Source organism: Chamaea fasciata, unplaced genomic scaffold (genome assembly GCF_029207755.1).
Source record: "Chamaea fasciata isolate MVZ Bird 193981 ecotype frontalis unplaced genomic scaffold, bChaFas1.0.hap1 SCAF_9, whole genome shotgun sequence".
Lineage (NCBI taxonomy): Eukaryota > Metazoa > Chordata > Aves > Passeriformes > Sylviidae > Chamaea > Chamaea fasciata.
The window spans coordinates 16,978,024-17,033,587 of NW_027094094.1; the positions used below are offsets into that span (position 1 = coordinate 16,978,024).

Here is a 55,564-nt window from a genome sequence, read left to right on the forward strand (position 1 = left end):
AAGAAGGTGTATTTTTAGAATATATTCTCAGAGCCATCTTCACCCAAATGTTGAGCACACTCAGCTGGGCTTCTTGATGTTTTAGGTACATCCTTTCTTTCTTGTTAAATATCTGAGACTCTACATACATCTAAGTTTTTATCTGACTGTTTAGAAGGCTAATAACAAACTGAGGAGGAACAAGTTTCTTTTAAACTATGAGATCCTGAAAATGTGCCTTTTGGAAGAAAAGGAGGAGAACTTTGCTGTGTGGTGCCTGACCTGTTCCTTCAGCAGAGATCTGTACAACTTATGCCTGAGCATGTCCTTGATAGAAAGGTGTCTATCTAACTTTGAAAACTCACTTGTTTTCCAGAAAGAGTTGGAAAATATTTGGTTTACTGTGTCAAAACATGTGCCACAAGTAATAGATGAACGCTTCCTTCACAGAAGAGAGTATTTGTAGAGCTAAACAGATTTTTGTGGCAAGCTCTACTTTCAAGGAATCCATGAACAGTGAGGAATGTGTGTATCTTTTTCAGTTGCCTGCAAGCAGAACATACAGAAGAACTCACCCTCCAAAGTCCTCCTGACAGTGAAGGCCATGAATTAGGTTGTCTGCTCTTGTAGAAGAACCATGGCTAACCTGAGCAAACAATTTCATTAATTTCTTGAGATTTCTGAAACTTAGTTCATCAGGAGATAGGCCACACAAACAACCCTTAAAATAGTGTTGAGAAGGCAGTTCCAAAATTTTTTTTGGGTAATGTTCTTTTCCAGCAGGACTCAGGTTTCAAAATTTTCATTGGCTTTAATGGGAGCTTGTTTTCCAGCTTCACCTAGACACAACAACTATTTCAGAGAAAATAATTTTGTATGTCAAGTGTTGGGTCTTGTTTTCGGTTAGGTTTGGGTTCTTTTAAACATTGGAGAGAACTCTCAGGCCAGAGCTTCTGGGGTGCTTTGTAGATTATTCAAGCAGTTAATCTTTCTGGTCCATCTCTTGAGCCCTCCTTTGGCCTTTCCATTCCGAGAACCAGCTGGGAGGAATGTGAGACAGGATAGACACTGTTTTGGGCTATTTTAAACTCATTCCAACATGAGCTATGGAAACTACAACAATTAGCCTCAATTAGTCAGCAGTCAACTGGCAACTAGTCAGCAATCTGACTGTTTGTGTGCTCCTCTCTGTTCACAAACAGGAAAAAGCACTTCTGTTTGAACCAGGCGTGGATTACATTCCCCAGAATCACTTATCCCTAAAAATATGGACAAGCACTTCTGCAGCTGGGTGCCAGTTTTGCCTTGTCATCTTGGTGGGCATGGTTGCCTTTCAGCTGACTCTCTCCTCATTTGGACTCAGCTGTAATGGACAAAGAGGCTATGGGACCTCACTCACGCTGGCCTTTGACTTCTGAGAAACGTGCAGTGGAAGCTGGGTGAGTTGGGAGATGAAAGTTACCTCTCCTAACAGAGGCAAAAAAAAAAAAAAAAAGCAGTTAAATGTCATGGTAGACCTTTCTGTTTTTGTGAACATGTTAAAGTAACCCTCATGAGCTTGATTTTGAGAATATTAGGCTGGGGATAAAAGGCAGGAGACTAATATTGATTTATTGTGACCACGTTTGGCACCTTGTCATACAGATTGATTCCTGTGTTTTCAATGTTTTTATTCTTGGCTCTGAGAGAAGTACAACAGATATTCCCAATGCCCTACTGCCACAGAAGTTTTCTGTTTTGGGAGCTATTCAGAAGGTTATTCAAACTGCGCGTTTATGAAATGCAGGGTGAGAAATGTTTTGTTAATATATTCTTTGCAAGAAAAGGCAATTTACTTAAAAATAATCAGCTCTGCAGGGAACAGTTTATTAGCAGATCCCCCTGGACAGTAAACTATTGCTTAGTTCTGCTATTTTTCTAGTGATGAATGTGTTACTACTATTGCTATCTCTATTTTATAAGCAATTTCTATCTGAAGACATTGTATTCATATGCTTAATATCAGTTAAAATACAATTCATGTGTATTGCTTCTTATGGATTGCCCCCTACCCTTAAACTAAGTTGCCTCCTGGACAAAAGGACTCTGCAGACTGCATCAATGGCTATCAGAATGGGCAAAAGTAAGTCTTGAGGAAAAGTAAAAGTGTAAATATTGACAGTAAACATTTATCCTTAAACTTCTGTCATGTTCCATTTTTTCCTACTTAGCAACATCAAAAGGATCCAATTTAAGGGCCTCTCAGTAGCAGATGACAGAGCTGATGTCTATATTTGACCTCCTGGTGACATTCTAGATATAATCACAAAGGCATGCTTTGTCAGAGATCTTCTGCCTCTACTTGCCTAAATGCAAAACCTATTTTGGATTTAGGCTCGTGGTCTCAGGTGTGGTTTAGTAGCATTCTTCTTATTGTTTTCCTCTTGACAAAATATGCAGAATGCCACTTTTCCTCTGAAATGTGTTGTACCAGTCAACCCTCCTGTCTGATTAAGAAACGTGAAGAATCTTGTATTCATTTTCCTGTGGTCCTTGCAGGGCTCATTTTCTTTATGCTGGTTCCCTGGTGCTAGTGTCATTGCAAAAACAATGTGTGTATTCAAACTAATACGTGATTTTAAAGTTAGACAATGTATATTATTTTAATGGTTTCAGGCAAGCCGGTAACAGCAATTTATCTCAGGGAACACTGTTATGTAAACACAGGAAAAGCTAAATTTTACTGCATTTTCCTATAAAGACAATATTTACTGACAAATTGGACAACTTTATTTAAATTATGAAGTATATGGATTGCAAATGAACACAATATTTTTGATCAAGTAGTGCATGAAAGAATAACCTGTGTTGTGACTAAACATTTCAACTTATTAAATACCACAGAAGTTCCTATTTCTATGATGCTTTCCCCAAAGCACAGCATGTATTTGAGGAAGCTGTAGCCAAGTCCTCGTATGAACTCCAAACGTGTATTTCAAAGCAGTTTTTTCAGAAATTTTGTTCTTTTTTTATGCTATTGGATAACACTTTTTTTCCAACTCGTTGGAACAGTTGCTTCATTTCCAAACTTTCTCCTACTCATTTGAATGTATGCCTCTCTGCTACACACTGTACAGATGACTGGTTTCAGGTTTGAAGTGGTCTTTTGAGTGGTTGTGCTCCCTCCCAAGCCAGTTACAGGGTAAAGTCAAAAGTGAGAAAGGAGACCCGAGGAAGTATTTTAAGAAAATAATTGCTCTCTGCATTGGTATAATCTTGCATCTGAAAGTTGTCAGTTGTTCATTACAGTGTGCTGAAAATCCGTGGTGCCTTTTTATTGAGCAAGTTGAGGGTAACAAAAAGGGTTTTTTTTTCTATAGTGAAACTCATTGATATAAGAAGTGGAACCAGCTGTCCTGGCATGCCAATCAATTCCACTGACAGCATGGGACATCTCATGGTGCTCTGTGTCAGCAAGGATAACGAAAATGTCAGGGTTCTCTTGTGAGAAACAGCAAAACAAGTGGGATCTAATCCCAGAAAGTACTTACAGAGTGATCAGCCTAGCATAAATATTTGAGGCAGCTGTAAGCCAAGCCAAATTTAATTTAATTTAGGAAGCAAATTCTATGATGTCAGAGAAATTTGTATGTATTTGCTTCATTTGTATACTTGAAAGATTCAGCCTGCTCCCAGCTGCTTATTCCATCACTCATCAAATGTTACCAAGCCTGAGCTGAGACAATGCAATCTGGGAAGTACTGAGATTTAGAAAAGGAGATAAATTTGGTTTCAATTCTCACTGTGCAAAACCCAACACCCTCTGATTTTAAGATTAACTAACTGTGATAATGAAAAATTTCTCTATAGTATGTTTATCTTTGACAGATTCTTCATGTCACTCACTTAATGTAATATATGTATTTATTTTCTTCACCAAATATAACTAATCTGGTACTTCTTGTGAAAATTAGTCTTCCACTAAGGGTTTTGTGTACTTATAGGAAGAGCGTAGGCTTAAAAGATTATATTTCCCAGAAACAAATAAGGTAAAACCCCTTGATCTGTCCAGATGTTTCCTCTAGGGACATGTCCTTCTCTTTGGGATTTCAGCATTTGCAATGAGTCACTAAGTTGCCCCTTTCAGTATTCATGCCTTTGTTAAAACATTAAAGGTTTCCTTTCTTAGTGAGAGCTGAGTAAACAGATGAGAGTTATCTTTTGTAGTCCAGATAAATGTTTATTTTATAAGGTTATTAATGAGATGTTTCATCGGATATTAGCAATCTGGCATTTCCTTAGTTGGAATTTTCACTATCAGTGCATTTGGCACCACTTTTCAGGAGCTCAAACCACTTCTCAGGTGTCAGATTTTGTCTAACATCTGACCTTTAGGTCTTCCTCTATTCCTCTTCTCTCAACTTTAGCAGCTAAAAATGTGTACAATCCTTACAGGTTTTATCCAAGAAACTAATCCATCCCGGGGGTTTTTTCACCCTTATTCTGCTTTAATTTCTCTTCTACCCTTTCCTTCAGAGCAGTTTCCCAGAGAAACAGGATTTCTCTGTTCCTTAGGTGGTCCCTATGGGTGTCTTCCTTCAAATGAGAAGGTTTATAAGGTCAAAGACCTTCTGCCCATGTCTATAGCCTACCTGAGCTGGCCAGGTCCAGAGCAGGCAAATACTTTGGGTGATCTTGAGACTGATAATTACTATTACCTCCCTAGGCAGAGGTAGTTCACACTAAGCCCATTCTTTATGTTGCAAAACATGTATTTGTGTGGCAAAGGAATGCTGACACCTTTCTAGGAAATTTGTAGGAATGATCTAGACCTCTCTTCTATTATGCCAGTCACACAACATCATTTTAATAGTAGATGAGGTAAATGGGGGCCAAACAAGACCACCTGACATTATATTAAGATAGCTTTTGGGAAGAGTTGAATTGCCCTAGAGCTTGCCTCATGACACATCACAAGAGCATAACTCTCCCTTGATCTTGAGTTTGATAATTACTGTGTGTGATTGTCTGCAGCTCTGAACCAGTGGCTGACAAAAAGAAATTGAGAAAATTTTGGGATAATTTTGGGGGTGGAGCATCCACCTACCATCTTGAAATAACTGGGTATGACAGAAAAAGCCAGTGTTGCTTTTTCAAGAGAGAAATCTTACTTTGGTACATGATGGCAGTGAAAGCATGGCAGCAGAACAGTACCAGTCTCCCACAGAGTTTTAATAAATGGCAATTACTTCTAAATTAAAATCAACCTTCCCAAATTCTTCCTCATACTCCATGGTGTGAGTGGGCCATTAGCTGAAAGCCTCTGTAGAGGTAGGAGAACGCCCTTCAAGGATTCCAGTGTGCACCCAGCTAACTGGGCTCCTGGGCACAGCAAGAGCAAGAAGCAGAAATGGATGGATGGGAGTAAGATCAGCCAGTTCATTTTACTCATTGGAAGAAGCTGGGCCATGGTAAGCTTAGCTGGATGCATCATTGCATCTCAGGATTCAATCTCTGGATTTTGGTTTCAGTAATGGCAGGAATTGGTTTCAGTAATGGCAGGAAGGGGTGAGAACAAATTGGGTTTTTTTGATATAAGAAGTAAAATTAGCATGACTGCAAGTGGGAATTGGACAAGCTGAAGCAGGCTGTAACTCTTCTTTTTCTCCCAGAAAACAATTCCACCACATTATTTACTTTGTGATGGATCATGTTTTATTTTCTGGGTCTTTGTTTTCCAACATGGAAAGTGGTAACAGAATCAAACAGGTTAGAAATATACTAAGAACAGGATTGTTCCTCAGAAGAGTCAACATTAAAATTGTAATTTTGAAAAGTTAATATTTCTTTTTCAAATTTCTTCTTTTTTTAGTCAATTTGAAGGGTTTCTTTTTTGCTATGAACCTGTAGTGCATAAAAGAAGTTGGCTGAAAATAGTGCTGAGATTATGGAAGTATGTGTCAATTAATAATTTTTTTCTGTTAAACATGTACATGAAAGCTCTAAGTTTTTCCAGAGAAGAAATAGTTTAAATAAATTAAATCCAAGAGCTCTAAACCTTATGCCAACCTGCGTGCCCTAACACATGGGAAAGAATGTGAGAACATTCCTCTCTATTTACAAGGGATTCCAATTTCTTGAAGCTAAATAGATGAAGGGGTATTTTGGTAATGAGAATCATTATCTACGCGCACTTTCCTCCAGCAGTGCCATGTCATGCCTACCTGCAGCTGACTTGTTTCTACTAGATAATGTCAGGTGGTTGAAACTGGAGTAGGCCCGTGGACTTTCACTCAGAGAAACATAATATCTTTTCACTCCTACGAGTTCTGTGTGACAGCATTCTGAGGCATTCATACTTTCCGTTCCACCACTGACATGTTTCAGATCTTACCCCTGCACCAAGGGCAATTTGCATACCTCCATTCAGAGTGGTAATTTCACAGACAAATTCTCCTTTCTCATTATGAAAAACGGAATCCTCTCAAATACTTGCTGATGCCAAGTTCCACTTCCTTGTTCTCTATCAGTCCCCAAAAGGTTTCTTTCTACATTAAATAATACCATAAATATGGGTGGAAGCTGTAGTTCTGATACGTTTTGGAAGGTTTTAATAGGTGATTCTGTAAGCACAAAGATATTATGAGAGGAAAAAGAAGTTCCTCAAGTTATTTGGTTGCTACTTAACCATTTCAGTTCATCTAATACATGCTGGCAGCCCTTCTTTAGGAATGTTATCTTATAAGAATAAAAAAGTACATGGTAAAGAGTGGTGGCTTGCATCATTGCCTTTGGCCACATCTAATGTGAGAGAACCAAAGATGGAGCAGAGGCAGTGTGTGTGCTAAAGCCAACCAACATGGGAAATTGCAGCAGCACTCCCCAAGAAAGGCTTTCACAGCAGATAACTTCTGGAAAATTAATATGAACCACAGATTTTCAGAACTTGACTGGACAAAGCCTTGAGCAACTTGATCTGAATTCAAAGCTGGCTGTTCCCTGAGCAGGGGGTTGGAGTAGGTCTTTTCCAACTTTAGTGATTCTATCAATATGTTAAGTGATATTTTCACTGACTAGTTTCAATGATTTAATGAGATGTAATGTATGAAAATATGCCTTTGTCGTAACAGCAGGAAGTTACGGAAGTGTCTGACCTTCCGGGAGATCCTGTGTTACTGCAGTGAACTCATCATAGTGGTACTTTTAATTCCATAATGATTTTTTTCCTCTTATCTCCTTGCATAATGCTGACCTCAGCAACTTCATCTGCAAAATTCTGCTGAGCTGTGCTGAATGTACACTTGTGTCTATTGCTCAGATGCTCTTTTTGTATTTTCTCTGTACCAGTGAGAAGTAGGAAAGAAGAACTGAAGGCTAAGACTCATCAGCTTAGTTCAAATTCACATCATCATTAACTAGGAAAGAATTTCTAAGCAGATCAGTTTATTTCCCTTCTTAGGCTCCTCCTGACCCTGTGAGAAAGGAGGAAGGAGTAGGTTTCAGATGTTTGTGCTTTTACTAATTCTTTTGGTGCTGTTCAGATAAGCAAATCAGGGAAACATGATGTAGATAAATCTAGTACAGGATGAATCAAGTGGAAGAATCAAGTGCTTCATGAGCATGTCTTATGTCTGATACTATTTTCAGTAAATTGAAGGACAGTAGAATTCAAAACGATCTTGACAAATTGAAGAAATAGTCTGATAAAAATAGGATGTGTTTTTAAAATAAACCAAGCAGTCTGCCATAGATTTTTGTGGGGAACAGTGTTTAAGTGGCAGAAAAAAAGATTGGGTGGGTGAAAACATGAAAAGACATCAACAGTGCTGCTATTCTGCAAATACCAAATCCTGGGTCATGTAAACAAAGCTTAGGTTGCAGGGAACATCAAGGTCTTCCACTTGACATTAGCAAAATGTTAGTTGCAGCTCCATGTCTAGTGGTAGTAATATGGCTTTAGAGGACGCTGACAGATTGGAGAGAGTTCAGAGAGGAGCAGTAGCAATAAGGAGCCTTTTAGAATATGTGATCTATGAGGAATGGTGGGAAAAAAATTGGCATTTGACTTCCTTAGTCAAGAAGGAAGACTAAAAGGAAGCATACTGGTCTTAATGTGCATGAGGAGCTGCTGCAAAGGTAGAAGCAGTAGCTCTTTTTTCTCTATACCTACTATAAGTAGGATAGAAATAGTGAGTTTCAACAGCAGTAAAGGAAGATTTTGTTAGTTGTTAAGGAAATGTGATGTGTTAGGGAGACATATGAGCATTAGGGTTCCTGAAAGTCTAGAAGATGATTCTCTGGTGAGTTTTCAGCCATCATTATCAGAAAGAGCAGTTCAGAGACATCCATTAAGATCAATGTGGATTGGCGATTCTGCCCTAAAACAGGGAGTGCTAGTTAGCAGATATATATTGACAGAGTTCTCCTGTTGCTCAATTCTGTACAGTCCTTGGGGGCACGTGGCTGGTGGAGGCCAGTGGCACAGAGCTGTCAAATTCTGCGTGGGGCATCCTTCTGCCCTGTCAGCAGCTCACTGTTAATTTACACTGAACCTGTGCTTGAACTCCCACTCCCCGCTCTGTTCATGTGCTTACCTTTCCTCCTCCAGGCAATTTCAGTCCAGTTCTGGTGAACTGCTCATTCTGTGCCTCAGTGAAAAAGGAAAGCATGTATAAAGTATAAACAGAATTGTTAGCAAACCAGGAAAGTTAGTATTTCAGATGAGGACAGCTCAGGTGGGTTGGAAGATGGCCCAACTGTGTTACACGAGTGCTAATGTGATCTCAGCAAACGCATCTGATAAAACTTGGAAAGACTGAAGCAATGGTCTCTGGTGAATTTAAGTTACTTTCTCTACTGGCTGGATTTTGCAGGTTTCTCGTGCTGTGTTTCTGCATCTATAATCTCATATTCAGCTAGAAATTAACTGCTGTCAAATGAAATATATCATGGTTGTCTCCCTTCTGTTACAAAATGTGTGTTTGTTTTTAAATATGAATAATAGGCAACAAATCCTGAAACCTTGGGAAATTCCCTGTGCCATTTTGTGAGTGTTTCTGAAACCTCAGTTATTACCAATGTAGTAAGAAATGGGAGTTTTTCAGCTGCTTTATTTTACGTGGCCTTTCTTGGTTTTCCTCAAAAACTTTTCCAGTTCTCAGCAGTGTCAAGTGTAGTGTGTTTGACCTTCCTTGTATTCAAATACTCTAAACAGTCTGTGCTGAAAGCTGGAAATGCCTTAATTTTCTTAAAAGTCTTCTTGTAAGAAAACTATTAGGGTTTTTACACTTTGATGCCAAAAAGGACTGTGTGGTAGACCATCTACTATCATAGTTGCTATCTAACATGAAGCTTTTACATTTTCATTGAGGCCAAATTTCAAGTTTGTCTCTGCAGACCACACACCAAACCAAATTCTATTTCAGCAAGAATATATTCATGGAATGTACACAAATCTCTGCAAATGTGGATGACATACTATTAACTAAAGAGATCAAGAAGACTCTTGCTCTCTTTAGTTAATGGCAGGTCAGAAATGACATCCAAAATCCTGTATCTTTGCATGCAGGCTTACATGGGATACATGATTTCTTACCAACTGTGCAACACTGCAAAGGGCAGCTTTGGTTTTGGTAGAAACCATAAAAAGCAAAAATTATGAGCCAGTTCCCCATGAAAGTCACTGCACAAAATCTGCTTGAAATACTTCAATGTCAATCATTCTGTAAGATTAGGAGGATAAAACTGAGAATAGTTAAAGACAGTGGATTAAGTCCCATAATAGGCAAATAAAAAGGAATAAGTTTACATTAGGGATTGAGATTTATTTTGTTTGCAATGCCAAGACTTTTCTGATAATGCCGTCTTTCAGGTGGTCTCTTGCCCTTGTAGGTCAGCCTCAAATATCAACAGAGCGTGGTGACCTTTGAATCTGTAACAAACATGTTGCTTTTCTAAGGAAAAATGTCCCAAATATGGCTTACTGACAAGTGGATCAGCACTAGCTTCTTAAAATAGAAGATCAATTTTTTCTGAAGGTCTCTCATAGCAGAACATGCTCAGTCCTTTGTGACTCATGAGGACAAGGGACTGTAAGATGATTCCTCACACTTGACTTGGTTGTGAGGAGTCAAGAGCCAGACCAGAAGGGAGGGAAGAGATGAAGGAGTGGCATGAAGAGTGTCAGGATGCAGCTGGTGGGAAGAAGAGAAAACATTTCTTTTTTTGCCTTCACTTCTTTAACCTTCTCTGTGTCTGAAAGGTACCTCGGTGCATCCTGAGACAGCCTGTGTGTTTTCTACCAATCTGTGAAAAGTATGGTGTGGAGCTTATGTCAAAAAACACTGTTGTGGAAGTGCGGTATAGCTTGCTTTAAAGGTTGTGGGGGGCAGTCACCCCAAACTAACCATCATCCTGAACTGGCTGGTTTTATCTGGTCTCAGTCAAGGCCAAATTCAAACCCATTTGAAAAACAAATAATCTGGATATCAGAACAAGAATTTTCTGTTTCCCTCAGTAATTTCTGTAAAAGCTACAAATTTCTGTCTATCTTGGCCATGCTGAACAAATGATATTTTGTCTGCATTTTATCTTTAGTCTTCATTATTGGTTAAAAGTGACTCGACTCAGAATTTAAGGTTTTATCCAATAGTGAGGCTTTCCCCATCTGTTTGTTTAGCACAGTGATGAGCTGGGACATGGCCTGGTCTCAACTACCCCCTTCCTCCACTGCAATCACCAGCCTTTAGGTGGTGAACTCTTGTCAGCCTTGTGGATAAGGGCTGGGATACCCTGGAAACTTCTCAGGCTGCAGCTCTGTGCTGGTGTCCATGCTTGAACAGCGAGGATTGGAAAGCCCTTCCTGCTGCCCACATGCGGATTGGCCAGACTGATAAAATCTAAACTTTTAAGTTCTTGACTTAACAATCACGTATTTTTTTTAGATCCATGTGTCACACTCTAAGTTATCTTTCTTGGCTTTGATAAGGCTAGTCAGTTATAAATTTTACACTCTCTTCTGTCATTGCCTTTCCTTCTTGTTCTCCCCTGTCACATGATTTTGTCCCCTTATTCTCCTACTTTTGGTAAAATAATAACTTTGGTCTGTCTTAAAAAGCTTAACTGAGTCACACAGAGGAGTTAGGCACTTATACCCTCATTGAAATCACTTAAATGTTTAGCAGCTAAATAGTAATTTCTTGCTCACCTCTCTTAAATTAGCACTTGAATTCCAAAGTGGAATTTATTTTCACTATCTCTTCCCCCTACCTAGATCCTCTCATTGCCCCAAAATGATGTAAAAATATAAAAGATTAATTTCGGGGATACTATCACAAGTCACCAAAATGCATGGCAAAATGGGTCTCTGGCAGAGGATGGGTGAAAACGCTGTGGCAATGTTCTGGTGACAGCCCAAGGAGAGGTACTGACCCATTAATTGCTTAAATACTCTGGGTTTGGTCATCTGGCTGCTTTGTTGTGTTGCATAAGAGAACTGAGACAATACAAATACCTTTCTAAAACGTGCTGAGATAGAAGAACAAGCTCTTCTACTTGACTGAGAGGGCATCAAGCAGGAACATTCTGCGTTTGAGGCTCCATGGCCTTGAAGGGCAGAAGAGGTCAGTGACTGTTCTGATGCCTGTGATAGTATTCCTGGCAAACCCAGACATTCTCCTTTGGAACTGCCTGTTAATGCACGTTTATCCAGCATAAAATGCCCTGATCTGATCTGATCTGATCTGATCTGCAACTCAGTTCCTGGAGGGATAAACAGAATACTCACTAAATAGTTGATTGTCTCGCCAAACTGAGAAAGGGTGGCTGGAAGAAGATGTGATAGGATCTGCACACCATGTGGAAGCCCAGAAATCAATGAGATGTGTTCTTGGGAGTACTTAAAATGTGGGCATGGCAGATCTTTCTGGTGAAAAGTTTTGAGACAGTTTAAGCTAAGGTTCTAGTTGGATCTGATTCTGGTAAGTAAGACCATAAAAAATGATTTTGTGATGGCATAAACTAGCAATGTGGTGTATCACAGATTTTTCTGATGTATAGTCTGTTCCCTTTTGGGGATTTTGGAGCAGTGTAGTGGTTCAGCCTTCTATTTCTTGGATCATTTACTGTCTGGGGAAGTAGCTTTTCTAAGCAATGTCAGAGCTAGTCATTACTTGGATCTTGTCATTGTGAAAGTAGTGTTCTTCTTTAGCCTCCTACCAAGAATTAGCAAGGAATGCTGCAGTAACCCTTGCAGCATGGATTTTGGCTTGGCTAAGCTTCTGCAGCCTCTGTGCAGAGAAAGATGTTACTGTCTTTGAGCTTCCTTCAGGGCTAGGCAGTATGCAAGATAGGGATTGGAGTGTGACAGTACTGGATAAAATCACTGAAAGAGTCTTTCTGAAGACGGGACACAAGGTATATTTTTCATCCTGCTCTTGCCCCCCCCAGATCATGGGTCCTGTTATGCTGCAGTGTGTGCTGGAGGGGTTGGGTGCATGGAGCAGAGATAAGTACAGGTCTTGCAGAGGTGAAGAGGTGACTGCTCCAGGGGTGGACTTATCACTGCACTGCATCACCCTTCAGCATGGTCTTGCCTGTACTGCTTCCATGTGCTGCTTTTGTGCAAGACCCGGGGCACTTGTGTGGTTCTGATACATGACAATTACATCATGGCCCAAAAAATTGGCTTCCGGTCAATTCTCTGTGTCTGGGATCTGTGGCTATACATAAGCCACTAGTGCTCATCCAGCCTTATCTGAGGATGTCAATACTCTTAAATGAGAAAATGAAACCTGTCATTTTCTTCCCATTTGCTTTTCATTCTACTAATTTGTTCAAAGTGGTGCAGTTCTCTGCTTGGGCCATCTGTGAGGTGGTAGGCACTTACTGAACAGCCCAGAGCAGTGCTGATCCTGTACAGAGTATGTCTGGGAGAAATGCTGCCTTACTGGAACATGCATGATTTCACTGTGGCAATAGAGGCACTGTGATCCTTGCACTGGACCTCTTGTGTGAGCAGGCTGGACTGTTACGGTGGGATCCAAGGGGTAGGAGAGTCAGGTGTAGTGGAGAAAGGAGGGTCCGCAAATATTTTTTGTAGACTTGCTTAGTGCAGCACCCATTCATCACAGGACCTGGCAAGACAACAGCAGATGGGTCCAGGTGATGAGAACAGGAAAAAGTGTTCCCAGAGGGCTGATGAGGAAGCCAGCTGTCCTGGTATGCACTGCACCCTTGATACAAACTGCTCTCAGTAGCCAAGACAGGCCCAGCCTGTCTTGTGTCTGCTCCTCTTAGCAAAAACAAATTGTGATTGTGATCCTGCTGGCAATGCAAGCTCCAGAAGCACGGAGCTGGAGGAATACGTGCAGCGGGGATTAAGGCTGCTGAGAAGGCACAGTGAGAGGTGTGCCTCTTCCAGAGCTAGGGCAGAAATGACATCTGTGACCAGAGAGCGTCGTGAAGGCTGGGAATTGTCCCAGAGGATGTGGCACTGCTCCAGAGGTGCAGAAGGCACAAAAGGCAGAGTCTCAGGCCAGAGCAGGGTGGGAGATGGGAGCAGCAGCACTTTGTGTGAGTTGTTTCCAGCTATAAAGCTAAAAAGTGATGAGAAGCTAAAATAGTTGGGAAGGACAAGCTCTCTACTAGCCAGGTGGAAGCTTATAATACCCTTCAGTTATCTCCTAGAATTACTGGGGAGTTGAGGTTATTCTGACTCCCAGGAGTCTTGTTTTTATGAGGGGTTTCTTCCTCCTTCTCTGTTTCCCCCCATAAATCCTTTCTGTTTCTCTTAGGTGGACAAACTATTCCTGAGTGCAGGAAAGCACCACTTGCAAAGTTCTTGGGGCCTGCTCCTCAGGACACACAGTCCTTCTCAGACATGGATAAACTCCTGGGAGTATGGGCAAGACAGCTTCCCCTTCATGCTGCTGTCTCTGGTTGTCAACTCCACCTGGGGCTCTGCTGTCTGCCAGCCCCCTTTGGAGCACACACAAAGCCACCTGTGTGACCCTACATCTCCCTGAGGCCCTCAGCCACCACGAGGTGTCCTGACAGTGCTCACAGGCCTGTCAGCTCCACTGGGTTCCCAAGCAGAGGTCATGGTGTGGGATGAGATCCAGCAGAAGGATATGAACCTGTCACACAGTGTGACAGGCAAAAGAAGGGAGTGGAGAGGGACTGAGGCAAGTAACTCATAAAGTCACAGTTGAAGATGAAATCTGAGAGCAAGATCAGGTTGTAATGACTAGAAACTGGTTGAAAATTTGAAATTAAAACCATCAGGCATAAACCTGTGTTTAAAGAGGAGCAGAAGGTGAAAAATGGGTTGAAAGAATGGGTTGGTGGAAATACATGCAGGGTAGCCCCATGTCACACTGCTAGCAGCATGTGTTACCAAAAATCCTGCGGGAACCACTGCAAACAGGCAGAATTTTTGGAGATGCTGGGATGTTTCTAGAAAGAACCAGAAGCTTGTTTGATCTGCCTGTGACATGCCCAGGCTGGCAACAGAAGACCACAGCTGGGTTTTGCATACAGCCCAGCCAGAGCCCGAGACTGAAGATTTACACCTGGAAGTCCTAAATGTTGTATCACCAAAGATGTTCTTGCTCCAGACCCCAGACACCTGTGGCATGCTGCTGCTCTTTCAGGAGCACTGGTGCAAGTGTTTTTCCAGCTTTCCTGTGAGCTGCCTCAGGAAATGGTTTGCCCTGAGAAAATAATGCTGGGGGAAAAAAGAGAAATGGTCATCTTTAGTTTATTTTATAAAGTCAGACTTCTTCCTTGATTCCATGGTCTGGCATGGTGGGGAAAGTCAGTGTGCCAGAACTAAATAGCTAGTAGGCACTGCTTTAAGGCAGTATTACAACATAATTTTTATGTAACAAAGCCATAATCAAAATATGAATTCTCCTACAGATGCCAGAATGGCTGTGATGTGGTGGTAGATAACCACACTGCTTTTCTGTTTCTACGACATCATCATATTCATATTTCTCCTTCACACAGAATGCCTTACAGGCATAAAAAACCTGATTTTATCTTTGATAAGTTATTGAACGGTAGGGCAGAAAATGCAGATGAAAACAGAAGTCTAAGAAACAGAATTTTTCTATAGAGTGTAATCCAAGATTTCTCTAATCTTGTATTTGTTTTTCCCTAAGTCTTTCTCTAATGTTTTCGTGTTTAAAATAGAGAACTCTTGAACAATCTTTGCTTGCATAACACAATTGTACTGCCTTGAAAATTAAATGATATCCATTATGTGCAGGTTTGAGAAAGTTCTGTGTTTATAGAAGCTGCTTCATAAGTAAACACTTACAGAAGCAGCTTTAGTTTTGCCAGTTACTTTTGTTATATTTCGGTAATCTTTGTCTAAACAGATTTATGTTAGTGACTAATACAGTTGTCAGCTATCCACTCTTTTCCTTTTCCCAAGAGTGTCCTACCCATCTTCTGACTGCCTTCAAGCAAAGCTGATGGTGGCATAACAATCTCAAGGACAGCAAGTTTCTCCAGGTGTGAAAACACAGTGCGGTTAAGAACCAATTTTAACATCCTGTACTGATGACGTGCCCACTTGCCCCAAATTAATATCCGAAAGACTAGTTGTTCCTGTGGGCATGACTGACAGGGTTGCACAAGCACTATGTTAATGCCATGCTGGTCTTGTGGAGCCATGGCTTGTGCCTGGGTTCCTCAGAGTCTAATCTAGGTGGCATCCCCACTCTACCCCTTTCTTCACTATAAAATCTGTCTCCTCCTTATCTGTTTTTCTGCAAGCTGGAGAACACCTTTTCTGTGGCTGGTATCCTGCTGTCAGATTTGCTTGAGATTGGGCAGAGCTTGTAAAGCCATTGGGAAAAGGAGGCAGCGGCATGGAAGACTGACTTCCACACACGGTTAGAATGATCACGGGGAAGTTTGGGTTGAACGTGGCTGTCCTACTGGCCTGTGGTGGCAGGAAAGGAGGCCGAGTGCAGCAGAGGGAATGGTGCTGGGGGATTCTCTAGTCCATGCCCAGCCTGCTAAGCACAGCTTTTCTCACCTAAGGCAGACAGTGGCCTCTGTGAGCTGCCTGCCCGTGGCAAGGACTCAGTTGCCTGTGCCATAAACCCCTTGAGCAGGTCACTGCTGTGGGCTGCAGAGCAGGTGCCCCAGCCATACAAACAGCCCAGGGTATTCTGTCATTCTGCGTCTGAGGAGGCCTCCAAGTACTGCAGAACCCTCATCTGCAGGAGAGCAGAAGCCCTTAAACCTTTGTTGCTATAAAGAAGAGGAAAGCTGGTGTTGGAAGAGTCTGCTGGCTTTTCCTTCTATATCTCTCTAGAAAAAAAAGAATCTAAAGGTCACTTCATGGAATTTCTCCAACCCCAGAAACCCTTTCCTTGGGAATGCAGCCACAAGATCAATTTCTTCAGGAGCAGTCTTTCAGAATGTCTGTTCTTTCCTAACTCTTGATGTTTTCCTTTGATATTAAATAGTATGTTGCTATTATCTGGCTGGACTTAATTTGGGTACAGTGGAAAAAAATCAAATTACATAATTTTATATAACTCTAGCCTAGCCCTAGGGGCAACTCTGAATCAATAGGCTTCTATTGGCTTGTCTTAATAGCTGGTTCCCATCCTTTGTGTTGCTTAACTTGCATGAGATTAGTAAAAATTAAATACTTATTAGTAGTTTTCTGATGGCAGTAATTGAAAAGGCATTGTGATGTGTAGAAATTGTTTCTTATCCCACAAATCTTTTGAGGGACATAGTAGTATGTTTGCTTCTCTGCCATACACTCTTTAGTTCCTTGTCTTGTGAATATCCATTTATATGCACAACAGATCCATGGAGAGCAGGAACAGCACCTGCCAAGACTACAGGCAGTTTCTCTTTAGAGTGGCTGAATAGGAATTGAGAAGTTCCACCTTTTGGTGTCGGAACAATAACTGATGTCTAATTCTGTTGGCAAATAGGTAGTTTTATCATTCTTATGTAACATTATTGATGTTGTTGCCAACTAAGTTAGATGGCATTAAGGGGATCTTTGAAGAAAAATACTTGTGGCTCTTTTTATAATTTGAATATTATGTCCAGAGCAACTTGCTGAGGCAGAATTTTGTAAAGGAAAGTATGCAAGTGTAAGGACCTTGCCAAGTGTGGGCACCCTGTTACCTGCAGAAGCATTTCCAGCCTCTTAACTGGTGTTGGCTGCACAACAGCTTCAGGAAGGTCTAAAGGTGAAGTTCAGGGCTGTGCCCCTCAGGGGTACAGTACAAAAATTAAGGCTCAGTGAGCTGTGGGCTGTGTAAGCCCCAGTCATTTTTTCTGGGAGCTGGAGGACGTTTGTATGTAACTCAGTAAAATTGATTGTTTATGTAAGTGGTGACTGATTTAGGGTTCAGAAGTAAACCTGGGCATTTCATGGTATTGTCTGCTGGGCAAATGGACTTCTCTACCCTATGGCTATGTGCTAAGCAGTCAGAACCAAAGGAATCCTCACTGATGCCAAACTGGATTTTTTTTTTCATTTTGATGAGAGGAGATAAAAGTTTCTTTTCTACAGGCTTTTGAATGTTTTTTGAAAATTAGTAAAATTTAATGCATCCTAGTCAATGATTTGTCATTTAAAAGATTTTATCTTTAATTATAATTAGTCAAGGTAGACTAGATCTACTTCCAGGGAACCTACTGGAACTGCTCCCACTGAGTTCAGTAGACACAAGATCAGAATTTCCTTGCTGCAGAGTGCAGAGCACTTCTGTTTCTGATGAGACTTCCTGGGCAGGTGATTTTATTTGAAATAAAAACTGTAATTTCCAGTCATGTTTCCATTTGAATCTATTAATTTGCTGTGGCAAAGTTCCTGACTAACTTCTGCTGACTGACTGACCCCCTGACTTTTAACCAAATGTTCTAATAACTTTCCTATTAGCAATAGCCAGGCTCAGAGTTTTGGATGGGATTAACTTTGCAACAAGGATTATGTTTTGGCTTTTTGTTTTTTGCATGGTTTAATTTCCCACCCCCCTCAGAGACTGTTTTTAATTCTCTTGAGAGTTCTCTCTTATGAGAAAAAAATGTAGCACAGAAGATGAATTGCCACATTAATCAACAAAACATTTTGGCTGTAATACGCTACCAGAAGTTCTTCTTGAGTCTCTGAGGTAGGAAAACATCTCTACATTGTGAAAATTTAAGCTCCAGTGACTGCTTGTTGCAACTTTATAGGGATCACTGGGTTTGATTGGTTGAGAGTTGTTGAGAACTAGAAGGTTCTCAGCAGTGACTGGAGGAAGAATTTACATTTAGATTCTGATGATTTAGACAAGTGCCACCACACAGGTTTAAGCAATGTGAGCAGCAAGTTTTCTTAGGCATCAGTGTGGATGTATTGAATTCAGTCCTTCTCCCACTTACCAGCTAACAACTTAGATTCTTCTGAATCTTGAAAACTTTGAATTGGTTTTGGGCTTACTACAGCCCTTGATTGCTGGAAAAATCTTAGTGATTTCACTGAGAGCTCAAACCACACATGAGATTAAAGTTTGCATATAAGTACTTGCTTCTGTAGTTTCCAAATTTGATGGGGTTTTTTTTCTACATAGTTTTTTCTTCTGTTTGTACAGGTGTAGGTCCCCTACCCCATTGGCAGCCACAGTCCCTCTGGGTCTGTGAGATGAGAAACTGCCTTGAGGCACAGAGCTTCTGTCAATGACCTTGGGGAGGTGTTGGTGGCCAGTTTCTGGTGGGAAGGCAAGGAAAGCCAAAGGGACTTGGAATTTGCATCAATTCTGTTGGCAGCTACTTCCTGAGTCATCAAGCCAGAGCTACCTGGGCTGGTGCCAGTGCTTTTGTGCCATGCCAAGGTGGCATCTCCAGGTGCACGGCATCCTGGGGCAGGGAACTGGCACACCCTGCAGGAAAATGAAATGAGAACTCTTGCTTGGTATGTAGTGGGAAGAAGTAAAGCTAATGTGCCCTGATTTTGAATGTCCTCACGCAAGGTCAGTTAAAAAAACCCCAACTAAATAAAAAAACCAAAAACAAAACCAAAACCCAACAGCATCACCCCCCCCTCAAAAAAAAAAACCAAACAACAAAAAACCCCACCCCAACCAACTAAACAAAAAAACCCACACCAAAAACAAACAAACAAAACAACAAAAAAAGCAAACCAAAAAATAACTTCCTGTAACATTGAGAAGACACTTAGACCCAGTGCTAATGTTTGTATTTACACCTGAGTTTAAGAGGGCCCAGACTAGGGAGGAAGGGGTTGCAGCACGTGCATGGTTTTTATATTGGCCAGAAAAGGATTTTCCCACCACTACAATAAAATTTTTGCTTAGGATGAGAATTTAGGGTGGAGAAAACAGACAAGTAGAGGAAGCAAATGACAAGTAAGCAGCCAGACAAAACCAAACCACTTCCATGTAAGCACTCTGGAAACTGCAGGCATTATGCCATGCCAAGTTTGGAGGAAGAGGCAGATCACGAGATTTTGTACACTAATTCCATGTGAGACGTGTTCTTCTTGTTCCTTTTTGGTCATATCAAGTAGAATATCTGGGGGTGGATGACCTTTTACTATCAGCATTGTGGAACAATTATAAAACCCTGTTCCAGGAGGGGAAGTGAGAAATGGTGGAGTGGGAAGATGGAAGGACTTAGCTAGCTCTGGTTGGACTGACCAGATGTTGGGTTTTTTAAGGGACAGAGGCAGAAGACTGTTCTTGCATCTTTTGAGGAAGAGGAAGATGAGCTGGGCCAGATAAGCAATGGAGGAGCTTGGGCTGAGATCCATGTCTTCCCCCACCATGAAATAATGATGAAAGCAGAATAAACATGTCTGGTGCTGCCGTTTATTGGGTGAACACTCTGTATCTTGTTGGCAAATTGAGAACACAGAACACCCCGGAGCTGTTTGTCAGAATGGCAGAGATGTCTACATACTTTGGAATTGTTTCTGTCAAGGGGTATTGCTGATTCTCCTTCCTGCATGGCATACCCATTTCCACAGCATGTCTGTTAGCTACTGACACAGAAACATGGCACCATCAGGCAGCTTTTGCTGTTCCCTTAACTCATTTTCTCCCCATCTCTGACCCCAACATGCTTTCTCTGTCCATGTTTCAGTTGACGCCATAAACTTCAGCTGCTTCAGACATAACCTGGATATGTCTTTATTTCTTCTCACTGATGTTAGCCTTGTTGTTCCTACTTAGCAAAGCAGTCTTAAGAGGTCTGCATTAAGAAGGCAGGAAACAAAACCATTCTGACACTGTGCAAACAGCCTATTTTTTCTTCCCCAGAAAACTCACTCTGGTCAATAGTACTGGGAATAAGCTCTTTTTGTGAAGTGTTTTTTGGGAGATGCATTGTGGTTGGTGTATGCCATGGTGAATTTGCCAGGCACAGAGGGTCGCTGCTTTTCCCTGAGGGAAGAGAGCAAAGAGACACCCTAGGTTTGCCACAGTGGAAAACCAAATACCTAGAAATTCTTCACAAAGGTGCTTGAAATGTTGACTATTTCCCTTGGTAAGGGGGATGCCATGATAGGAGTAAAGTGCTGGAAGCAATGTGTCCTGAAAGGCAGGATTTCTGATCCCTTCTGCTAATTAGGACAGAAGACCTGTGGGTTTGGAAGAAAATGCGCTTCTACTAAGCACTCAGGTTTTCTGTCCCTGTCACTGTCTAGAATGTCACTGTCTGTGACTGTGGAGAGAAAATGAAGAAACTCAAGGGAAGACTGATAAAATCCCTCTTCTTCCAGTGTCAGTCTTGCATGTGTAAAGTTTCTGTGCAGTACAGGATCCTTGGCAAGAATGCACCTCTGCCAGGTGAGAAGCAGATGCCCTCAAGACCAGGCAAAGCATCCAATGTTTTTCTTCCTGCTTGCCCCAGGAATATATTAGCAAGTTATGGGAACAAAGCTAGAAACTGTCTGTGCCTGTCATCCTGGAGTGCACATGGTGGTTTCCAGGCTAGAAAACGATGGGCAAATATCAGACAGGAAGGGCTGAGGAGTTCAAGGTGCCCAGGTACAAGCTATTTCTCTTACCAGAACAATTCTTCGGCTCAGTCCCTGTGTTCTCTCAGGTTACATGTGAGGAAGAGGGTGGGCGGCAGTAGCTTGCACAAAATATTCTGACAGTGGCAACTTGTCCCTTGCTGGTGTCCTCCCCAGGTTGTACGCGCTTCACTGAGGGGGTGTGCCATGCCTGAACAGTAGCTCCACTGTTTTCAAGGAGCACCACACTGACAATCTGCACATTGCACACAAAGTTTGTGTGTGTGCGCAACAAAACCATTTTTTTTTGCAATAGCAGCCAATCCACTCTTCTTGTGGACAAAAATGTTGAGATATTCTAGTGTATTTCTGTCCTCAACACTGGAGATGCTAGAGGCCGTAACAAGAATTAAAGTGCAACCCAAGAAAAGAGATAACTTTAAGAGGTTTAATAGTAGGTAGGTGATGGGAAGAAAGGTATATGGCCATTTATGCAGTTTGGCTATTATTTTTTGACACCTTCATTTAACAGTGAAGGAGGAAAACCAAATTTTTGCAGATGGAGCCTATGTGAAGTCACAGTCACATTATTTGTCATGCAGAAGTTTTATCTTGCACTTGAAGGGGCATGGCTTCAGCTGTTGAAACAATCTAGCTTTCTGAAGATAAGTGGAATATTTATGTTGTTTCACTTTTTAAAACTTGAAAATGGAAAAACTGAATATTGACATTTATCCAGTTAATAAAAGCAAAAACCAAGTTTCTATTTCGATTTAAACTTAGGTCCTGGAATTATTTTGGAACACTATCTCATTAAGTATCAAACTTGTACATATTATAGTTCCTTTTCCTTTCTTCTTACACATTAGGTAATAGGAACTCCTTTTGCTGTGATGTATCATAATGCGACACATCACAGCCCTTGGTTTGGGCTTTTTCCTACACATCTCAAACCCCAACTCTTCTTCAGTTCTCTGTTTTGATTCTTTCCACACATGGAATGGAACTGAAAGTTTCTGTAGCCATTGCACAATGTGACAGACAGCCTTCCAGCCCAGCTGTCTGGAAGGTCTGGTCTGAGTCCTGTGGTAAGGAGACAATATCCTGTTGCAATTCCAGTATAACTTACACTAGTAGATTTAAAAAAAAAAAAATCTATAGAGATGAATGAGTTAGGTCATCCATCCACAGGTAAGGAAAATTCCATCTATCAATTTCCAAGGGATTCTTCTAATAGGCCTAGGCTTGATTCGTGCCAATAGTCAACAAGGAAGCACTTTCTTTGACTGTAGCCACAAAACCAATATTAGTTGTGTTTAGGTGTGTTCCCTACAGCAATGGCATGGGGAAAACCTCATATTGACATTGGTCAGGCCAAGGCAGAAAAATGTCAAACAAATATACAGGCAGCCATAAGTCCTGTTGTTTTGTGCTTTGGTAGCATCCCTTATCTTCTTCCTTTTATTTACAGTTACTTTTAAAATAGAAATAATTTCTCTATTTACCTATGGTTTTCTTCCCATACAGTCTCTATATTACCATGTCTGTCTTCTTCCCAGCTTGGTTTCCTACAAGGTCCTTTCCTGCTTCATCTTAGGTTCCTGTGTGCATCCCATATGCAATTCCTACCATTTTCCTATTTATTTGGGCTGTCTCCCTACAGTCTATCCTATATCTGCCCTGTGATAATGCAATTTTGAATACCCACAGAGAAACCTGCTGTCTGTCTGTCTGTCAGCAGTGCTGCTAATTCCTGGGGAAGGCAGGAAGGCATTAAGTTGGTGTTGTGGGGAGGTGTTGGCCCCTGTGATGAACCACTGTCTTACCTGCTTTCATTCTGGAGATTCCAGTAGCTTTTTGTTACCTGACATAACTAAAAGTAACAGATGCACCGATGGAAGAAGAAAATCAGATTTTTAGAAGAAAAACATGAATTTTGACATCTGTTGCTTATATTCTGAACATCTGCAGACCACTGCAGCCACAAAAGAATTGCGTGTAAAATGCAAAATAGGACATATCTATATGTCTGCAAATACAGTTCACTTGCAAGTAGTGCTCTGTGTATTTTAACATGGATATTCAAATACTGCTACAAATGTAGAGCTTCGGCAGGTTAGTGGGAGTGCAGGGAGGCTGATCAGATGAACTGCTGTCAGATGGCACCATATCTCAAACTGCCACAAATCTGAGATGCCTCAGAATGACTTCAGATGCTGGATGTGTTCAGTGCTTGACTGGTTTGCTGAGCTGGGCTGTGTTTTGGCCTGTGGTAAACATTGTGACTGAAGTCGCCAATCCTGGAGCAGCTTCAGCTGAGTGACCGCTGGCAGCCCTCTAACACTGTGTTCTTCCAAACATTTATCTGTCTCTGTGGTAATGCTGTTTACTTTATTTGCATTCAAATGAGCTTTATGTTAAACATTTTCTATATTTCTTTTTCTTTTCCTTCTCACTTCATCAGAATGCAGCAAGTCTGACTGCTTGTGTAGGGAAAGGTGTCAAAGGAGCCAGTGCACAGCTTGGGTAACAGAGCTTACCTCCAAGCTAGTAAGTCATGGAGCATCTCTAGGGATTTAGATCCAAAGGGATGGTTAGATATCTGCCTAGAGCTCCAGAAATTATCTGGAACCCTAAGTTATACTGGTAATAAACTGGTTCACCATTGTCATCTGACAAGAGGTCTTCTTCAGGGTAGAAGAAGGTACCCCTTCACGATACACTGAACAAAATGATTGCATATGCACGATCTTAGTTGTGTGATGTATACACTAAAGATGCTGACAACTCCTGGTGTGAAAGAAATCCCACCAGTAATGAATAGCATGCAGAGCACATGGATATGTGAGATTTAGGGCACATGATGCCTGCTTCTCAGTGTTATTCAGTGTTTTGTTCATCTAGATTATTCCATGTGTTCTCATAACCCATTATATATTTATCTATAAAGTTATGCCTTTGAATTAGGGCCAGAAGTACCAATTTATCTTGCTTGGTTTAATGTATTTAATATTACTGATATCCAATTATCCAATTTAATTTCAGATCTTGTTTTAGCGATAAGGTATTTTAAAAAGGGTTTCCTCTGGCACTGAGCAGAATTTTCAATGAAGGTCTTATCTACACACATCCTAAAACCTTCTCTGAATGAGTACCTGAATTTGTGTATTTAGGGAAGGTGTTGTTTCTTATTTTCTACAACCCCATTGCTGTTGCTGCAGAGCAATTTTTTGTGGTGGAGCTCGGTGCATTGGCTGCCTGTGGGGACAGCAGCCCCAGGCAGGGCACACCAAGAGTCCTGTCTTAAAAGTCAGCATCTTCTTTGACTGCCTGCAATGTCCCAACTTCAGAGAAGGAGTTGATTAATTATAATGATTCAGAAAGAGCTGCAGTCATAAAGAGCATAAGAGTTATGTTGAAATTAAATTTTAATGACTAATTCCAGGAAAGAGCTAATTTTTGACTGGTCACAATTCCTGGTACTGGTTTGGTTGCATCTTTTAACTAAATAGTGAAAAGATGTGTAAAGCAGCAAAGCTATGACACCAAAGGGCAGGGGTTAAAGGTCTTTGGTTAGCATAAAATGTTAAAGTATTTTTCTTGTAATTTTGATCTGATAACTCCTAGAATTTCCAGTTATTTAATGATTCCATAGAAAGTTAAGAAATGTATTTAAGACCTGACACAGTAACAGAAGATCATCCATTTAAAGAAAAAAACTGCATATTTGTGGACTTCTTATGATAAGGATGAGGCAGAAAAGAGAGCATTCATCAGCAGACCCTTAGCGTGACAGCAGAAAAAAGGAAACAGATATACAGAGTTCTTTTAGATTATTTCTCTAAACTAGGTGAATGAAATCTTCATCCTGATGAAAGCAAGTTTCTCCTGGAAATGAAATCCAAAGCACAGTAATATCCAATATTTTTGTACAGAATCCAATTCCATGGGACTTCTCCCAGAGGATATGTGGAAAAAGTGCCAGGCTAAGCCAAGGTCTAGTTGTGACAGCAAACTTGGTCCTGTGTAAAATACCTTCACACTTGCAAAGTGTGCCTGGTTATGAGCCAAGGAAATTCATTTCAGATGTTATATTTTTGCGAAATATTTGTGGCCCTAAAACACTAACTGCATAATTTCTGCTTCTTTTGCTGGGATGGCAATGAATAGAGGAGACTTAGCAGAATCAGATTGAAATAATTGAGCATTAGATTTTTGAAAATAATCCTGAATTAGACATTGTCTATCCCTACGCATACCTACTGCCACGTGAGGGAAAGTCAGAAGTCCCTACTTATTGAATTGTGGATTGCAATTAACATTTTATGCTACACAGAAATGTATACATCTAAAAGTGCACTCTTGCTTTGGAGACTAATCAGCAAGTTTCAGATATAGGCAACCACAGGGAAATTCAAGGGTGACTGAATTAGCCTGCTTAATCCTGTTAATGTCATCATGCAAAAAAGGAGAAAAACAATGTTCCTTTTTTTTTGTGTGTGCTTCTCATTGTGAAACAAGACATGCCCCTCAAAGAAACGTTGGACAAACTGGTGCTGAGTAACCTAAAGCTGCAAGAAAAAAAATAGGAGAACCAAAAAGCATGACAATGACATTCAAATATGCAAAAAGATGCTCATAAAAAGGTGGGAACCATCTCTTCTCCGTATTGTAGTGAGTATTAAAGGGCTGGAGTTACACTAAGAGTTCATTTTGATATTAAGACACTGTTCTGAAGAGTAGAGGTTGTGAAATATCAATATGGGGAGTTTTGAAGTCTCCATCTTTGAGATAGGACAAAAACATTTAGTTAACCCTTCCTCAGGGCAAAGGACTGGCATTAATGACCTTCATTTTCAGAAAGTACCAGGAGCTTTTGGAGCAGAAGGACTTTTGTTCTTCTATTTTAAGGTGACTGGAATTTCCAGCCCTTTCTTATCTAAATAGGAACTCTCTCTGGAGTCCATTGTTCAACAGGAAAAATTCCTGGGTTTCACCTTAGCTGGAAGACTTAATTTCCTGTTTGATATTATAAACAGAGCTGCATTCTCAAAGAAGAAAGTCCCAGACACCTTATTAGGAAAAAAGAACAACACAAAAGAAAAATCCCAAAGGACAGTGTAGTGTGACCGCAAAACTTTACAGTGTAACAATGTCTTCACAGCATGTTTTTCTATTCTTCCTAACTCCTGCAATCTAACCCAAAATATTTCCACAGAAAAACGTGGGTACTTAATGCCTCAGTAGATGCCAGTGTCAACAAATGAGTTCTCAGTGCTGAGCCCCTGAGCACTTGTTGGGTTTACAAATGACGATTCCTTGGCTGCCTTTCCTCTGACATGTGGCCCACCTGATAGCTAATGTGGCTCTCCTGATCATTTAGGATTCCCTGGAACAGAAAGAATCCATCTTGAACTTATGCAGCAATGAATATTTCAGTACACCTAGCAAAACAGGCTCAAAGAGGGTGTTGAGGAAAGAGATGTCTTCAATTAGCCCAGACTTCTGCTCTCAAAGGTGGGGGACTTGTTTGCAATTTTCTGCTCCACAGAAGGGAAGATTATTTCAGCCAAGTGCTGCTACAGCTCGTGTCAGTGTTGACATCTCCAGCACCAATTAATGTGTGGTTAGAGAAGAAGGGAGAACTTGCATTTCTGAGTTTGATAGTGTGTCAAGACACTAAAAAGGTAGGCATCATTGCATTTTAAATAATGCCTTTAGTTCCAAGAGTGCTTGCAGTTTTAGATTTTAAAAGTCTGCTTTGCTTTTTGACTCTGTCATGGATGGCCCTGTGAACTTATCTGTACTAAGGTTTTTTGTAAGTCTGCTTAGATTTGTTAAGTGGTGAGTGTAAGCTGATGACTGATTAGATCCTCAGGTGGAACGCTGTCTAGAAAAGAAAAATTCTGTTTGCTTTCTAGTTATAATAGTTAGTCTCTTCCATCCTAAGAGGTAACTTGAAACCAAGTAGAGCAGGGCTGCACTTGAAGTCCTATTTTGAACTTCTTACAGCTTCTAACACTTGCTTTGCTAAAATTTTCTGCAGCTGGTTGCTGTCCAAACATAATGTATTGATTTAATTCAAATTAGTTACATTTGGAAGAATCATTTCCTGCATTTAAGGGAAACAATCTATACATGACTGTCTTTGAAATACATCCACAGCTGAGAGGAACAAGTAGGAAAACAGTATTTCTTTTTGAGAAATGTTTTTGGATGTTCTGTTGGTGGTTGGTTTATAGCTGGATGAGTTAGAGGATGTTGAAAACAGCAGTTCCTGGAAGATCTGTGCATTTTTATTGTGATTGTGTAGGAATGTCTTTGGATGAGGGAGGATGAAGCTGGTCTCTGAAAGACTGTTGACTTACACAGAACAGATCTTTTATCTTGTGTCCAGCCCCCATATTCCAGCTCATTAGTTTACTCATCTGTTCCCACTTAGAAATAAGAAGAGACCTTAAAAAGCTGCATTGACAGCAGGTTAATAGCCTTACAGTTGTAAGGGCAAGCAATGATAAGAGGACATATAAACCCACGAGTTTTCCAGGCATTTTGCTGTTCCCTACAGTGTGTATTCCCTGGATCACTTGATAAATGTAAATGAACCTCAGTCATTGGCCCCAGGGACCCTGCAGTGGGGCCACAGCTCAGGAATCCTTGGAAGCACTTGCTAATGTAGCTGTTCATCAGACTGCTTGTCCTCAGCTCCCTGAAGGCTGCCTGTGAGTACCTGTCCATGTAACCTAATCTGATTTCGGTGGCATTGAGTAAGATCGCTCATTGCTTTCCTTATAGCAGCTTTATGGGATGCTCTCTACTCTATGGGTTCCTTATGCCAGTGTATCTGAGGTCTCTTGGTACATGATTATATATTTTCAAGAAGTCATAGTTGTTCCAGTTTTTCTGATGGAAGCAACAGTCATAGATTTTGTAAGATTAAAAAAAAAAGTCTTGGCAACAAACTCCATGAGGTGGTTATTCCCAGCATTTATGTAGCTAGAAAAAAAGTCAAGACTGCATTTAATGTATAGTTATTTAAAATGATAGGCTAACTTATGAGCCTGGAAAAGAAAGAAGACAAGACCATTTATAATAGCATGTTGCAGTAATTAAGGGTATTATTCATAAGCCAGTTCCTCCAAAAAGCCTCTAAACTATTACCACCCACTCCTTCTTCTCCCTCAGCTTCACCAGTTGTTTTTTCACTTAATTATGGTGATACAAAGACTACCCTTCAGAAGGCCAAACTTCAGGACAGCCATCCTGTCTTCCTTAGGCTTTCACAGGCATTGCTAACACCTACCTTTCATTGTATTTTGGCAGCTGTGTAAGTTAGAATCAAAGTGAATGTCTAGGTCTGAACTGATTTAATTTATTAGTGAATATTTATTAAGGCAATGCACGTTCATGTTGGCACAGGTACTGCAGCACGTACTTCAGACACAGTGCCAATTTCAGATTTCAGAGAGCTCGGTTTGCAGCCTGGATGTGCTGTTATGACACCGTTTTTCCATGTGGTATTAGATGTAAAACCAGCGATGCCGAGTGATCCGCCGCGCTGCAGCGGAATTTGGCGTCGCGGCGTGGGACTTCCTTGAGCCGCCTAACCCCAGGGCTGCTGGAAGGGAGTCAGGCTGTGCTCATCCTCAGACCCGGGGAGTGGCACAAAACCTGTCACACAGAGTTTTTATGACACTGTAGGTGTCAATTTAAGTCTTGTGGAACACGATTTGAGGGATCCCAGGCGAAAACAGAGCTGGCGTTGGCTCAGCACCATGACGGGCTCGTCTCTGCCAGAGGGAGGCTTCGTGTCCCCGTCCAGCCCGCCTGCGGCTCGCTTGCTGTGCGAGCTCGTTTCCCTTGGGAGTAATCCATCCCCGAGCTGCGGACAGCCGGAGGGCCGGCAAGGAGCCGGGGAGGCAGCGAGGGAGGCAGCGCTGGCTGCCGGCGCTGAGCCAGCCCTGGGGACGGCAGGCGGGACACGCGTGGGACAGCGCGGGCACAGGCTGCCACCTGCCCGCGGAGACAGGCAAGGACAGCCTGTGTGCCCCGCCACCGGCCGGGCAGCCTCTGCTGCCAGCCCCGAAACAACCCCCACCGCCCAGCCTGCTCGGTTAAACAAGCTGAAAGGAATTTCAGTCTGAAGAGATGTGACCGGGAAGTTTAAAAATACTGAGTTATTTCGTGATGGCTATTCATTCTTGGATAAATGAGGGGACACTGGTACGAAGTTAGTCGCCCCTCCACTCCCTCAGGAATAGTACAGGAATAGGTGTTGTCCTCGAATCTTAGAGACAGACCTGGAACCTCAAGACCCTTTGAGACAGCTCAGATCATGGCCATCCTTCCCATGAGCTGCAGTGACAGCCGTGGTCCCTACCCAGCAGAGCCAGGTGCCAGGGCACAGCCAGCCCCTACAGCGACAGAGAATGGTATGCCAGGGGCCTCACTGTGTTTCACAGCAATTTGAGGAGTATCATAAAACATTTCCTGCAGCTTCAGCTATCCCAGAGATAAGCCTGGAGAGGGATCTTCATGTAGTTTTAAGGAAGGACTAGAAAAAGACCAAGAAACATAAATCTTCAGATATTGATAATCTGGAGAATGTACCAATCCTATCACCGACTGTAGGATAAATATGCAGGAAACAAAACTGGGTACTTCTGTTTCCTCAGTTTCTTGTTCATATCCCAAAGACACACATACAGGTAGATCTATCCTGTCCTACAGACAGCCAGTCATACAGACACCACTGTGGGAAGATGTGGGAGGCAGGGTCAGTGATCTCTGTGTTCCGCATGCCCCTGGGGTGTGGGATGCTTAGTGCCGTCTCTCCAAGGTCTGTGCCTTTGGTTTCCTTCTGCCACTGCTTTTTGTCACTTACTCCTCTCCTGTATTTGTTCAGGACCTATTTTTCCAACATTCATTTGGTCACAGACATTTTTTTGCCGATTTCCCACTAGGCTGAAAATGATAAATTGCATTTTATCACAGTTGCTGGTAAATCAGGGGAGCAAGAGACCATTCTGTAAAGTGAAAAGGCTCTCTAGCACTCTGAAAGCTTTAAAAATCTTGCTTTCAATTTGGAAGGGAATTTCAACTAAAACCACTGAAAAGCTCTTCAGAAAACCCTGACAGTACATTGTTTTGTGATTGTTCCCACATCCCTCAGAATCCTCAACCACAGCTCAGTGCTAGAGGCTAGATACACATGGTGGGTATACTTGCTCTCACTAGCAGTGGGATAGCAGGAATGCAAGCTTCCCTTTGATGTCCAGAATCAAAGTATTGACAAACAGTAAGAGAGGCATGTGAGTTTTGAGGTTTTATCTTCCCTCAAAACAGGAAAATTGCCTATCTCCAAGGCTTTTCCCAATATGCTTTTATTCTTCTCAGGAATTTGTTGGTATTGTTTTCCTTTTCTCTCCTTCATACAGGAAATAAGCCTGAGCTCTCTCACACTTTAATATGCTTGTCATACTATCTGTGCAGAAACATTTCAGACTCTTTGTACTGAGCACTTCATTTCTCAGACACATCTTTTCAAGAACTGGCAGCCTGCAGAACAGCTTTGAGAATAATTTATTTCATATTGCAGCAGTCCTGTATACTGGAACTGTCTTTAACCATTCATGTGTTCTTCTGGTACCACAATGTAATATTAATTTTGTTTCTGTCCTCTTCAGGTGTTTGGTTTGCTTGCAGAGGAGCTGTAACTGCTCTACATTTTGCAGCATGGAGGAGCAGCTGGTGTGGGTGAGCACAGCAAAACAGCCCTTGGAATTTCTGAACAAACATCTCACACATGGTCACATTCAATTTGCCAGGGGACTTAAGTAAGATCATCCCTCTGGCCTTTTATTTCTATGTTCATGTTCTTCTATTGTAGTTATTTTAAAATAACAATTGTTTTGGGTGTACTATTTGCATAACAAATGGGATTGTTCTGCAAAGTTTTGGCTTTCTGAAGAGACAACTTTTCATTTGTAATCTGCTTTTCAAAAGGTGACAAGTCATTCCCTGGGCAAGTTTCTGTTTCAGTTTTCACTTGCTTTTCTGATGCTGTGTTTCCATGAAAGAGGGAAGTTTTGGCTTCGGTTTCTTTTTTCTTGTACAACCCTAGTTTGAAAGTTATGTCAGAAGCAGGAGGCAAAGAAATCTGGATGTGCTACTGCAGGTCAGCAGAACTAAATCGCTTTCAGTCCCTGGTCCAGGTACTCTAAGCTTCAGCTCTACTCTGCACTGCTGACTGCAATGTAGACACACATAGACTTCTTTGGAAAACTAACTGCACAGTATAATCAATCCTCCTTTTTGATGCACAGTGTTCCAGTTAAGAAAGAATTATGATGTATGCTAATCACCACAGTTAATGGCAGTCTGAGTTGAGCCTGGTAGACCTCTCCTAAAGAAAATGTGACTCATTGCTCAGGGACTTTTTTCAAACCATCCTTTTTATACTGAGGTTGGGGAATTCCAGTGTGATGAAAGAAAAAATTATAATTTTATTTCACTGTCAGAAATTAATGAGGTTTCATGGGTCCATTCTGAGATCAGTCTAGTTCAGATTGGTTATAGTCCCTGCTCCACTGAAACCCTGAGAGGTGACTACCTTCATTTCTGCTGGTCAGATGCTTCACTTGCAGGGACAAAGCCAGAAGCCAAGGGAAGAAAAAGCTGAAGTCAAGCCTCTGCCAACACAGCTTTAAGATACATTCATGCCTTCCTGGATGGGACATGGTATAGGGAGCAGTCTATCTACCAGGGCTTGTGAGAGCATGGAGCTCTCCTTCCTTCTTGTCTTGGCTGTGCTACTACACAACTGCATCTTATGAAGATGGCACAGCCAGTGCTGTGCTGCTTTTCTGACAGGCAGGTATTTTATTCTCTTATATATGTGGATCCTGGCCAAAACAGGACAAGGAGCAACACATTGTCACACTGTGTCAGAGCTGCGCACAGATAGCACAGACACAGGCCATTTATAAAGTGCAAGGTGTTAATCAGTCCATGGGTGCAGAATTTGGCCCATGTTTATTAAACCATCTTACTGCAGCAGCCTGAAGGTTTTCCTTTGGAAAGCAGCACAGTGTGGAGATTTTGGCAATGTAGTAGTGGATTAGACACTTAGAAAATGCAGTTAGAGGCTTCAAAGTGGGGTGGAATGTTTTTCTGGGTGCTTAGCATGGATGGTGCTTAAGAGCTGCACACCAAAAACTGGGCCTGGGCAACACATGCTCAGTGTCATTGAGACCTTTTACAGGTCAAGTCTATGAAACATGTAATGGGCTCAAAGCTACGTCCTGCCCTTCCTTTCAGGCTCCTGCTTGATGCCATACACAGATTTTTAGCTGTGTCCAAAGGCCATGCACTGCCTTCCCAGGTACCTCACTTCCAGCTATATGGCATTTTGGAGGAATTCCACATGGCTGTGGGTACCCAGCACTGGCAGGGGTTGATTGCCAGCCTCTGGCACCCTGTGGCCAGTCCTACCTTGCCCCTTCCAGGTCCTGTGGTCTGGTGGCAGCCTTGGGACCCTACCCCACACACCCACATGCTGGTGGGCAGGCGAGAGCAAGCCTGGGTAGGTCTCTTCCTGTTTTGGCTGAGTCCTGGTACTGGCTGGAGGTTTACTCTAGGGAACTGATGACAGAGCCAAAGAAAACCATCTTTCTTACTGTGTAACCTGGAAAAATCAAACCTTTCCAGCGAAGTGTCCCCTTCCATTGAAAGACTTTGTGAGATTTGCACAAATGGGTGTGTAAGAGGGAAAGGCCTCACAGCAAAGCTGCCAGCACTATACCGGTCCTTTGAATTTAGGAGCTGAGTCCTCTGCACTTTGTGATGACAGAAGGGTAAGGAAAGAAAAATGAAAGGAAAGATCATTTAATGAGAATGATCTCCTTTATTCTGATTTGCTAACCTGAGTAAAAGCAAACCTAACCATGACATCTATATATTGCATGATAAGAAAGACAGAAGTCATGTATTATGCAGATTTTTTTTAATGAAAAAGATGCTTTCATTGTATCAGTTTCTGCATTAGAAAACCTTCATACACTCTGAAAGTTGCCTTTCAGAAATGATGGTTCTGTTGTGCTGCTAACCCTTCACCTCCTATTTCCTTGAAGGGTTCTAACATGAGAAGAGGCTTACAAACACTGCTGAGAACAGCAGAGACAATAATTTTTACCTAGAACTGGGAGCTTTTTGCATAGAAAACATGCACACATATACAAAACTCCATACATACACAGTGCTTTCATAAAAGATGGAAAACTGGATTTGCAGCAGAGTAGATCTACACAGCAACCCCTATATTTCAAATTAATCAGGTGTAAGGCAGGAAACCTTTTTTTTCAAGTGATGAAAGTTTTTTTCAAGTTTTTTCAAGTTTTCTGGTACACTTTCTAGACTCACAACACCAGAGTTTTCCCTTCAAAAAAAGGAACGTCCTAAATTTTTAATGTAAGCAAAACCCTATATTCATTAAATAATGCAGGACCATGCATTTAAACCATACCTTTTCTTCAAATAATGATTAACTTTTTTCCTCTTGTAATGAATCCTATAGCTGGAATCTTATATTGCACCTTTTAGTAAACAGGTCATAAAACTTTTTCCAGTCCTTAACAACCAAAAAAGGCTAAAACTTTTTTTAAAGGAAAGGTATGCTAAAAAGTTTGTAATTATTGCTTTTGCATATAATAACTTACTTGAATTCAATCAGAGCTGCCAGTGAAAAAGTTATTTAAAGCTCTGTTTTTTATATTAGAAAAATATTCAGAAATAATTTTCAAATTACTCTGTGCTAGGTCTCTTCCAAACTACCAATATAGGCTTTACTTAGCTCAGCACTATCATTGCAAGAATTTCTACCCTCTTGACTGCAAGATTTGCTTTGCTCAGTGTCAGGATTATTAGACTGTTCCCCTTCCTGAGAGCTGGAAACAGCTGCCTTCAGTTTTTTCTCAATTTTATCAGCTATAGCACACATTTTTAACTCTCTTAGGCTGCTTATTAGGGTTCCATAGGCTCCCTTCATCCCATGGCTTTGATACCAGGCTTGAAACAGCCTAATCTTCTGTTCAGATGTATCACCAAGACAATCCTGAATGCTTTGGTCTATGGCAGGTTCTGATATATGGTGGTGACGAACAAATTTCTTGACTTCTCTGAGTTCCATCTCTGCCACAATACCAGGAATGTGGCTGCTCAGGTCAGCATCTAGGAGTGTGAAAGGAAATGAATGCACCTGGCACTTTTATCTTACTGGGTTTTATCATCTTCACTCAAATTTGATACTTCTCTTATCCAAACCAGATTAAGTTTCAGGTATTTGTGACTCAGTATGGTTTATGTGTGATTTTTTACAATACATGGCAGGTCTGTTTTTACATGTCCCTGCCAAATGCTATGTATTTCAAAGATTTAGGCTTGCATCCGCATTGCTTCCTACCACCTAAAACAGGGTATCAGTTCCCTCTGTAATCTGTTCTGTCCTTCTTTATCATTGAAGTGTGGTCACCTCTCACGTACCCGTTTTTTCTCAAAATAGCACAGGGAGAGGTCCTGAAACAGGACTGCTGTGATACAGTCTTGGAGCTTACATTTGTCCTGTTGTGTATCACTCCTGTGGATTTGCCTCTGAACATAATGCAGATTTGTGAATCTTCAATCCCACTGTGGGACTGCTCCCTTATCATAATTATCCATGGTTATAGAAACACAGTTTGCTGTTTCCTAGTGCCTGTACCACATGTAGAACTGAAATTCGCTTGTAGACAATGAGTAATTGCTCCCTCTACAACAGAAATTCCTCCTGAGGCAAGACTTCCATGGTGCTACCAAGGGCCTTGATGAGCATTATATGAACTGATACTTCTTTAGTAAGTGTTCACTTTTGTGCTGGAACAACAGGTCTGGACAGTGGCAAAGTCTACACAAAAATACTTTTTTTTTTTTTTTTTCAGTTTAGGACTTACGTATCTGTATCTATGTTTTTTCTTTCTACTGAGTTTTGAGAAATTACTAGTCTCTTACCTGTGTCTATGAGAGGTACATTTTCCTGGAAACAAAAAAAGCAAGAGAGAAATAAGTAGGAACAAGCGGATATATAAGAGGATAACTACATTTCATTATACTTCTTTAAATTTTTTCAGTTTTCTTCATGATTCCTGTTTTATGAGTGAGTGAGTCAGACCAGACAGAGACCTCTTTCGACTTGGGTAAGTTTGGGGAATCACCTCACAACTGCTATTGCCTAAAATTATGCATGAGGACAGGAATATCCTGAGTTGGTGGAGGCCTGATGATTTATGAAGTTTTGATTGTGATCATGTGACTTAGGAAGCATTCCAACAATCCTGAAGAAGTAACTACAAGGTTTCTCTCACTTCTCCCAAAAGAGTCCTTGTGGTGAAATTTACTTCATTCATGTCATAGAAGAGAGGCACATAAATGTTTGGGGAGACCCAGTGCAATTTAAATGGAAAAAAGGTTCTTTGCATAAAGCTGAGATTTTTATGATCAAAGCAACAATACTTACACAAGGCTTTGGTTTGTAAACTCTGTCACTTGGGCGCTCATTGATTGTAAGACCCTTCTGTTTTTTCTTGCCTGAAACAAAAAAAAGCATTTTTTAAATCCAGGGCAGGATATCTCTCCTTTGGACTCCAAGAATATAAAATTGTATTTGAATAAGCATCTGAATATCTCATTCAGAGTATAATTAGGGAACTACTTACGCCAGTATAATGTTCCAGGTATTGCTAGTAGTGCTACCAAAACTACTGAACCAATGACCCACCATAGCGTTGCTGGTTCTGTTGGAACATTGGAAAATTTACACAAAAGTTAACTCAAGAAATGCAATACAGCAGCACACCAGATTTTAAACAGACTGTGTCAGATTTTAAAAGCTCTCCTGTTGTTTCCTAACAACAAAAGCCAAATACATTAAAGACATACCTATCGTGAGCTGCCCTTCAAAAGGAGCACAGTGATAAGGGGAAAATCATACTCTGCAGGTCAGTACAGGGCCCAGTAGGACTAATGCCCTGAGCCGTCAGGAATCATTATGGCCAGTGTGTAGAACAGGACAATTGCAATTGCCTCTCAAAATACAGCATGTGATGGACCTTGCTACGTTTTAAAATGGTACCTTTCATTCCGCATACAGTGTCTGAAGCTGAAGTACATTGTTTTTCAATTACACCACTTTCACATCTGCAGAAAACATGAACACAAAATTATTAGGGGATTTTTTTCTCTCTTAAGCTGTTAAGAGAGCAAATCAAAATCTTCTAAGATGTTTTATCAGCAAAATATGAAATATTTTGCTGATAAATCTGCTGCTTTCATATTCCAAATCCCTGCTCTTGGGGTTTGGAATTTAATAGGTATGAAAATAGCATGTAACTTTATGGCAGTGGGAAAACATATGAAATTATCTTTCAGTGTAACACTAGATTACACAAAGACAACAGGAAAGCTCAGATACTTTATTACACTTTTTGAAAAGCACATACAGACTCAGTGGATCTATAGGTTTTTCTGCATGCCTTTGGAAAGTCTTCATGGCTGCAAACTGAGTTGACTGAACTCAGTCAGCTCAGGTACAAATGCTTTCCCCGAGGTTACAGATTACCTTAGCCTCTGTCTTGAAACCAGCTAGAAAAAAATGTGATTACATATTAACAAGTTCATATGTAGTGATGAAGGCATAAACTTACGTGGTACATTGAATGCAATTGTCACATCCTGCAGGACTGCAATAATAATTCTTCGCACAGGCACATTGTGTGTCCTCTTCTGGGGTACAGTTCTTTACAACCTCCAAACCTAAAAATAGATTTCTTAAAGTGTATTATTTTGAAAAAGCAGGCTTCTACTCACGAAGTCTTGTCCTCAGACTTGCTGCTAGCTCCACCTCTGCTGGCACTAGCAAGGCTTTACTTTATAATACACACACAGGGCTTTTCTAAGGAGCTGGGCTGACACAGAACTGGGAATATGGAGCTGTTCGAGAGACCTCTGCTGGAGGAGAGCTCAGAAAACACACAATACAGTTCCTGCCAGAAGAGGACTCATTCAGCACAGCCAAATCCCAGCTTCTTTTTCCCATTCAGAAGTGTAAAGCCAGAAGTAAACTCAGAGGATCACACAGCCAATCTCCTCACTTGATAATGGAGATGGGTTCTTTGCACTCCCTGACAGACAACAAGTTTTACCTTTTCTTGAAGACCTCCAATGATGAGGAATTCCACTCTCTCTTTTTTGGCTAACATATCCATGTCACGTATTCTTCTTAAGAATCAAAACAAATTATTAATTTTCTCCTATCCTCAGTTTATACGATGATACTATCTCCATCTATGAAAAAAATACTTCTGCATTAAAAATTACTGTACCTACCTACTATGAAAGCTATTTTCATAGGCATATAAAAATAGAACAATTTTTTGAGTTACTACATTCAGTTTCTTGCTGTAATTTGAAACTACTTTATGTTTCAGAATTTGATAAAGCTCTACTGTGAAACCAGTGCTGAAGTAACTGATGGAAATAGCGAACATGAATGATCATAAGAATGGCTCACATGGAACTTCAGTGGTAATTTTCCTCTTGCCTATTGTCAGTTTACTGACTTCTCTTCAACTACATTATTGTCCATGGAACATTGTGACTAGCCATCCCATTACCCTTCTCCTCCCTTCACTTTAAAAAATTGTGACACTAATATATTTAATATTGTTTCACTCTTACCAATTTCATCACCCATGCAAAAATGCTTATTATAGTAGCAAATGAGAGGAAAGTTTTCTATCCATATTGAGGTTGCAAAGGAAGGAGAGAGCACCAGAGATTGATATGCCAACAGGCGATCTGAGTACAACCACACTGGAGTTGAGAACTATCTCTCCATTCACTACACTTGATTTTGGGTATGAGGAACGAAGAACTATCATTCCCTAAATCCAAGTAAAGCAGATCCACAGGACACCTGGTGAAACTGGTAGGAGATAAGTTTAAAGAATTAAGAAAAAAAAAAATCTGTAATGGGTATTTATACAACAAGTAGTGAATTTCTGCTGTCACCCAGCAGGTTCATGAACAAAGGGCTCATAAATAGACACTGAAATTACTAGGTAGGTAAAGATCTTCTCATGTCCTTTCCCTCAGTTGTGGATGCTGATAAACTGCAGCGAACAGACCACAGAAAGCAGACAGGTTTCTTTGTGTTATCTCTAAATAGCCCCTCTTGCCTCCACTGCTGAATGCAGAATACTGGGGTAGGTGGGCCACTGGTCTGCCCCTGGAGGGATTGCCTTACAGTCCTACACATGCATTCCACACAGCATCCTGAGTGTTTCAAAAGACAGCAATCAATTTTAAATAATATTATTATGTGAAAGACTACAAAAGAAACCATCATTATTTCTTACACCTCTCTTTTAAACAGAGGGTGAAGAAGAGGGAGAACTTGCCTTCTTCGGCTCTAGGCACTTTGTACAGTGTCTGCTTTGCAAAGACTGGCTAAACAAAGGTAGATATAAGGAGGAATAATGGACCAACTATTTTTCTTCCTACTTTGTGCTTGATGAAAGGGAACTGGAGGATAAACTTATTACTTTCTTACAAATTCATTCATATTCTACCACTAAAAGTTTTGAATCTACATGCTAACCACAATTAAGGTAATGTGGAGACCTTTCAGTGAAATCCTGTACAAAAGAAGAGTCATTGCTACAGTTGCTATTTCTATAGACATACCAAATTCGCTGTCACACGATTTGCATCTCCTACACTTCTCCAAGTCGTTGGGGTGATTCATGAATTCCTTTCCTTTCTCACATGGAACACAATGTTTGATAATATCTGTTGGGCAGCTGACATTTTTAACAAAACCTGTAGAGACAGAAAACCAACATTTTAGAGAGAAGCCACCAGCTCTAAAACTAACATCAGAATCTCATTTTTAATCCCTAATACTTTTTGATTCCAAATATGGGATGTATATTCTTTGTGCATGTGTAGATGCACTTCAGGAATGTAGTATACATAACATTTGATTATCCCCACTCCTCCTCCAATTTAATACTGAAGGAGAATACACCAAACAAAACTGAACATGAAAAATTGGAAAACCCATGAATGTATGGAATCTTGTAGGCAAAAGCATGTGTTTTCACTTTTTCAACCTCTTTCAAGTATGTGTATGCTAATTCTTGGTTCTTTTGTAATGAGCGTCTTGTGAGAGAACTACTCTCTGTAGTGAGAAGTTACTGGTGCACTGAGCTCAAGAAATATCTCTGAAGTGGCTTATGTCCTGTGACAAAAAAGATACATCTGGAATGAAGCACTGCATCCAGGAAACCACCTCATGCCACTTCAGTATCCCAGCACAAAGCAATTGTGCATGCTGTGGTGACCCCTGTTAATGACTTCTCAACACAGTCTTAAAATCACACTCACCACTTTTACATTTCTTGCAGCACTGAGTATCTAACTTGTATTCATCCTCATTGCAGTTAACTTCCCTCCTGGAAATTATCCTCCTTTTGTATGTTTTCACAGCTTCAGTATCATTTTTGCACTGTGTTTCAATAATTAGGACATCCACCTAGGAGAGAACAGAAAATTAGACAAAAAAACCGTTTAGGACGGTAGGTGTGTTTTAGTATTAGCAGAGTCACATTAATAGTGTTACTCGATAACTAAATATATTGATATTCACTCCCATACTAAAATTGTTCATTACTTTAGATTTAATGGACATACAGGGCCCATATTAAAACCATGAACCCTACCACTACAGACATTCTCCTTCCAAATTAATTTACAATAGATCCATTTCTTAGAATTTTTTGCACGGTCAAATTAAATTGCATAGTGCGTGGGGTTTTTTATTTGCTTGTTTTTATTTCTGTCATTAGGCAGGACTAGTGGTCCCTGCCCTGCCTCTTTTCAGGATGATAATAAAGCATTGTGGGCCAGAGGCCAAACCATGGGTATTTTATTAATTTGCAAGAAGGAGAAAGAATGACAAGGATAAATCTGGTATAGTTTGCCTTCTTCTCAGCAACATTTTCTGGGGAATTCTGTATTTACTCTGCATGCACTAAATATCAGAAATCTATATAAATGGAGTTATGGATGCTGACCATAATTTCAGTTAGATGTAAAAATCTCTTTATGTTAAATTACTGAAAAATCATTTTGGATATTAAACCGGGCTCTGAAGTGAAGGAAGTGTTATCTGTTGCAAACCAGCTGATGTAACCAGTAAGACCATTGCCTTCCACAGGTAGCCACTTCTTTTGATCCTCTAGTCTATTCACAAGTGAGAAGGTGGAAAGAATTTTATTTCCTTAGTGGTTGTTTAAAATGTAGATAGTATTAGTTACTGCCTGAAATTAAGAAGGCCTTTCTTTGCACCTGGAGGTGAAGCTCCAGCAGCTGAAAGCATAATTAGCACTGGAGGAATCTGGGTATGGATGCTCAGCCTCTTTGGTGTTCTCTCTTCCTTTGCTGCCAAAGCTTTCAAGGTGCTCTCCTCTAAATCCCAGTGTAATGATGTTAAAAAATTAAAGTCTCCACAGAAGCTTTCAAATAGATATGTCGAATTAATGTGATTTGTTTTCCTTTTGCCTAGGAGAACTGTCCCACTAAAGACTGGATTAGAAAGTCCAGATTAAAAATAATTACTAAAATACAGTCAGGGATGTATGACCAGTCTGGTTTGGTTTTTTTTTCCTAAAGCAGTATGAAGAAAATGTCCAGGGAGTCATGCAGGAAATAGGACATAACCAAAGAATGAAACAGATTTCTAAATTACCAATGCCAGTAAAACTTTGCTGATTTTACCAAATGCCTGCAAACATAGTGTGTGCAGAGACGTGTTCCCTCACACGAAGAAAGCTCTCTGCCTCTTGTTTATGGGTTTATAAAAATGAGCGATGCTGTATGAGGGGGTACAGAAACATAACATTTTTAGTCAGATGCCCTCTGCTCCTGCTCACGGAGATGAACTTCCTGGTACACTTACAAGAAGTGGGGATCACTTCTCAGAATCTGACACTTAAGCAGCACCAAATACCTACACTGGTTCTGCTTGCAGGGATGTCTTACAATGTCTTCCTGTAGAAGGAATAATGATAAAACAATGAAGACTTTTTTTAAAGCAACACCCTAATTTTTTCCAACTATTTTTTTACTCCTTGATTGGCACCCTCTTAAAAGCAATCCATTTGCTATTTACAAATGTTAGTGTGTCTTATAGGAAGAAAAAAAACCCAGAATAGAGTCAACAGTCATTTAGCTTCCTGTGCACACCTTAGTTGCTTTTTCTGTTGTCACAGAGCAGTAAACACTAATATCAGAAAAGAAGCAGTTTAGGGGCTTTTATACAGGCAGGGATGATAGGTGCTTTTTAATGACGTGTACACTCAAGCAGTGGTTGTATGTTTTCAACCTAGAATGACTCACAGAGGCTCTCATTTAACTTTCTCAACCTAAAGAAAAATAGTTTTCATATCTAAACTGAAGAGTTAGATTGCACTAAGTCAATGGGAATAAGATCAATCAGCTGGGGACATCTCTCCTTAGCAGAATCCATTAAAATTATCATATGAGCCCAAATTTTCTGGTTTCTCTGCATTTGCATTGCCCAGACAATGAAAAGATTTTTCTACCTACTCCCTCTCCTTCATTCCAACAGAGTCCTCCAAAATGCTTTCACCAACAGGTATTCGCTGAGGACACTTTCATGAAACCTGTTTTCATCTGCATTTCCAGGGCACGGTGACAAGAACTTCAATTTCTTTGAAGACTTGTGTCATTTTGGGATTCTCAGGCCTCCAGTTTTTCCTCTAAGTATTCTTCATAACATGTCAATCTATTTCAGCTGAAAAGCTTCTGGAAGACACATCTTACAGGTATGCAATCTCAGCTTTGGAAGTGTGTGAACATGTAATTTGCATACAGGACTTTTAAAAACTTTACAATGTTAACCCTGAGGAAAAAGAAAAAAAAAAAAGAAGTCTGTTTTCTCTTGTTATCTTTATAATACATTTTACTTTTAGTAAGCCAATTATCCCATTTCTGATCTATAAATGCTGATGAATGAGAAGACTGATGGCAACAGAACATGGCCTTTTTTTTTTTCCATTCCACATTTGTTACATGGACCAAGGTGCATGAGCTCATCAGGGCCTTTCTATGTGTTAAAAAAGGAGGAGGGGGGATTTTTCTTGCTTTTTTTTGCCTTGTGAAAGTTGAGTTGCTAGAACCAGCTCAATTTTAATATGCTTTTCTCTGTAATTAAACTCCCTTGTATTAACTCTGTCAGGATGGCCTTTTAAAAGAATAATTTCAATCAAGAAGTAATCTTAAGAGGATTCTCTACTCCAATTCTTTCCCTGTGAGAAGAAATTTCTGCTTCCAAAACCTCCATTATCATTTTTCCTCCAACTCTTTTTTTTTCTCCCATCCACCAGGGCTGAATCTCATAGTTAGCACCAAAATAACCTCTAAACATAGTATTTCACATTCTAAAATCATTTATAAAAAGAACAAAAATAATCCAGTTCCGTTTTTTAAAACCCAGCAATGGGCTTGGTATTTCCCCACAACTAGAAGCATCCTGAGCTTCCTAAATTCCAAGGGTAATGTGTGTGTTTAGTGCCTGTGAGAGCAAATGGCCCCAGACTGTCCAGCACCTTAAAACACTCACTGTCCAAATTCAATCCACTACCCTTACAAACTCATCTGACTCACATGCAAATTGCAACAACATATTGGGGCTGGGAGTTGTATGATTGGTTATTTTGCTGGGTTTTGCTTTTTAGAAGTATTGTACTACTGAGCACCTAGTAAACACTATTTGGAGAGTTTGGAGTGATATTAATAGCTCTCACCTCACTTTGTTGAGCCTAAGCTGAACAGATAGAAATCTAGCAACTCTCCCCCTTTTCCTTCTGTAACACAAAATGGTTTTCTTATGACTTTCTCTTTGTTCAGTGAGTTACTGCAAAGATAAAGGTGGTTACTGTGAGAACATGCACAGACATGTTTCCAGAACTGGGGCCCTTATACTTTCCACTTGAGTCTTGCATCATCCCATCATTTTATGGCTGTTTATGCATGTACATGTAAATGTGCGTATTAGTTTTCCATGATATGAGGAAGAAAGATCAATGCAGTAATTTAGGAGCCCTATTTTCAAAGGTATGTCTTCTGAACTTCCAGAAAACTGCCTGCTCTGTTGTCATATCACAATTACAAAATATTTACATAACAGTTCACTCTCTGGCCTATTCCTTAGAATGCTGTCTTGAGGTGATTTTATGATGGTATTTATTCCCTAATTTCCTGCTGTATGCCCAGGAATGGTTTAAGATGAACCAGGAGGTGGGGCTGGAGCCTGGGAACCCCCAGCACGGGCTCGGTTCAAACTCTGGTGTGCTTTGGGCTGCGACTGGGATTGTTAGTTCCTTTCTTCGATCTGTATTCTTGCTTGCTTAGCCAAGAAGCTTTTCTTTATCCTTCCCCACCTTTTTCCCTGGACTCCAGCAGAGACCCTTCAGTTGCTTCTTTTTGGGTTCTTTTTGGTTTTTTTTTCCACTTTAACTGTTTTTGGCTTGCAGTCCAAGGAGCCTATGGGGGTGGTGGGAAAGACCCGGGCCAGCAAAAGAGAGGACACTAAAACCCACCAGTTTTGCCTGCTGTGAGGAGCACACCAACACCAGAAACTCAACAGGTTCCTATCTACTTTTTACCTGAGCTGTTGTGTGGATTTTTTTCTTTCCTTTCCTGAGACAAAGGGAGCAGCCACCATGCTTGCCTCCAGGCTGTGTAGGGGGCATGGAGTATAAAGTTCAATTTTTTTTTCTTTCCTGTGCCTTGTGGGTATCTTGCTTTGTTAATAAACAGGGGGCTTTTTTTCACTTTCACCACCTAGTATTAATTTTTCTCATTGGCAAAAAGGGATTATTGGGGCCCTTCTCTTAAGAGGAAGCGTTCATTCCAGAGTATTTTCTCCTAAAATTTGTCTCTAAACCGAAAAAAGTGTGTCTCTCAGTGGTACATGGTTTTGTAGCTTTTTCTACATGGAGAACTCAGATGTTTTCTAACTTCATAGACCATTGCTATTTTTGCATGACTATGCCTAAATCTTCTTTTACTTGAGTGCGGCATGGAGTTCCTTGCAAAACTGAGGTCTCATTCAACAAACTGTTTTCATGTTCTGGTTTAACCAAATAATATGCCAAACTCTGACCAGGTTTACTATTTTTTAAGTAGTGAAACAAGATGCTAATAAAAACAATTAACTTTTTAAAAACAGAAATTAATGTGGGAATGCTAGAGTCTTTCTAAGGTATACTGAAATTCAGAAACAATTGGAAAATAAGAACAGAAATTATATATTCTCTGAAGCAGTGTTATAAAGAAAGTATTTTTAATCTTAATATATATTCTGAATAGTTCCTATATACTGAGCTACACTGACATTTCCGTCACTAGTTGGCTGCCCCTGTACAGGCACAGGTAATAGACACTTCCGTCAGCAGATGAAAATGCATCTTTGTATTTAATTATGCTTTGATGATTTGTGCAGGGGCATGGATAGAGCTCTCTGAAATACTTCAAATAATTTACTGCTTGTTATGCAGTTAATCAGATCACAATTTGAGTGGTTTATATATTAAGACGTGATTTTAACCTGACAAACCGCAGAACAAACTGGGTTTGTTAGCAATAAAACCACATTGTGATGAGACTTCATAGGTCAGCTCCAGTGAGTTGTCTCTGAAACGGGAGACTTGGGGCTGGGGAGGCAATGTGTACTGCAGCCACACTGCCAGGCAGGCGGCGGCTCGGCAGGGGCTCACTGCCACCACCTGCCTCATGTCCCCTCCGAAGCCCTGGGCTCGGGGAGCAGGGCTGCCTCGGGGAGCTCTAGCAGAGTGCAGGCCGAGCCAGGGCACCCACACATCCCCAGATCTCCCTCGGTGTCCTGCCCTGGAGCTTCCTGCCACTGCAGCCCTTTGGCGTAACGCACCTGTACCAGTGGAGATCCCTGCGCTGGCCACTGACACTTCCTTACTTTTCCTGCTTCACAATGGATCTTTGTGAAGGTAACTCTACTGTGAGAGGGAGAAGCTCTCAGAAGCTCTCAGAAGCTACAGGGACATGCACAGGGCATGATTCAGACAAGAAGGAAAGGCCTTGCCCTATTGCTTCCAGTAAATGCTGCTCACCGACTCCAGGCTATGACTGACTGTTCCTCCAGCTTCTCGTGGGTCACTGTCATAGTGGTTCAAACTCCTCCCCCGCAGGTATTTGCTTTTCTGCTGCTTTCCCAGCTCGCTGTCAGGGATCCGCTGAGGTGGAGTGCAGGTCGGCTCCCACCCGGCCCGGTTTTACCCCGGGCAAGTCCCGCAGCTCCCCGCTGGCAGAGCGGGGACTCTCCACCTGCCTGGCCCGCGTCCCCGGCCGCTGTGGGTGGCTGCGGACCCGCGGAGCCCACCCACAGCTCACGACCCGGCAGCCACCTGCATCCATCCCCCTTTTCTTCCGTCCTCTTTTACACAACACGCGCTTAACACCCTTTAGAAATGCCTGAACTTGAAGTTGAGTTTTTTCCACTTAAGACATGGCCTGACGAATTGACTGAAACGTCGGTAACGAGTTTGTCACGGCCGGTGGCGAGCAGCAACCGGGCAGCGCTCCTCGCCCGGCGGCGCCGCACTCCTCGTGCCCGCCCGGCCCCGCTGTCCCGGCCGGGGCTGGCCCCGCCGCCCGCCCGCTGCCCCGCTCGGCGGACACTTACGAGGAGCAGGGCAATGAGCCCCCAGGCCACGCCGCCGCTGTCCCGCACCTTCGCCATGCCGCCGCTGCCCAGGGCTGCCCCGCACCTTCCGGCGGGACAGCCGGAGCTGCCCTCACCCTGCACGGCCGGCTCCTCCCATGTTAGCAAACACAGCGCGGCCCGCCCCGGCCCGCCCCCGGCACGGAGCGGCTCGGCAGGGCCCGGGCGGGCCGAGCCGGGCCGGGGCTGGCTGGGGCCAGCGGGAGCCCGGGCACGGCGATCCGGCCCCGGGCAGGGGCTCCGGCCGCCGGGCCAGCCGCAGACACCGGCGGGACAGCCCCGTGCTCAGCGCCCCGCGGTGACAGGGAGCGAGGGCGCGGAGCTTCCGCTCGGCTGTGCCGGGCGTCGCGGGGATCGTGGTGCTTGGTCGGGGAGACCCAAGCTCTGCAGCTCGTGGATGCCAGGCTCGGCCCCGAGGTCACCCACCAACAGCCTTAGTGCTGGGAATGAGGCATGAGGCATTCGATTCCTGTGCTTCGGGTGCTGGGCGGGGCGATTGCCTCCCCACCGAGGGCAGAAACTCTGCTTTGGTAGCGCTGCCAAGGGTAGGCTTGGGACAGGCAGTCCCGGACGGGTAGAATGGAGCCGGCGCTCAGAGCAGGCTAAACTCACTATAGCAAGCAGTACTGCTCTTTGCTATCTTATTGAAAAGGTTGCTCAAGCCCGTGACTTCTGTTTTCTATTCATCTCCAGTCACTTCTTGTGTTTTTCCTGCAAGCTTTCAGTGGTTTGAAATGCTGGTAGTCTGGCCTTCTTTGCAGAGCTAGAAATGACGTGATGGCGTCAGTTACCGATAGGTGTTTTGAGCTTTCAGGTTTTGACATGATTCCATTGCCTTGGGAGAACCATGGTTGCAATCGAGGTGGCATTTTCATTTTAAACACCATTTTTCAGTGGTTTATGACTCAGATTTTCAAAAACCCTTCAACTTTTCTGCTGTTATGGCTCTTAGCTGCAGTCCATAACATCAACAAGAAATAGCTACTGTTTTAAATACTTCAGGCTTTTTAACCACTTCCGGATAAACCCTAAGGTAGTGCTGACACATTTTTAGAGATGCTGCCTTTGAGTACCCTTGAACAATCAACTTTTTGCCTTCCCAGTATGGAAGTATAACGAATGAGAGGCATCTCTCTTGGGTGCAGTGCCTGGGTTACACGTCTCTAGTTCCTACCGTGCAAACCCAAATCAGCATGTCTATGAGGCTGCTAATTTTAGCGGAAATTTGCGTGCGGGTAGGGGTGGAGTAGGGACTGCAAGCAATGTTGTCCGGATCTGGATTGTTGCTGCAGCAGAAAGCTTGGTAGAATTCTTTCCAAAACCCATCACTTGAAAGGACTGTGTTTTGTCCTAAAATCAAAACCTGATGTGGCTGGGCCCTCAGCAGGCATTGCTCAGGGTTCAGTGACACCTCCGTGTGCCTCTGGCGCTATTTATCTGATACCTTCACTCGAGTCTATTAGGTGCATGTGGTTTGCACTGCTCCCTGCCCCCCGAGTGTGACTGTGTGCGTGTAGCTGCTTTGCGGTGGAGTGTTTTTGTCTTGGGTAGGGAGATTTGAGAGACGTTTGAGAAGCCACTAGATTCATGTCAAAACAACAGTGTCTGCACGTGACTCGAAGTCATACCTTATGTAGTTAGTAATTGCAGTTGTGTGGGTTTTTTATATATATAATGAAGAAAGAGAAACGTGTTTGGAGGACTTTTTGTTGTTTGACTCTTCTGAGTTGGTATCAGTGAGGACTATAAGGCCAATGTTTTCGTCTTTGCTCTGTTCCTTGTGTTGCAGCAGCATCTTTTTGGCTGGTAAAAGTGGCAGTGTTGACTCTTTTTTACCCTTTTAAAGCTTAATTCAGGTGTGAGCAGCGGCCTGCTGAGCAGTACAGGCTCTGCAGTATGTCTCTGCCAGCAGATGGCCTTGTGCCTCGCCTGATCTGGGAACAGGGATCAGACTGGGGTGGGATGTAACTCGAGGAACTGTTAACACACACTTTTCAGCTCCTTTGCAATTCCACCTTTAAAAATGTAAGATTCTGGAATTAAAGTGAAATTTTTGAATTTCTTTTTTTTTTTTTTACTGTGACGATTTGATTTGTGTGTGTTTAGTTTCTTTTTTTCCCTTGAAATTGTTGTCCTATATCTACACATGTATGCTTGTCATAGGAAATTCTGTTCTGTGCAAAACCACCCAAGGAATAATTTTGGACACACATGGTGACAGTATTCTTGCATTTAGTATTTCTGAGCTGGAATCTTTATTCACACCTTAACTGGCATCAAACCTTTTCTTCCCTCTCCAGAAAACTGCTTGCACCTAAAGAACCTGGCTCTGTTGGTGTATTATGACATTATGGATTGCTAATTTTTTGAGAAGGTTTACTTAGGTAGTCTCCCAGGTGAAGAAAAATTTGTCAAGGTGAAATAAAATGTAATTGAGGGCCCACAGCACTGTGCATTGGATTGGTCTCACCTCAGAATATTGAATGCACATTTATATTCCAGAAGGAAAACAATGGGGGAGGAAGCATAGGATCTGACTTGCTTTCTACTACATTTTTCTCTGTTAAATTATTAGATATTTTTAATTTTTTAAATATTTGGTTTAGTTTTGTTTTGGCATATTGGTAATCTTGAGCAGTTCTTTTGTACTAAGATTGGGCAATTAGATTAATCGTGTAGTATAACTTAACCAAAATAGTTCCATCAAACTTAAATTCTCCTTTGACCTAAAATACACATTACAAGACCGTTGTTGATTTGTTTTTTTGGTTTGTTTGTTTCAGTTTCTGTCTTTTGTTTTATTTTGCTTTCCTGTTCTGCCTCTCCTCTCCCTCATATATGTTCAAAAACAACCAACCTACTTTTGACTTTTTTGTTCAAGTACTAGAGGGAGTGATCCATTACTCATGCAGCTCGATTGTATCTCTTTCATCTTTGATTCAAACCTCTTCAGCGATGTGACTCATGTCACAGGCATCAGCCAGCACTATTGGGAAATGATCAGAGTGGCTTCAGTCTTTAAATAATCATCTCTTACTCAGTACAGTTTTATGATGGTTGTACTGTTTTCCAGATCTCCTGTGAAACATTAGAACAGTGGCCTTGCTCCACTCTTTGCATTATGGTCTCGTAGGGCAGAGAAGGTCTGTAACCACTGTAACTATTGGCTGTTTGTTGCAATGTGGTGTGGCCAGATTCTGACACCTGATGATTGCCCTTCTCCCTTTTTTCATATAGCACTATGTACTACTCACAGTCACCTGGGTTTGTGGTGTAGTGAAAGGTTCTTTGTCAGACGATGTGGTAGCAAAGCACTTTGTTGGTCCTAACACCCTGTTCTGCATGTGGAGAAGCTGATATGACAGCACAGAAGAGGGAAAGTAGGGTGTGACCAGAGAGGTTTATGAAGACCTTGTGGGTTTTTTTCATAAGGGTGCTGCCTGGTGTTGCATCAAATCATGGATCAGGGTGTTCTGGCATGCAGTGTATTTCTTTTAGAAGTAACAGTGATCTGATATACCTACCTGTGGAGCCATAGATGCTACTGTTTATCTGAAAAACCCCCACGCTAGCAAGAAAACATAATGGAAACAAAAAGCCAGCCTATAACAAAACAGTGGAAACCAAAACTTGTCACTTGTCTCCTCTAGCAGTTCTCCTCTGGAGAAGCTGATAAAGGAGAACTGGGCTTAGACCCTGTCATTCAAAAAGAAAATTGAAACAGACATGTGTCCTTTTTCTCATAATTCAACTTCCTGACACAACCCTGGATCCATGCTTTGGTTCAACAGACCCAGTTTGATGACGTCAATGCATTCTTCACAGCAGGAGGAAAAAAAAAACACAAAAAAACCCCAAACCATTTTTCAAACAAACTGAGCATTTCCTTAGACTGGAAAAGCAAATTGGCTGGATGCCTGGTGGCTCCTGCAGCCAATCACTATAACCTTACCATAAATGTAGATGTGTTTCTGTCTTAGGGTGGATTATCGACTTTATTTTAGACATGGGACCATCCTGTCCCAGTCCACTGTGTGTGCACTGTACAAGGGAGTGCTGAGATTCTAAATGCTGCATTATTTACCAAATGTTTTGCACATTACATGGGCTGACATAAAACTTGACTTTGTGACTTCATAGATTGTAAATGCATCTGTTTTAATTGTTTTGCAGAGCTCTCTATCCATCCAGATCTTGCAGCTTTGCTTCAGAGGCTGGTTGGTGGTCTTTTTTTTCAAGCAAATTGGTCTCAGTTGTTTTTTGAAGATGCTATTACTAAGATTATGCTTTACACTTTCAAAGCTTGGTGTACAGCAAATGCTAACTGTCAAATATGTAACAGATCAGCTGTAAAAGCTTTTGAGATAATGTGCTAGGGATGCTAGGCGTTCTTCAGAGGTAAGTGAGAAAGTGTTCAAACCTTTTCTCTTCAGGTACTGCCTGGACAGACCACTGCTAATTTAATTTGTGGGTTTCTTGCATTTGTGAGATAAATCCCAGACTGAATCCTTGTGCTAAGGATGGAAGAGGAAGGATTTGTAGAGAAATGTCTGGAGTTGAAAGGTAAATGTGAATAAAAGGAGATCTTTAGTTCTGCTTTTGACCTTTATCTGAAGATGACCTTAACAGGTGCACCAGATGGCCTCATTTCCCATGGTGAGTTAGTGATGCTCAAAGAGCCACCCTTCAAGGAAGTTTTCATTCTAATTTCAAAGAAGACACATTTTATCAAACGTGATAGTGAGGAGGAGAGTCTAAAGGAAACATTTTAAAGGGTCTTAGCATGCTGCCGTTTCAAATATTGTAAGAAATATTACGTGTTTGGAATTCAGTTCCACTGTTTTGCTTTGCTCTGTCATGCTTCTCTTTCTGGGGTATCATCTTACAAGTGAGACTGGCAGGCTTAGATAAAAGCAGTGCCTTGTGGCTGAGACTCCGAACGCTCTTGTTTTGGTTTCTTTTGATATCACTTAACCTTTGAAATTCTTTGGGGGTGGGGAAGACACAGCAGTGATGTTAAAAGCCTTGTCCCTCCCACTGACATCTCAGATGCAGTTTGGCATCAAACGTTCTTCTGAGGCAGACAGGATGCAGTGTTCTTACTCTGAACATCTGTGTCCTGGGCACGGCTGTGTGCTTGTAAGCAGGACTTGTGATTCAGGTAGATGTTCAACAGCTAAATCCTGGTAGAGAGGGGCTGTTGTGGTAGGAACAAAGTTTGGAGGTCAGGGAGTTATCACTGTTCCCTGCCTTCACCTACTCCCCCACTTCTACCACACATTTGCACAAACAGAAGAGAGGCCTGGGTAGCTGCTGAAGCTACAGGAGTGAGTCATATCTTCTCTGTTCAGCTGCACAGCCCACTGTATAGTAAGGTTTTATGAGCTGTAGCAAATGAATTGAGTATGTAGTACAGACTGATTTATATTTCTGTCAAAATGCAGTGAATTGTTTTCTGTCGGTGGTTCTCATCAGCAATTAAATGATGTGCTTAGATAGCTGTGCTTCTCTAAGGGTGGTCATAACAAGAAGGAATGCAGTGATGTTAGCTGTCTGAAGTAGTCTGTTAAATTCCCAGATAAGACATCAGTGTTATTTTTCAGGTGAATAATTTCTCAAATACTTCTTGGAAGCCAGTATTTTGAAAGAGGTGTCCTTTCCACACTGCACAGTAGCTTCCTCTCCTGCTGTCAACCAGCTCAGGTGCAGGAATGGGAGACTGGATGAAGGTCTTCAGAGGGATGGACAGCAGAACATGCATTTCTGGTTCCCTGGGCAAGGCTGCAGAGTCCAGTGGTAGTGCAGGCCATGGCTCTTAAAGCCACAGGTTTCCCATACATTTCTCCCAGCTTGGGGATGCTCAGAAACCTCCCTGCCTGAAGGCAGCCAGCTGAGAGGAGAGCAGTTCCTCAGTTTCCTCATATGAGAAATGAAGAGGAACTCACATGTCTTTGCTGTAAGTGTACGGAAATGGTCTTACCTTCTGGAAGTAGAGGTTTTGGACTGAATTCTCTCTTTCATTTTTTCACTTCAGAGAGCTATGTTTTTTGTTTGTTTGTTTTGAGATCAATGGTAGTTTTGATATTGCCTTGATTGAAGCTAAGATTTTGCAACCTATGCATAAAGCATATGTAAAGATAAGTTATGTCAATACCTGGGGATTTCCCTCTCTCTGGGAGGCAGGGCTGGCCACCAAACCCTTCTCCATCAGCTCCCTGGAGGAGCATCGTGGTCTGCCCTGCACTGGGCACATGGCAGAGCCTGGAGTGTCACAGCTTGGTGCAGTGAAAGGCTGGTGGTACATGGAGCTTATTCCTTGCCCTCACAGCTCCTGCCACACTATTCCTGAGTGACCTGGTACAAACCCCACATTTTCAGGGAGCCCACCTGAAAAACAGGATCTGACAAAAACAAGTTACAAAAGGATAACTGTAAGTTATTAAAAGCAGGGTGATAGGGAAGGCGTAGCCCTCATGAAAACAGTAGCTTGTATTGTATGCAGAGTAAAAGAATACAGATGTTAGCCCTTTTTTCCCAAGTGTGGTTGTCCCCTGTTCCCTACAGCCCCTTTTCCTGAGAAGGCCTGGCCTTTTGCAGTGTGAGTGGTGTTCAGTTTCTAATGCAATAAAATGCTATAGCAACACTGTTTTATTTAAATGTGATTCAGAAAGGGGGACATGTTTGTGCTGAAGATCTGCTAATTGCATCACTTTCTATTTGTATTAAACAATGTGTTCATGCTGTGTACTGCAGAGTAATCAACGTCCAGGGAAATGATTTATGTTATATTGAAGAGGTCTGAGCATTTGACCTTGTAAATGAATTCCCAGAGACAGCTAAATACAATGCAGTAAGTAACAGGCTCTAATTAGGAAGCCGGAAGAGTTGTACATAGTTCTGGTATCCTGATGTGGAAACTATCCAGGCATTTTCAGGATCCTTGTACACCAGTGTTTTGCTGCAGTTAAAGGAGTTACTATGCTTTCAACAAGTTGCTAGCAAGGAACTGAAAGAAAGGGAAACTCAGGAAGTACTTGCAGGACTCAAACAGAGTAGAAACTGTAATTCTGAGAGCTTTTCTTTTTTCTTTTTTTTTTAAAAAATGATGTTACTGGCTTGCAAGAAGAACAGAAATGGATCAAAAAGCAGTTGAGTTTGCAGAAACCTCCCACTGGCAGGTTAGACCTGAGTCCTGATGGTTTTCATCCCCCTTGAGACCAGTGGTAGAATAATTGTCCTGAAATGGGCTGGAATGAGGAAAAGCTTTAGAGAATTCTGAGTTTTTCCATGTTTCAGGAGGATGGTTATGTTTGTTTCAGAATTATGTATCTAATTCCTCCTTAAAGTCATAAAAGGAATGGAACAAAATTTTGTTCTTTGGCCTGAAAGAACAAGCAGTTAAAACTAGGCATGTAAAACACATTTAGTGGAAGACGAAAAGAAAACCCTAAGTTTGATTGGAAAATGCTTTTACACTTTCAGAAAACCTACCAAATTATTGAACAAAAATATTATGTTATCTGTACTTTTCCATAGTTCTTGTTGCTGCCTGTAAGAAAGAGGAAGAAGAAACAACCTTATGTAACTAAGATGCATCTGCAAAGCAAGGACCAAAAGCCTGCCTGCTTCAGTTTTCTTGTGAGGCTTTAGCATTGTTTGGGGAGCAGTTTATAAACTGAATATGCTAGAGCATGAGACACAGCTGTGTGCTAGATGACCAGCCATCAACAGCTGTCTGTCTCCTGGGGCACCACACTTTGTAACAGGAGGATCTTCCAGGGCCGAGCAGCAGCCAGGATGAGTGCAGGGAGGTGTGACAGAGCAGGTTGGCGCTGAACATGGGCCCAGGAGAGTACCAGTGAAGTCCTGTCCTTCCTGCAAGCTGCAGTGAGTTAGGCACCAACGTTCCTGGGTGTGTTTTTGTCAACCAAAATGACATTCAGCAAAAGTGCCATGGGGACATGGGGTAGGAATCCTTCACAAGGTCTCACATGCAAAGAGCCTTCTCAAGGCTTTCCTATTATAAACAGGATTCTGTTGGAGAGAACTCTGTTTTATCTTAGATCTGTAATGTAGGTTGTAGCAAGTTATAAAAATACGTACACGCTCACACATGCTGTTACCTTTTTCTGTAACTGACATTATCATTTAGATCACTGATAAAGGCATTAAGGTGTATAGCCAGTGGTGGGTCCCACAGAATTCCACTCACTCAGCAGTGATTTCCCTGCACTGTAGTGCTGTAAGCCTTCAGCTTCAGAGGCAGTTCTCATGCTACTCTGCATATGTTTTATCTGGAGCTGGGTTTTTTAAAATTTTTTAGAATGTAAAGGAGTTTAGAAGGCTTTTACAACTATGTTTATAATATTCCTCAAAAAATTTATAAGAAGTCATTTTTATACAGCCTTATTCTCAATGTTTATTTTATTATCTCCTTTTATTATTTATTACTTGCATTCTGTATTGGCAGCTGTGATAGGTTGACTTAGAGTGGTGTGTTTATCTGGCATGTTTGTAATTAGCTATTTCTTGTCTTTACATGCTTGAAATTTTTGTTAAACTGCCTTTCTTCCTGGGGAAAACCCCTCAAACATTTTTAAGGGCTAATGAAAGTAAGTGTTGATTTTTCTGGAGGCACTTTGGCCTATTAGTAACACCTGTGTGGGTGCAGGCTATTCATGCCTGCTGCAGTGTCCATGCCCGACTTTATTGATGGCACTTTTAACATCCTCTTGCACTGGAGTTGAAATCAAAAAAGCCCCAAACAGTTTTGCAAACTTTCGAATTGACTTCTGACTTCTTTCTTCTGGTACAGAAAATGCACATGTATTAAATATGTTTGCATTTGCCACATTATTTTTTTACTTTTGCATAGTACGCCATACACTTTCATATAATGTCATGCCAGTTCCAAAAGTAGGTTTCCTTTTATTCCAAAGGTATTTCTAAAAGTATGTGCTTGCTTTAGTCACCCAGGTGGTAGATTTTCCCTCGTATATTTTGTACATTCTTTGCTTTATTGCCACATAAAGCTAATTCCTTCGCTGTTATTTAGTGGTTCTTGTGTAGGTTAAAAAAAAAAAAAAAGGTTCAGCTGTGTTCTCAGCTGTTTGTAGGTTGTGCTGGGTGACTCATACAGAAGACAAGGAAGTTGCAGTGTGGCCACATCTCCTCGTCCTGCCCAGCAGTGACACTTAAGTTTTGAGTGCTCTAAACCCAGTGCCAGGAAAAAGGAATGGAGACCAGGGCTGGGCCTTTGGGAGAGGTGGGTACTGGCCTGGTTACATTTATGGTGAGAGTGACTCTGCAGTTTGCCATCATCTAGAGCCAAAAAGTGAAACTCTGACACTACAGCAATTTATCAAATTTTCTGGTGAAAGGAATTACCTTGCAGAGGTTCTTTTCCTCGTGTTTTGCTGGAGAGCCAGCCATATGGGAGGAGTTGAGCTGCGATATAACCAAGCATTTAGAGCCCACAGGTTTAGTCTGTAATAGCTCTATGAAACTCACTTCCAGCAAGTTTCTCTCGTGGGAAGTGTGATTTCTTACAATGTGCAAACTCCCCTTGAAATCTTGCTCCTGGTGAGATAATAGCAGGACAAACACTTGCAAAAATGTGGGGGGAATCTGTGTCGTTGTTGCTGTCAGTCTGGGAATGTGTTGGTTGTGGAGCTGGGAAGTTTTGTGGAGGAAGGACCCCTGTGCTCTCCCTGTCCCACACACAAGCT

At 41.6% G+C, this 55,564-nt stretch overlaps 1 protein-coding gene and 1 long non-coding RNA gene across 2 annotated transcripts; one reads left to right on the plus strand and one right to left on the minus strand.

Annotated features, from left to right (window-relative positions):
* Nucleotides 1-27,471: 27,471 nt before the first annotated feature.
* Nucleotides 27,472-42,825, plus strand: LOC136293991 (uncharacterized). The gene is made up of 5 exons (XR_010722282.1): nt 27,472-27,684; nt 30,649-30,798; nt 35,125-35,190; nt 37,480-37,576; nt 41,762-42,825. It is a non-coding gene; the product is annotated as an uncharacterized lncRNA (long non-coding RNA).
* On the minus strand, nt 32,952-45,930 carry FAS (Fas cell surface death receptor). Its single transcript, XM_066191247.1, has 9 exons — nt 45,798-45,930; nt 39,440-39,587; nt 38,738-38,872; nt 36,697-36,805; nt 36,126-36,190; nt 35,710-35,787; nt 35,511-35,581; nt 35,006-35,030; nt 32,952-34,189 (listed from the first exon to the last, which is right to left on the minus strand). Exons 1-9 carry the CDS (start codon nt 45,852-45,854, stop codon nt 33,774-33,776), a joined length of 1,104 nt encoding a protein of 367 aa, XP_066047344.1. The 5' UTR covers nt 45,855-45,930; the 3' UTR covers nt 32,952-33,773.
* Between the last annotated feature and the right edge of the window lie 9,634 nt (nt 45,931-55,564).

Bases quoted from the DNA above. Each gene is read 5' to 3' on its own strand.
- FAS (XM_066191247.1), bottom strand. From the start codon at position 45,854: ATGGCGAAGGTGCGGGACAGCGGCGGCGTGGCCTGGGGGCTCATTGCC. The intron at 35,788-36,125 runs GTACCATTTTAA...ATGTTCCAACAG, and splicing joins CACTGTATGCGGAATGAAAG to AACCAGCAACGCTATGGTGG. The intron at 35,582-35,709 runs GTAAGTAGTTCC...TTTTTGTTTCAG, and splicing joins ACCTGGAACATTATACTGGC to GCAAGAAAAAACAGAAGGGT.